The sequence below is a fragment of the Aegilops tauschii genome, chromosome 4 (assembly GCF_002575655.3).
Source record: "Aegilops tauschii subsp. strangulata cultivar AL8/78 chromosome 4, Aet v6.0, whole genome shotgun sequence".
Lineage (NCBI taxonomy): Eukaryota > Viridiplantae > Streptophyta > Magnoliopsida > Poales > Poaceae > Aegilops > Aegilops tauschii.
In genome coordinates this window covers 194622626-194694714 of record NC_053038.3, presented here as the reverse complement: position 1 = coordinate 194694714, position 72089 = coordinate 194622626, and the positions used below count along the sequence as shown (strand labels likewise).

The following is a 72089-nucleotide window of genomic DNA, read 5'->3' as shown; positions in this document are numbered from 1 at the left end:
ATATCAGAGATTTAATATTAAAATCAAATAAGATTTTTATTCGGAGTTTTTGTCGCTATTTTATTTGAATTAGGAAAATATGCGTTTTTCAAAATTTCATTTTAGGCCCAAATAAATGTTCACCTTGTCCGGCCTATTTTTAGAGGACGGGAAAATTTTATTTCGGGATTTTTGGAGTCCGTCTAGTATTTCTTTTATTTCTTTTTCTGCACGTCGGAATTATTTAAAAACAAGTCAAACCGACTTCGGGCCGTACCCGGCCAGGAGACCTCGGGCCGGCCCCTTTATAAGCCGCCGCCCGCACCCCGCAGCCCAACCAGCCCCGCCGCCGCCCAAACCCTAACCCCGCCGCCGCCGCGCCGCTACCGCCCCGCGCCGCCCCGCCGCCCGTCGCCGCCGCCGCGCCACCGCCTGTTGGAGTTCGAGGTAGCGCCGATTTGTTTGAAAGAAAAACCGATCGATTTTATTTCGTAAACCCTAGGTTCGGTTTTGTTTAGATCGGTTCGGTTTATTTTATCGGTTTAGTTATTTAGCGAACGTTTGTCCGTTCGTTCATTTTAACGAACCGTTTTCACCGTTTAGTCGCAGACAGCGAACGTTCGTTCGTTAGCTTGTTCGTCAGTTTTTCTTTTTCTTGGATTTTCCACGATTATTTTCGATCGCGATTTCTAATCCGATTTTTGTTCTAGTATAACTTTTCGCTCGTTTATCGGAATTAGGCGATTCAAGCGCCTAGACTTTCGCCTCGAAACCCTCTTTCCGTTTAGCCAACTTAAACAAGTTTTTGCTACTGTAAAATTTGACTTTAGTCCAGATTAGTAAACGAAGTTTGTTTCTTTCGCCGTTTGAGTTTTGTTGCTTCGTTTGATTCGATTCTTTTTGCAAACCGGGGTTCTTAAGTTGAACTTTCTGGTTAGATCTCTTATTTGAGTTTTACCCGTGCCCTTGCTCGATTGCTTATTGTATGCTTGTTTGTTTGCGATAGAGTACCCGGAGTGCGAAGCGTGCTACTACGAGTCTCTAGGTTTCGCGGTTCATCAGCAAGGCAAGTAACACTTTGATCATACCTCTTTACTACCCAATTTTATTGCATTAGATCAATCCTCAAGCAATTGCATGGTTAGGATCTGAATTAAATTGTGGGATGGGAAGTAGCTGAGGTAGTACCTATTCACCTGTTTATTATCAAACCCTGGGAGTTACTTCTACGTTATGCTTATATTGCTATGCTATGCTCGTAGACGTGGATTGGGTTTGAGTGTATCCATGACAGATGTGAGATTGTTAATTAATGGTTAAACTTAAGGTGGCAACTTAAATACACATCTGGGTGGATTGAGGCACCTGGGGAACCAAGTGATTGCCTATTTTTTTTTGGAAATCCCGGGGTACCGTGTGATTCTCCTATGGACCGCCACCCAGGCTCAAAGGGATCATGAGATTATTCATACTAGAAACTTCCGTGTGCAGCCACAAGCTATTATGGGCTCTAGCATAGTTGATTAAGTCGTGTGAACTCTTACAGTGGTAGACTAGCAGATGTAGGGGATGTAGGTGGTACGGTCTACCCATCGTAAGGTGCTAACACTTCTGAAAGACTGTGTCTCGGTCATCCGTTTCTCAAACACCATGTAGTGCGAGAAATCCAACGGAGGAGATCGAATCTTGTGGGGAAAAGTGCGCAAACCTCTGCAGAGTGTACAAACTAATCATGGTTAGCCGTGTCCCTGGTTATGGACATCTTGAGTATCTGGTTCTTGGATTATCATGTTGATCTCATCACTCTTAATATAAATTTGATTGGGTTAATGATTACTTTTAATTGGGATTGAGAGGGGGTTTACCTTCTCAATGTTTTCAACAAACTTTGTAGTTAAATAAAATATATTCCTTTGTAGTAGGGAAAAATTGGCTTTTCACAAAACATATTAACCATACAGCCTCCACCAGCCATATATGCATGTAGTGATAGCATTATTCTGTTCATTACTCTCTTGTGTTACATTGCCAGCATATTCCATGTGCTGACCCGTTTTTGGGCTGCAACGTATCATGTTGCAGACTTTTCAGACGACGAGTAAGGAGCCTTAGGTCGTGGTCTTTCACTCAGTGATGCCGTTGGAGTTGATGGACTCACTTTGTCTTCCAAGCTTTCCGCTGTTATCGTATTAGATGGCCTTAAGCCATATTTATTGTAATAAGTTCTCTTTTGAGACATTCGATGTAATAAGTGTGTGATTGCTACTCTATTATAAATCCTTCAAATATTGTGTGTGTCAGCATTACCGATCCAGGGATGACACTTATGCACAGAGATCAGACTGTTTGAGGTCTGGTCGCTACAGAAACATTAAGCCCCTATCTTTCTCTGTGTTCAGTGAATGCTATTTGTTCCAAAAATATGCTTTGAGTGGTAGCAATCATGGAAGACTATATGATAGTTGAGTATGTGGGATTTGCTAAATCAAGGCTCTTACATAGACCCTTCCTAAAAATAAGATGAATTGCAATTGTTTGATGACTGAGAACATAGTTTGTTAGTTTTCAAGAAAGTTTAAGGTCTATGCTTTAACATGTGAATAACTTTTTTTGATCATGAAAAGCTTTATGATATGAGCCACTTTTATGATATATAATGATGCTAGAAAAAGTGATTGAAATTATCATTGATCAAACTTGTGCACTTGCTAGCATTCCACATCAAAAATTCTATTTTTATCATTTACCTACTCGAGGACGAGCAGGAATTAAGCTTGGGGATGCTTGATACGTCTCCAACGTATCTATAATTTTTTATTGTTCCATGCTATTATATTATCCATCTTGGATGTTTCATATGCATTTATATGCTCTTTTATAAGATTTTTGGGACTAACCTATTAACCTAGAGCCCAGTGCCAGTTTCTGTTTTTTCCTTGTTTTTGAGTTTCGCAGAAAAGGAATATCAAACGGAGTCCAATTGAGCATAAGATTTACAATGATTTTTTATGGACCAGAAGAAGCCCCCGAAGCAAAAGAGTTGAGCCAGAAGAGCCACGAGGCCTCCACAAGGGTGGAGGGCGCGCCCTACCCCCCTGGGCGCACCCTCTGACCTTGTGGTTGACTTGTGGACCCCCCTGACGTGAAATCGACGCCAAAAATTCCTATAAATATAGAAACCCCCGAAAAGAAACCTAGATCGGGAGTTCTGCTGCCGCAAGCCTCTGTAGCCACCAAAAACCAATCGGGACCCTGTTCCGGCACCCTGCCGGAGGGGGAAACCATCACCGGTGGCCATCTTCATCATCCCGTCCCTCTCCATGACGAGGATGGAGTAGTTCACCCTCGGGGCTGAGGGTATGTACCAGTAGCTATGTGTTTGATCTCTCTCTCTCGTGTTCTTGATTTGGCACGATCTTGATGTACCGCGAGCTTTGCTATTATAGTTGGATCTTATGATGCTTCTCCCCCTCTACCTTCTTGTAATGGATTGAGTTTTCCCTTTGAAGTTATCTTATCGGATTGAGTCTTTAAGAATTTGAGAACACTTTATGTATGTCTTGCATGTGCTTATCTGTGGTGACAATGGGATATTCATGTGATCCACTTGATGTATGTTTTGGTGATCAACTTGTGGGTTCTGTGACCTTGTGAACTTATGCATAGGGGTTGGCACACGTTTTCGTCTTGACTTTTTGGTAGAAACTTTGGGGCACTCTTTGAAGTTCTTTGTGTTGGTTTGAATAGATGAATCTTAGATTGTGTGATGCATATCATATAATCAAACCCGCGGATACTTGTGATGACATTGGAGTATCTAGGTGACATTAGGTTTTGGTTGATGTGTGTCTTAAGGTGTTATTTTAGTACGAACTCTAGGGTTGTTTGTGACACTTATAGGAATAGCCCAATAGATCGATCAGAAAGAATAACTTTGAGGTGGTTTCGTACCCTACAATAATCTCTTTGTTTGTTCTCCGCTATTAGTGACTTTGGAGTGACTCTTTGTTGCACGTTGAGGGATTGTTATATGATCTAATTATGTTATCATTGTTGAGAGAACTTGCACTAGTGAAAGTATGAACCCTAGGCCTTGTTTCGAAGCATTGCAATGTCGTTTCCGCTCACTTATACCACTTGCTACCTTGCTGTTTTTATATTTTCATATTACAAAAACGTATATCTACCATCCATATTGCACTTGTATTACCATCTCTTCGCCGAACTAGTGCACCTATACAATTTACCATTGTATTGGGTGTGTTGGGGACACAAGAGACTCTTTGTTATTTGGTTGCAGGGTTGCTTGAGAGAGACCATCTTCATCCTACGCCTCCCATAGATTGATAAACCTTAGGTCATCCACTCAAGGGAAGTTTGCTACTGTCCTACAAACCTCTGCACTTGGAGGCCCAACAACGTCTACAAGAAGAAGTTTGTGTAGTAGACATCATCTATTCCTACATAAATAGATCTTGTCTACATCATGTCATCATTCTTATTGCATTACTCCGTTTTCCCATGAACTTAATACACTAGATGCATGTTGGATAGCGGTTGATCTGTGGAGTAATAATAGTAGATACAAGCAAGAGTCGGTCTAAAATCTTGGACGTGATGCCTATATAATGATTATTGCCTGGATATCATCATGATTATTTGAAGATCTATCAATTGCCCAACAGTAATTTGTTTACCTGCCGTATGCTATTTTTCTCGAGAGAAGCCACTAGTGAAATCTACGGCCCCGGGGTCTATTCTTTATATATTTCCTTTCCGATCTATTATTTGCCACTTTTATTTTCAGATATATTATTCCAAAAATCCAAAAATACCTTGCTGCAACTTTTTGTTATTTATTTTATTTCACGTTTTATCAAGATCTATTTATCCAATCTACTACAAACCAATGTATCTTTTACCCGAGAGGGATTGACAACCCCACTTACGCGTCGAGTTGCAACTATTTGTTCTTTGTGTGCAGGTACCGTTTACATAGTGTTGCTTGGTTCTCCTACTGGTTCGATAACCTTGGTTTCATCACTGAGGGAAATACCTACCGTAGTTGTGCTGCATCATCCCTTCCACTTCGGGGAAATACTGATGCGGACAAGAGCCATTACTGGCCGCAGCCACGGTGGCGCCAACAAGCCCGTGTTGGCCTGGGTTTAACACTAGGAAGAGCAGGGCCTCTCTCGTCGCCGCGAAGACTCTGGCATTAGTTTCATTTTGATGTGCGACGGCGGACGCGACTGCACGACCCACTGCTCGACTGTCAACATCTTCTTCTTGGGAGGCACCGCTGTCTTGCGGGTGGCGCGGGTCTTGCCTTTGGCGGAGGCAACAGAGGTGTGGCCGGAGGAGGCGAGGAGGATAGGCACGTCGTCCATGCCGAGCGGCCGAGAGTCTTTTGGGAAAGAGTGGGAAATGGGGGTGGCTGTGCCACCGACTTGCGGTCCAGGGGGAGGAGTAGGCGGGCGTCGTGTGCGTCCATTTTGTGTCTGCGCCAATGCAAATGATGCCCAAATTTGGGCCGGGAATGAGTCGGTCGGCGGACGAAAAGCGAACGCGTGTCCGTTTGGATCCGCATGTTGGGCCGACTTTTCTATCCGTTTTGACCCAAACGGACACAGGCGGATGAAATGGGTTGGCGCGTTGGAGGCGCGTTGGAGTTGCTCTAAGGCCAACTCAATGCACGACCTCAAACGGATGTCCGTTTTATCCGGATTTTGTCCATTTGGGTCGCCAAAATGGACACGCGTGAATGCGGTCGTTCGACCGTCAGTGCGCCCAACCGGGCCGCCCATCCCAAAATGTGTACCAAATGGACTAGCAAATTTCAGCCAAAGTGAACCAAAATTCACATTGCAAAATAATTTAAAAACCTTTAATATGAACATAAATGACCCATAAAGTCCAGTCCAGCACATTCTCGTCGTCTTCGCCTTCGGTTATCGTCCTCGTCGCTCGTGAGGTCGATCTAGGGCGGCGGCGTCCACAGGTGGGCTGGCGGGCCCTGCCAGGCGGGAGGCGTGGGCAGAGGTAGCTGCAGAGGCACCTGCACCACCTCTTCCCATGGTGGGGACAGTGACCAGGCCTCATCGTTCACAGGCTCGGGCGTGCACAGGACCGTCTCCGTCCAGGACCACTTCTGGCCAACCAGTGCCGGGTTCCATGGCGCAGCTCCTCCTGCTGCTACTGTTCCACGTCCTCCATGGCCTCCTCCTTCACCATGACGTCAAACTCTGGGTGGCGATGATACGTCTCCGTCGTATCTATAATTTTTTATTGTTCCATGCCAATATTATACAACTTTCATATACTTTTAGCAACTTTTTATACTATTTTTGGGACTGGCATATTGATCCAGTGCCCAGTGCCAGTTCCTGTTTGTTGCATGTTTTTTGTTTCGCAGAAACCCCAAATCAAACGGAGTCCAAATGGAATACAAACGGACGGAGAATATTTTTGGAATATTTGTGAAATATGGGAAGAAGAATCAACGCGCGAAGGTGCCCGAGGGGGCCACGAGGCAGGGGGCGCGCCCCTGACCCTCGTGGGCCCCCCATAAGGCGGTTGTTGCTCTTCTTTGGCTGCAAGAAAGCTAATTTTCAGAGAAAAATCTGGGCGAAGGTTTCAATCCAATCGGAGTTACGGATCTCCGGATATATAAGAAACGGTGAAAGGGCAGAATCCTAGAACGCAGAAATAGAGAGAGACAGAGAGACAGATCCAATCTCGGAGGGGCTCTCGCCCCTCCCATGCCATGGAGACCAAGGACCAGAGGGGAAACCCTTCTCCCATCTAGGGAGGAGGTCAAGGAAGAAGAAGGAGGGGGGCTCTCTCCCCCTCGCTTCCGGTGGCGCCGGAGTGCCACCGGGGGCCATCATCATCACCGCAATCTTCACCAACAACTTCACCGCCATCATCACCAACTCTTCCCCCCTCTATGCAGCGGTGTAACCCCTCTTTTACCCACTGTAATCTCTACTTAAACATGGTGCTCAACGTTATATATTATTTCCCAATGATGTATGGCTATCCTATGATGTTTGAGTAGATCCGTTTTGTTCTATGGATTAATTGATGATCGTGATTGGTTTGAGTTGCATGTTTTATTATTGGTGCTGTCCTATGGTGCTCTCCGTGTCGCACAAGCGTGAGGGATCCCCGTTGTAGGGTTTGCAATATGTTCATAATTTGCTTATGGTGGGTAGCGTGAGTGACAGAAGCACATACCCGAGTAAGTAGGTTGTTTGCGTATGGGAATAAAGAGGACTTGATACTTTAATGCTATGGTTGGGTTTTACCTTAATGATCTGTAGTATTTGCGGACGCTTGCTAGAGTCCCAATCATAAGTGCATATGATCCAAGTAGAGAAAGTATGTTAGCTTATGCCTCTCCCTCAAATAAAATTGCAATAACGATTTCCGGTCTAGTTATCGATTGCCTAGGGACAAATAACTTTCTCGTGACAAAAAGCTCTTTACTAAAACTAATTTAGTTGTGTCTTTATCTAAACAGCCCCTACTTTTTATTTATGCGCTCTTTATTATCTTGCAAACCTATCCAAAAACACCTACAAAGTACTTCTAGTTTCATACTTGTTCTAGGTAAAGCGAATGTTAAGCGTGCGTAGAGTTGTATCGGTGGTCGATAGAACTTGAGGGAATATTTGTTCTACCTTTAGCACCTCATTGGGTTCGACACTCTTACTTATCGAAAGGGGCTACAATTGATCCCCTATACTTGTGGGTTATCAAGACCTTTTTCTGGCGCCGTTGCCGGGGAGCAATAGTGTGGGGTGAATATTCTCGTGTGTGCTTGTTTGCTTTATCACTAAGTAGATTTCATTTGCTGTTCCAAGTTGTTCTCTATCTTTAGTTATGGATATGGAACACGAAATACCAAAAAAATTAGGTGTACTTTCTGCTCATGGAGATGGGGAACCTCCTAAAACCCTCGATGCTCGTTATGTGATAGATATTATGTACTACTTTGATAATCCTGAGAAAACCCCATTCAATTTGGTAATGGGAGACACGTTGGATCAATGTGAATACTATAGGGATTATCTCTTGACTAAAAAAGGGAAACTATTATGGGATCAAATTTATATGTTGAAGTGGTATGCTAGGCCGCATTCCCGCAAGGGGTAGTGAAAAGCCATTAGGGGGAAGAGATAGTATGCTTGAGATATGATTATACTTGTTGCTCTAGGATGAAGTCTCCACACCTTCCCTTTTCATGCAAACTTAATGATAATGAAACCTTGGCTTCTTATGCTAGAGGTATATATGATTACTATGATGTGGAACAAATAGAAGAATTTGTTGCTTTTATGGGTGCTTATGAAATTGAATCTATATTTAAAGTGTGAAAATCTTTATGATGCTGTTTATAGACCTGAAAATTTAGCTACCCTTCAATATTGCTATGAGAATTATGAATACAATCCGATATTGATGCATTTATTGAGAAAGTCTCTGCTGTCCAAGAAGAGACTAATATTTTGCAGGAGTCTATGGAAGAAGAAATTGATGAAACTGTGAGCTCATTGGATGAAAAAGATGAGGAGGAGAGTGAAGAACAAAAGGGGGAAGAGCGGATTGATCACCCGTGCCCACCTTCTAATGAGAGTAACTCTTCAACTCATACATTGTTTAATGTCCCTTCGTGCTTACCGAAGGATGATTGCTATGATGACTGTTATGATCCCGTTGATTCTCTTGAAATATCCCTTTTTGATGATGCTTGCTATGCTTGTGGCCAAGATGCCAATATGAATTATGCTTATGGAGATGAACTTGCTATAGTTCCTTATGTTAAACATGAAATTGTTGCTATTGCACCCACGCATGATAGTCCTATTATCTTTTTGAATTCTCCCGACTACACTATATCGGAGAAGTTTGCCTTTATTAAAGATTATATTGATGGGTTGCCTTTTACTGTTGCACATGATGATTTTGATGAATATAATATGCATGTGCTTGCTGCTCCTAGTTGCAATTATTATGAGAGAGGAACTATATCTCCACCTCTCTATGTTTCCAACATGATAAAATTGCAAGAAACTGTTTATACTATGCATTGGCCTTTACTATGTGTGCATGAATTGTTCTTTTATGACATGCCGATGCATAGGAAGAGAGTTAGACTTCGTCATTGCTTGATATATGTTGCTTTGTGCTCACTACTAAGTGCCAAATCATTGCTAATTAAAACTGGCTTTGATATACCTTAGGATCCGGGCGGATTCACTACTTGAGCGCTATATGCCTAGCTTAATGGCTTTAAAGAAAGCGCTGCCAGGGAGACAACCCGGAAGTTTTAGAGAGTCATTTATTTCTGTTGAGTGCTTTTATATAGTTTAAAAACAAAAATAAATAAAGAGGGGAACCCAAAACTTTTTCAAAAAGGAAAGTGAAAGTGAGAGAGACAAGCATGGTTGAAGTGGGGGAGCTCCTTGAACTTTGTTCATGCTCACGGAAAGTTTGTGAATCTTGATTACAGAAACTTTTCAACAAAAATAATTATCCCCTTGTACAATTCCATTGTATCATAAAAATAATGTGCCAAGAATTGCCTTTAGGATGTGTACAATGCTTGTTGGTTTATACGGTGCAGGACAGAAACTTTGGCTGTAGTGCACGATTTTTCATTTTTTACTGGAATGTCAAACGGTTCTGAAACTTTTTGCACTGTCTTTCTATACAAACTGTTCTGTTTTAGACAGATTCTGTTTTTGATGCATAGTTTGCTTGTTTTGATGAAACTATCGATTCTTATCAGTGGATTAAGCCATGGAAAAGTTATATTACAGTAGATATAATTCAAAAACAAAATATGAATTGGTTTTCAACAGTACTTAGAGTAGTGATTTGCTTTATTATACTAACGGATCTTACCGAGTTTTCTGTTGAAGTTTTGTGTGGATGAAGTGTTCGATGCTCGAGGATGTCTCGATGTGAGGAGAAGAAGGAGAGGCAAGAGCTCAATCTTGGGGATGCCCAAGGCCAAGTAAATATTCAAGGAGACTCGAGCGTCTAAGCTTGGGGATGCCCCGGAAGGCATCCCCTCTTTCTTCAACAAGTATCGGTATGTTTTCGGATTCGGTTTGTTCATGCGATATGTGCGAATCTTGGAGCGTCTTTTGCATTTGGTTTTCACTTTTATTTTACGCACCATGCTGGTATGAGATAGTCCTTGGTTGATTTATAGAATGCTCATTGCACTTCACTTATATTCTTTGAGTATGGCTTTATAGAATGCTTCATGTGCTTCACTTATATCATTTGAAGTTTGGATTGCCTGTTTCTCTTCACATAGAAAACCACCATTTGTAGAATGCTCTTTTGCTTCACTTATATTTGTTAGAGCGTGGGCATATTGCTTCACTTATATCTATTTAGAGAGATGACAGGAATTGGTCATTCACATGGTTAGTCATAAAATCCTACATAAAACTTGTAGATCACTGAATATGATATGTTTGATTCCTTGCAATAGTTTTGCGATATAAAGGTGGTGATATTAGAGTCGTGCTAGTTGAGTAATTTTGAAAACTGAGAAATACTTGTGTTGCGGTTTGCAAGTCCCGTAGCATGCACGTATGGTGAACCGTTATGTAACGAAGTTGGAGCATGAGGTATTTATTGATTGTCTTCCTTATGAGTGGCGGTCGGGGACGAGCGATGGTCTTTTCCTACCAATCTATCCCCATAGGGGCATGCGTAGTAGTACTTTGCTTCGAGGGCTAATAAACTTTTGCAATAAGTATATGAGTTCTTTATGACTAATGTGAGTCCATGGATTATACGCACTCTCACCCTTCCATCATTGCTAGCCTCTTCGGTACCGTGCATTGCCCTTTCTCACCTCGAGAGTTGGTGCAAACTTCGCCGGTGCATCCAAACCCCGTGGTACGATACGCTCTATCACACATAAACCTCCTTATATCTTCCTCAAAACAGCCACCATACCTACCTATCATGGCATTTCCATAGCCATTCCGAGATATATTGCCATGCAACTTCCATCATCATCATATACATGACTTGAGCATTTATTGTCATATTGCTTTGCATGATCGTAAGATAGCTAGCATGATGTTTTCATGGCTTGTCCGTTTTTTATGTCATTGCTACGCTAGATCATTGCACATCCCAGTACACCGCCGGAGGCATTTATATAGAGTCATATCTTTGTTCTAGTATCGAGTTGTAATATTGAGTTGTAAGTAAATAAAAGTGTGATGATCATCATTCTTAGAGCATTGTCCCAGTAAGGAAAGGATGATGGAGACTATGATTCCCCCACAAGTCGGGATGAGACTCCGGACGAAAAAAATAAAAAATAAAGAGAAAGGCCAAAAAAGAGAAGGTCCAAAAAAACAAAAAAATTGAGAGAAAAAGAGAGAAGGGACAATGCTACTATCCTTTTACCACACTTGTGCTTCAGAGTAGCACTATGCTCTTCATATAGAGAGTCCCTTGAGTTATCACTTTCATATACTAGTGGGAATTTTCATTATAGAACTTGTCTTGTATATTCCAACGATGGGCTTCCTCAAATGCCCCAGGTCTTCATGAGCAAGTAAGTTGGATGCACACCCACTTAGTTTCAGTTTGAGCTTTCATATACTTATAGCTCTAGTGCATCCGTTGCATGGCAATCCCTACTCCTCACATTAACATCAATTGATGGGCATCTCCATAGCCCGTTGATAGCCGCGTTGATGTGCGACTTTCTCCTTTTTGTCTTCTCACACAAACCTCCATCATCATATTCCATTCCACCCATAGTGCTATGTCCATGGCTTGCGCTCATGTATTGCGTGAGGGTTGAAAAGGCTGAAGCGCATTAAATAGTATGAACCAATTGCTTGGCTTGTCATCGGGGTTGTGCATGATTTGAATGCTTTGTGTGGTGAAGATGGAGCATAGCCAGACTATATGATTTTGTAGGGATGAGCTTTCTTTGGCTATGTTATTTTGATAAGACATAATTGCTTGGTTAGTATGCTTGAAGTATTATTGTCTTAATGTCACATGATAGACTATTGCTTTGAATCATTCGTGTCTTAATATTCATGCCATGATTAGATTATGTGATCAAGATTATGCTCGGTAGCATTCCACATCAAAAATTATCTTTTTTATCATTTACCTACTCGAGGACGAGCAGGAATTAAGCTTGGGGATGCTGATACGTCTCCGTCGTATCTATAATTTTTTTTATTGTTCCATGCCAATATTATACGACTTTCATATACTTTTGGCAACTTTTTATACTATTTTTGGGACTAACATATTGATCCAGTGCCTACTGCCAGTTCCTGTTTGTTGCATGTTTTTTGTTTCGCAGAAACCCCATATCAAATAGAGTCCAAACGGAATAAAAACGGACGGAGAATATTTTGGAATATTTGTGAAATATGGTAAGAAGAATCAACGCGAGAAGGTGCCCGAGGGGGCCACGAGGCAGGGGCGCGCCTGCCCCCCTGGGCGCGCCCCTGACCCTCGTGGGCCCCTCGTAAGGCGGTTGCTGCTCTTCTTTGGCCGCAAGAAAGCTAATTTTCGGAGAAAAATCTAGGCGAAGGTTTCAATCCAATCGGAGTTACAGATCTCCGAATATATAAGAAACGGTGAAAGGGCAGAATTCCAGAATGCCATCCCATGCCATGGGCTCTCGAAGGGGCTCTCGCCCCTCCCATGCCATGGAGACCAAGGACTAGAGGGGAAACCCTTCTCTCATCTAGGGAGGAGGTCAAGGAAGAAGAAGAAGGAGGGGGCCTCTCTCCCCCTCGCTTCCGGTGGCGCTCCGGCGCCACCGGGGGCCATCATCATCACCACAATCTTCACCAACAACTTCACCGCCATCATCACCAACTCTTCCCCCCTCTATGCAGCGGTGTAACCCCTCTGTTACCTGCTATAATCTCTACTTAAACATGGTGCTCAACGCTATATATATTTCCCAATGATGTATGGCTATCCTATGATGTTTGAGTAGATCTGTTTTGTCCTATGGGTTAATTGATGATCGTGATTGGTTTGAGTTGCATGTTTTATTATTGGTGCTGTCCTATGGTGCTCTCCGTGTCGCGCAAGCGTGAGGGATCCCCGTTGTAGGGTTTGCAATATGTTCATAATTTGCTTATGATGGGTGGCGTGAGTGACAGAAGCACATACCCGAGTAAGTAGGTTGTTTGCGTATGGGAATAAAGAGGACTTGATACTTTAATGCTATGGTTGGGTTTTACCTTAATGATCTTTAGTAGTTGCGGACGCTTGCTAGAGTTCCAATCATAAGTGCATATGATCCAAGTAGAGAAAGTATCTTAGATTATGCCTCTCCCTCAAATAAAACTGCAATAACGATTTCCGGTCTAGTTATCGATTGCCTAGGGACAAATAACTTTCTCGTGACAAAAAGCTCTTTACTAAAGCTAATTTAGTTGTGTCTTTATCTAAACAGCCCCTACTTTTTATTTACGCGCTCTTTATTATCTTGCAAACCTATCCAAAAACACCTACAAAGTACTTCTAGTCTCATACTTCTTCTAGGTAAAGCGAATGTTAAGCGTGTGTAGAGTTGTATCGGTGGTCGATAGAACTCGAGGGAATATTTGTTCTACCTTTAGCTCCTCGTTGGGTTCGACACTCTTACTTATCAAAAGAGGCTACAATTGATCCCCTATACTTGTGGGTTATCAGGCGACGTCGCTGGCCACAAAGAGGGCTATCATGTGTCCGAGGCCCTGCCACTAGGCCTTTTCATGGGTGTGGAGGGAATCCTCGATGACTCGCCTCACCAGCTCCTCCTCCTCCTCGGCTGTCATCGGAGCGGGTGGTGGCAGGGACGACGACGGGGATGGTGTTGGCATTAGGCCGACGACTAGCCTACGACCGTGTGGCTGGGAAGGGCTGGCGGCGTGCGCGGGGTGTGGCGGGCTCGGAGCACGACCTACAAAGAAAGGATGCCGACGTAGATCATGCTCGTCGCAGAGTCGCGTGTCCCACATCAGGGAGTCCACGGCGTACCTCCAGTCGTTGATGAGGTTCGGTGGCAGGCGGGCGCGACGGTGGGCGATCTCTTCGCGTCGAGCGTGATGCTCACCGGGATCTGTGGAATGGGCACCAGATCCATAGAGAGATGCCAGTTATTGGGGAGGTGCATGTCGCGGCATGGCAGCGGCGTGCCCATCTCCCAGTAACGCTTGCAAATCTCTGCCTTGACTTATGACCTCACGCGAGGTCCGGCCGCCAGCAGCGTGATGTGGAATGCGGGTGCCGGAGGTGGAGGTGGAGGGTTGGAGCGGCAACGACGGCCAGAGGAAGAGCTGGCCTTGTGGTCGTGCCTGAAGGAAACATGCCCTAGAGGCAATAATAAAGTTGCTATTTTATATTTCCTTATTCATGATAAAGGTTTATTATTCATGCTAGAATTGTATTGATCGGAAACCTTAATACATGTGTGAATACATAAACAAACACCGTGTCCCTAGTGAGCCTCTACTAGATTAGCTCGTTGATCAAAGATGGTTAAGGTTTCCTAACCATTGACATGAGTTGTCATTTGATAACGGGATCACATCATTAGGAGAATGATGTGATGGACAAGACCCATCCGTTAGCTTAGCATAATGATAGTTCAGTTTTGTTGCTATTGCTTTCTTCATGTCAAATACGTATTCCTTTGACTATGAGATTATGCAACTTCCGGATATCGGAGGAATGCCTTGTGTGTTATCAAACATCACAACATAACTGGGTGATTATAAAGATGCTCTACAAGTATCTCCGAAGGTGTCTGTTGGGTTGGCATAGATCGAGATTAGGATTTGTCACTCTGAGTATCGGAGAGGTATCGCTGGGCCCTCTTTGTAATACACATCATAAGCTTGCAAGCAAACGACTAAGGAGTTAGTCACGAGGTGATGTATTACAGAACGAGGAAAGAGACTTGCCGGTAACGATATTGAAAAAGGTATGAAGATACCAATGATCGAATCTCGGGCAAATAACATAGCGATGGACAAAGGGAATTACGTATGTTGTCATAAGGTTCGACCGATAAAAATCTTCATAGAATATGTAGGAGCCAATACAGGCATCCAGGTTCCGCTATTGGTTATTGACTGGAGAGGTGTCTTGGTCATGTCTACATAGTTCTCGAACCCATAGGGTCCGCACGCTTAACGTTCATTGACGATATAGTATTATATGAGTTATGTATGTTGGTTACCGAATGTTGTTCGGAGTCCTGGATGCAATCACGGACATGACGAGGAGCTTCGAAATGGTCCGGAGGTAAAGATTGATATATAGGATGATATGGTTAGGCCAAGGGGTTTAGCCCATGGAGCTTTAGGTCGGTGCAAAAGGAGTTTTGCGGAGGCCAGGGGGGCAAACGCCCGAGACCCTAGCGTCTGGCCCTGGGCCAGACGCCGAGGCCCATGGCATCTGGGCCAGATGCCAAGGACTGTGGTGTCTGGTCCTGGAAGTCCGAGAAGGACTCTTCCTTGCGGGCAAAACTGACTTTGAGGAGGCTCTTTCTCCAAGTTTCGACCCTAGGGCTCAACATATAAATAGAGGGGCAGGGCTAGCACCTGGGACACATCAAGATATAGCAAGCCGTGTGCCGACAACCCCGTCCCTCTAGTTTATCCTCCGTCATAGTTTCCGTTGTGCTTAACAAAGCCCTGCAGAGATTGTTCTTCACCAACACTGTCACCACGTCGTCATGCTACCAGAACTCATCTACTAGTTCGCCCCTCTCGATGGATCAAGAAGTCGAGGACGTCATCGAGTTGAACATGTGCTGAACGCGGAGGTGCCGTATGTTCAATACTTGATCGGGACGGATCGTGAAGGTGTACGACAACATCAACCGCGTTGATAAATGCTTCCGCTTAGCGACCTTCAAGGGTATGAAGATGCTCTCCCCTCTCATAGCTATGCTTCTCCATGGATCGATCTTGCGTGTGCATAGAATTTTTTTTGTTTTCCATGCAACGTTTCCCAACAGTGGCATCATGAGCCAGGTCTATGTGTAGATGATATGCACGAGTAAAACACAAAGAGTTGTGGGCAGTGATAGTCATACTGCTTACCACTAACGTCTTATTTTGATTTGGTGGTATTGTGGGATGAAGCGGACCGGACCAACCTTACATGTCCATGTACATGAGACCGGTTCCATCGGCAGAACTGCAACTAGTTTTGCATAAAGGTGGCTGGCGGGTGTCTGTTTCTCCTACTTTAGTTGAATCGAATTTGACTATGGTTGGTCCTTGAAGAAGGTTAAAACAGCAAACTTGACGAATCACCGTTGTGGCTTTTTGCCGTAGGTAAGAACGGTTCTTGCTAGAAGCCCGTGGCAGCCACGTTAAACTTGCAACAACAAAGTAGAGAACATCTAACTTGCTTTTGCATGGTATGTTGTGATGTGATATGGTCAATACATGATGTTATATACATTATTGTATGAGATGATCATGTTTTGTAAGTTACCGGCAACCGACAGGAGCCTTATGGTTGTCTCTTTGTTGTATGAAATGCAAATGCCATGTAATTGCTTTACTTTATCACTATGCGTTAGTGATAATTGTAGAAGCAATAGTTGGCAAGACGACCACGACGCAACGATGGAGATCAAGGTGTCGAGCCGGTGACGATGGAGATCATGACGATGCTTTGGAGATGGAGATCAAAAGCACAAGATGATGATGGCCATATCATGTCACATATTTTGATTGCATGTGATGTTTATCTTTTATGCATCTTATTTTGCTTAGTACGGCGGTAGCATTATAAAATGATCCCTTCACTAAATTTCAAGGTAAAAGTGGTCTCCCTGAGTATGCACCGTTGCTACAGTTCGTCATGTTGAGACACCACGTGATGATCGGGTGTGATAGACTCTACGTTCACATACAACTGGTGCAAGACAGTTTTCCACATGCGGAATACTTGGGTTAAACGTGACGATCCTAGCATGTACAGACATGGCCTCATAAAACTGGAGTCCGAAAGGTCGTACATGAATCATATAGTAGATATGATCAACATAGAGATGTTCACCATTGATGACTACCCCATCTCACGTGATGATCGGACATGGGTTAGTTGATTTGGATCATGTATCACTTAGATGACTTGAGGGATGTCTATTTAAGTGGGAGTTCTTAAGTAATTTGATTGATTGAACTTGATTTATCATGAACTTAGTCCTGATAGTATTTGCGTATCTATGTTGTAGATCAATGGCCCGTGCTACCGTTCCCCTGAATTTTAATGTGTTCCTAGAGAAAGCTAAGTTGAAAGATGATGGTAGCAAATACACGGACTGTGTCCATAACTTGAGGATTATCCTCATTGTTGCACAGAAGAATTATGTCCTTGATGCACACTGCTAGGTGAAAGGCCTGGTGCAGGAGTAGATGTTGATGTTTTGAACGTCTGGCAAGCTCGATCTGATAACTACTCGATAGTTCAGTGTGCCGTGCTTTACGGCTTAGAACCGGGACATCAAAGACGTTTTGAACGTCATGGAGCATATGAGATGTTCCAAGACTTGAAGCTAATATTTCAAGCAAATGCCCGGGTTCAGAGATATGAAGTCTCCAACAAGTTTTATAGCTGCAAGATGGAGGAGAGCAGTTCTGTCAGTGAACACATACTCAAAATGTCTGGGTATTACAATCACTTGACTCAGCTGGGAGTTAATCTTCCAGTTGATAGTGTTATTGACAGAGTTCTTCAATCACTTCCACCAAGCTACAAAGGCTTCGTGATGAACTATAATATGCAAGGGATAGACAAGACAATTCCCGAGCTCTTCGCAATGCTCAAGGCTGTGGAGGTGGAAATCAAGAAGGAGCATCAAGTGTTGATGGTTAACAAGACCACTAGTTTCAAGAAAAAGGGCAAGGGGAAGAAGGGGAACTTCAAGAAGAATGGCAAGCATAATCCAAAAAAAGATAGGTCTAATCATTTCAAAAAAGTAGGTGGCAACTCAATATCATACCCTCTTATGGGTACACCCAAATAATTAGCTAAACAAGTTGCATAAATCTCACCAAATAAATATCTATCTTTAGCATTAAGATGTAACCTCCTCGCTAATAGCCCTCAAGCTATATCGCTTATCACCTAACACCGCACACTTGAGGACACTAAGATCTGGAACGCAAAGGTGGCTATGATCATGTTTACCATTAATGCATCTTCCTATAAAGAGAGCAAAATAATGTATAGCAGGAAAGTGAATGCTCCCTATGGTGGCTTGTGTGATATTTCTAGTTTCCCCCACGGTGATGCTAGCAAGGAAACCATTATATTCAGATTTGTGAGGCTCACTAAGAATACCCCATTGTGGAATTTTGCATGCATCACCAAAAATCTTATAGGTCCATGTTATAAGATTCATCATAGAGATCAAACAAGACAGTATGAGTATTGCGCTTAGATGAAAACTCAAACCTCCGCACAAAGGAATCGGTGAGATAATAATATTGTAGGCACTTGTCTGACAAGAAGTCTTCAAGGTCGGCATTTTGTACGTATGTATAGAACTCATCCTTGAAACCTGCACGAACCATAAATTCATCTGACGGCCATTCGCAAGGCCGCACTTGAGCTTCCCTTGGTGGTTCAAGGTCCGGTTCGCGTACCGCGAGGCTCGGTGCTTGCTTCCTCGAAGAACCACCTTGGTACATTCACCTAGACATTTTTCTTCCTCTGAAAAATTTCTGAAATTTTTAGTGACTCAAAATAAAAGTGAATCAAACTCAACAAAATTGATAGCAACTACTCCTACAAGTGTCTAGAGGCTAAATCATGCATCAAAACTACTTTGGACCATATAAATTTGACATGCAAGCTCAAGAACAAGGTCACCACAGTAGAAAAAATTTGCAATAAATAAAGCACTAGAACAAAAACTAATTGGACCATTGGAGGAGTCACATACCGAAGAACGATCCCCCAAAGCAGTTTTGTGAATGGAGCTTTGAGCAAGGAGATAAAAAATGGCAGCAAAATGAGCAAGAACACGAGTTGAGCTATGGAGTGATTTTTTCTGGAGGAAGACAAAGTGGATGGGTGTTGGAATAAGTGGAGGGGGGCACATGGGGCCCACAAGGACAGGGGGCGCGCCCTCCACCCTTGTGGCCAACTCGTGAGGCCCCCTGGTCTATGTTCAGTGCCAGAAATTCTTAAATATTCTATAAAAAATCATACTAAATTTTCAGGGCATTTGAAGAACTTTTATTTTTGGGACATTTTTTATTGCATGGATAATTCAGAAAACAGACAGAAAATACTATTTTTGCTTTATTTAATCTAAATAACAAAAAGTAAAAGATGGGTACAGAGAGTTGTGCCTTCTAAATTCATCCATCTCATGCTCATCAAAAGGAATCCATTAACAAGGTTGATCAAGTCTTATTAGCGAACTTCTTCCGAATGACATGAAACCGAGAATTTTCGAATAACACTAGGTTACCTCAACGGGGATATGCATTTACCCAACAATAAGAATATCATATTTCTTTTTAACAGTAGGAAGAGGGAATTCAAAACCTCCAATAGTAATAGTTGAAATTTTTCCAATAGAATTGATACTATGAACTTGAGGTTGCTTCTTCGAAAAGTGTACCGTATGCTCATTACCATTAACATGAAAAGTGACATTACCTTTGTTGCAATCAATAACAGCCCCTGCAGTATTCAAAAATGGTCTACCAAGGATGATCGACATACTGTCGTCCTCGGGAATATCAAGAATAACAAAGTCCGTTAAGATAGTAACGTTTGCAACCACAACAGGCACATCCTCGCAAATATCGATGGGTATAGCAGTTGATTTCAGCCATTTGCAAAGAAATTTCAGTAGGTGTCAACTTATTCAATTCAAGTCTACGATACAAAGAGAAAGGCATAACACTAACACCGGCTCCAAGATCACATAAAGCAATTGTAACATAATTTCTTTTAATGGAGCATGGTATAGTTGGTACTCCTGGATCTCCAAGTTTCTTTGGTATTTCACCCTTAAAAGTATAATTAGCAAGCATGGTGGAAATTTCAGCTTCTGGTATCTTTCTTTTATTTGTAACAATATCTTTCATATACTTTGCATAAGGAGGCATTTTAAGCATATCAGTCAAACGCATACGCAAAAAGATAGGTCTAATCATTTCAGCAAAGCGCTCAAAATTCTCATCATCCTTTTTCTTGGATGGCTTAGGAGGAAAGGGAATGGATTTTTGAACCCATGGTTCTCTTTCTTTACCATGTTTCCTAGCAACGAAGTCTCTCTTATCATAAGTTGATTCTTTGATTGTGGGTTATCAAGATCAACAGCAGGTTCAATCTCTACCTCATTATCATTACTAGGTTGAGCATCAACATGAACATCATTATTAACATTATCACTAGGTTCATGTTCATCACCACATTGTGTCTCAGCATCAGAAATAGAAATATCATTGGGATTCTCAGGTGTGTCTATAGCAGGTTCACTAGCATGCAAAGTCATGTCCGTTTTCTTTTTCTTTTTATTACTAGGACTAGGTGCATCAGTATTAATTCTCCGAGAATCTTGCTCAACTCTCTTAGGATGTCCCTCGGGATACAAAGGTTCGTGGGTCATTTTACAACCTCTAGTCATAACCCTAACAACATTATCATTATTCTTACTATTAAAATCATTAAGAAAATCATCTTGTACCTTAAGTACTTGTTCTACTTGAGTTGTAACCATGGAAGCATGTTTACTAATAAGCTTAAGATCATTAAGATTTCTACTCATGTAATCACCCAAGTGGTCAAGCAAGCATTACGTTTCAACTGTCTACTAACATAAGCATTGAAGTTTTCTTGTTTAACAATAAAATTATCAAACTCATCCAAGCATTGACTAGCAGACTTATTATGAGGAATATCACCTTCATCAAATCTATGGAGAGAGTTTACCTCTACTACCTGTTTCGGGTTATCAAGACCATGTATTTCTTCAATAGGCGGTAGATTCTTAACATCTTCAGCTTTAATACCTTTTTCTTTCATAGATTTCTTTGCCTCTTGCATATCTTCAGGACTGAGAAATAGAATACCCCTTTTCTTCAGAGTTGGTTCAGGAAGTGTCCAATCATTATCATTACTTAATATATTATTCAAAGCAATTCAGCTTGCTCAATTGTTCTTTCCCTGAAAACACAACCAGCACAACTATCCAGGTGGTCTCTGGAAGCATCGGTTAGTCCATTATTAAAGATATCAAGTATTTCATTTTTCTTGAGAGGATGATCAGGCAAAGCATTAAGTAATTGGAGAAGCCTCCCCCAATCTTGTGGGAGACTCTCTTCTTCAATTTGCACAAAATTAAATATTTCCCTTAAAGCAGCTTGTTTCTTATGAGCGGGGAAATATTTTGCAGAGAAGTAGTAAATCATACCCTGGGGACTACGCACAAACCAGGAGCAAGAGAATTAAACCATAACTTAGCACCACCCTCTAATGAGAAAGGAAACAACTTAAGAATATAGTAATAGCTAATTTTTTTCCTCATGAGCAAATAGGGTGGCTATATCATTCAATTTAGTAAGATGTGCCACAACAATTTCAGATTCATAACCATAGAAAGGATCAAATTCAACCAAAGTAATTAACTCAGGATCGACAAAGAATTCATAATCCTTATCAGTAACAAAGATAGGTGAAGTAGAAAAAGTAGGATCATGATTCATTCTAGCATTCAAGGATTTTTCTTTCAGCTTAGCTAACAATTTCTTAAGATCTTCTCTATCATTGCAAGCAAAGAAGTCTCTAGCAGTTTCTTCATCCATAACATAACCCTCAGGTACAACAGGCAATTCATATCTAGGGGGAGAATCATAATCTTCAGTTTCAGTAATATCATCAGTTTCAGTACTTTCATTCTCTCTAACCCTAGCAAGTTGTTCATCAAGAAATTCACCTAGTGGCACAGTATTATCAAGCAGAGAAGTAGTATCATCATAAGCATCGTGCATAGTAGAAGTGGCATCATCAATAACATGCGACATATCAGAATCAATAGTAGGTGTAGGTGTCGTAAGTTTACTCAAAACAGAAGGAGAATCAAGTGCAGTGTTAGATGGCAGTTCCTTACCTCCCCCTCGTAGTTGAGGGAAAAATCTTAGTTCTTTGATCTTTCAAATTCCTCATAGTGATCAACAGATATAAATCCCAAGTGACTCAGAGAATAGAGCTATGCTCCCCGGCAATGGCGCCAGAAAAAGGTCTTGATAACCCACAAGTATAGGGGATCGCAACAGTTTTCGAGGGTAGAGTATTCAACCCAAATTTATTGATTCAACACAAGGGGAGCCAAAGAATATTCTCAAGTATTAGTAGCTGAGTTGTCAATTCAACCACACCTGAAAGACTTCATATCTGCAGCAAAATATTTAGTAGCAAAGTAGTATGGAAATAACGGTAACGGTGGCAAAAGTAACAGTAGCAGCTTTGTAGCAATCGTGACAGTGGCAACGGAGAAGTAACTTAGCAAAGATCAATATGAAACGGGCTCGTAGGCAATGGATCAATGATGGATAATTATGTCGGATGGCATTCATCATGCAATAGTTATAACATAGGGTGACACAGAACTAGCTCCAATTCATCAATAAAATATAGGCATGTATTCTGAATATAGTCATACGTGCTTATGGAAAAGAACTTGCATGACATCTTTTGTCGTACCCTCTTGTGGCAGCGGGGTCCTATTGGAAACTAAGGGATATTAAGGCCTCCTTTTAATAGAGAACCGAACCAAAGCATTAACACTCAGTGAATACATGAACTCCTCAAACTACGGTCATCACCGGGAAGTGTCCCGACTATTGTCACTCCAGGGTTGTCGGATCATAACACGTAGTAGGTGACTATAACTTGCAAGATAGGATCAAGAACACAAATATATTCATGAAAACATAATAGGTTTAGATCTGAAATCATGGCACTCGGGCCCTAGTGACAAGCATTAGGCATAGCAAAGTCATAGCAACATCAATCTTAGAACATAGTGGATACTAGGGATCAAACCCTAACAAAACTAACTTGATTACATGGTAAATCTCATCCGACCCATCACCGTCCAGCAAGCCTACGATGGGATTACTCACGCACGGCGATGAGCATCATGGAATTGGTGATGGAGGATGGTTGATGATGACGATGGCGATGATTTCCCCTCTCTGGAGCCCAGAACAGACTCCGGATCTGCCCTCCCGAATAAGAATAGGGCTTGGCGGAGGCTCCGTATCGTAAAACACGATGAATCTTTCTCTCTGATTTTTTTCTCACCGAACGTGAATATATGGAGTTGGATTTGAGGTCGGTGGAGGTCCAGGGGGCCCACAAGGACAGAGGGCACGCCCCAGGGGGTGGGCGCGCCCCCCGCCCTTGTGGCCAGGGTGTGGGCCCCCTTCGGTTGATTCTTTTGCCAATATTTTTTATTAATTCCAAAACTGATCTCCGTGAAGTTTCAGGTCATTCCAAGAACTTTTATTTTTGCACAAAAATAACACCATGACAATTCTGCTGAAAACAGCGTCAGTCCGGGTTAGTTCCATTCAAATCATGCAAGTTAGAATCCAAAACAAGGGCAAAGGAGTTTGGAAAAGTAGATACGATGGAGACGTATCATAGCACATCAGAGAAATCCGTTCTCGTGATGCCTACACCAACTAGAGAGGAAGCAAATGATAATGATCATGAAACTTCAGATCAAGTTGCTACTTAAACCTCGTAGGTCAACCAGAACACGATTCGCACCAGAGTGGTACGGTAATCCTTTTCTGGAAGTCATGTTACTAGACCAAGGCGAACCTACGAACTATGAAGAAGCTATGATGAGCCCAGATTCCGACAGATGGCTTGAGGCCATGAAATCTGAGATAGGATCCATGTATGAGAACAAAGTATGGACTTTGGTGGACTTGCCCGATGATCGGCAAGCTATAGACAATAAATGGATCTTCAAGAAGAAGACAGATGCTAATGGTAATGTCACCATCTACAAAGCTCGACTTGTCGCAAAAGGTTTTCGACAAGTTCAAGGTGTTGACTACGATGAGACTTTCTCACCTGTGGCGATGCTTAAGTCCGTCCGAATCATGTTAGCAATTTCCCGCATTTTATGATTATGAAATCTGGCAAATGGATGTGAAAACTGCATTCCTTAATCGACTTCTTAAAGAAGAGTTGTATATGATGCAACCAGAAGGTTTTGTCAAACCTAAAGGTGCTAACAAAGTGTGCAAACTCCAGCGATGCATCTATGGACTGGTGCAAGCATCTCGGAGTTGGAATATACGCTTTGATGAAGTGATCAAAGCATATGGTTTTATACAGACTTTCGGTGAAGCCTGTATTTACAAGAAAGTGAGTGGGAGCTCTGTAGCATTTCTAATATTATATGTAGATGACATATTGTTGATTGGAAATGATATAGAATTTCTGGATAGCATAAAAGGATATTTGAATAAGAATTTTCAATGAAAGACCTCGGTGAAGCTGCTTATATATTGGGCATCAAGATCTATAGAGATAGATCAAGACGCTTAATAGGACTTTCACAAAGCGCATACCTTGACAAAGTTTTGAAGAAGTTCAAAATGGATCAGTCAAAGAAAGGGTTCTTGCCTGTGTTACAAGGTGTGAAGTTGAGTCAGACTCAAAGCCCGACCACTGCAGAAGATAGAGAGAAAATGAAAGTCATTCCCTATGCCTCAGCCATAGGTTCTATCATGTATGCTATGTTGTCTACCAGACCTGATGTGTGCCTTGCCATAAGTCTGGCAGGGAGGTACCAAAGTAATCCAGGAGTGGATCACTGGACAGCGGTCAAGAACATCCTAAAGTACCTGAAATGGACCAAGGATATGTTTCTCGTTTATGGAGGTGACAAAGAGCTCGTCAAAAATGGTTACGTCGATGCTAGCTTTGACACTGATCCGGATGACTCTAAGTCACAAACCGGATACGTATTTATATTGAATGGTGGAGTTGTCAGTTGGTGCAGTTCCAAGCAAGGCGTCGTGGCGGGATCTACATGTGAAGCGGAGTACATAGCTGCTTCGGAAGCAGCAAATCAAGGAGTCTGGATGAAGGAGTTCATATCTGATTTGGGTGTAATACCTACTGCATCAGGTCCAATGAAAATCTTTTGTGACAACACTGGAGCAATTGCCTTGGCGAAGGAATCCAGGTTTCACAAGAGAACCAAACACATCAAGAGACGCTTCAACTCCATTCGTGAACAAGTGAAGGATGGAGACATAGAAATTTACAAGATACATACGGATCTGAATGTAGCAGACCCGTTGACTAAGCCTCTTCCACGAGCAAAACATGATCAGCACCAAGACTCCATGTGTGTTAGATTCATTACAATGTAATCTAGATTATTGACTCTAGTGCAAGTGGGAGACTGGAGGAAATATGCCCTAGAGGCAATAATAAAGTTGTTATTTTATATTTCCTTATTCATGATAAAGGTTTATTATTCATGCTAGAATTATATTGATCGGAAACCTTAATACATGTGTGAATACATAAACAAACATCGTGTCCCTAGTGAGCCTCTACTAGACTAGCTCGTTGATCAAAGATGGTTAAGGTTTCCTAACCATTGACATGAGTTTTCATTTGATAACAGGATCACATCATTAGGAGAATGATGTGATGGACAAGACCCATCCGTTAGCTTAGCATAATGATCGTTTGTTGCTATTGCTTTCTTCATGTCAAATACATATTCCTTTGACTATGAGATTATGCAACTCCCGGATACCGGAGGAATGCCTTGTGTGCTATCAAATGTCACAACATAACTGGGTGATTATAAAGATGCTCTACAAGTATCTCCGAAAGTGTTTGTTGGGTTGGCATAGATCGAGATTAGGATTTGTCACTCTGAGTATCGGACAGGTATCTCTGGGCCCTCTCGGTAATACACATCATAATCTTGCAAGCAAACGACTAAGGACGTCATCGAGCTGAACGTGTGCTGAACGTGGAGGTGTCGTACGTTCCATACTTGATCGGGACGGGTCGTGAAGGTGTACGACTACATCAACCGCGTTGATAAATGCTTCCGCTTAGCGATCTTCAAGGGTATGAAGATGCTATCCCGTCTCGTAGCTATGCTTCTCCATGGATAGATCTTGCGTGTGCGTAGAATTGTTTTTGTTTTCCATGCAACATTTCCCAACAGTGACTGCGATTGTGACTGGAGATCCAATGCCATCCCATGGTGGCCGACGACTAGGCGGAGCTAGTGTTTCGAGAAGGCAAGCATGTCGGGTTTCGAGGAGGCACATGTCACTGGTTGTGGAAGTGTGGACTCCCACCGGTCCACGGCTTCCACATTAAAAATGACAGCGACCGCTCGACCAGAGCGGCTGCTAGGCAGGGCCGCCTGCGCGTGTGCTATAAATGTGGACGGTGGGAGTTAGGTGGGCGGCTGCCACATGGGCCCGAGTGGACACGGAGCAGACGTGTGGGCGTTCGTGTCGACGCAAACCGGGCGCAAGTTTGCGCCAGAAATGGGGCGGGGAAGACGCCAAACAGACAAAAATGCGGATGCGGTCGCGCGTTGGGCCGTGGCGTCTGTCCGTTTGGGTCCAAACGGATAGACGCGGACCGGATGGGGTCGTGCGTTGAAGTTGGCCTAAATTTAGACTTAATTAGTTAATTTGGTAGATTCCTTAGCACAGATGGATTTGAATTTTTGGGATAGGTTTAGTGCAGGATTTGGAAAAGCGGGGAAAATTGAAGGAAGAAGAAACAATCCTGACACATTGTTAAGGTGGGCCTAAGAAGGAAAAGTACATGGTACTGGTCGTGTTGCCTCCATTGAGCAAAGACCATTGCTTCATTTTCTTTATCTAAATGGAGTAGATGGACCATCTGTATGCCGTTGATATAGTTTATGCTCTAAGAGTGTTTATAGATAACTAAAGTATTGATCTAGACACCTTATATTTCTTTACATAGGGAATACAAAAGGTAGAGGAGGAAACAGAAATCAAACATAAAAGAAAATGACAAACAAATGAATGAGAAGATAGACAGTGAAGGGAAATCGTGGAACAGAGTATGCAACAGAAGGAAGTTGTAGAGTACGCACCGATAAACAACCTGAAATCTTAAAAGTGCACGCGCGCTCATTGGAGAGAATGAGCGGCCGCTCTACCACTCACATGCATGTGTACTTTTTTTGTCTGCTAGTACATGTGATTTTTTGTTTGCTAATGCATGTGGTTAGACTGGTCACATGGGAAGGAAAAAAATAGATCTTTGTGCAATTATTTTGGGTTTTCAAAATTTTAAAAAGTCATATCTTTCAAACCGCGTGTTGAAATTTAGATCCGTTTTCACCGTCAGATTTCTCGCGACGAGATCTTTCGAACTAGATCCTGCATGAATATGTTTTGACGAATTTTTTATGCCATCTTTAGTGTTATATTGTGCAACTTTAGTACTGTATGGTGCAACTTTTTTTTGAAAACCAATTTTTGGAGTTGTATAAGCCAAATTCCTCTGTGTTTGCAACCTAGCAACCATGACAACCTAATGTGCAACTAGTCTACTGCCCTGACCAACTACCTAGTAGTTGATGTGCAACCCTCGTCCCTACTCGTGGATGTGTAGTGTTTCAATATTTGCACACCCTGCCCCACCTCCACTACCTACTATATGTGCAATTTAGTCTGTTGTTAAAGCCAACTGTCTATTTAGGCAATGTGCAACTCCTTACCTCTTCTTACTTGTGAATATGTAGTTTTAGTTGGCAAGGGCAACAAACAGAGTTGCACATAGTCTGCTACGTAGCTGGCCGGGACAACATACGAGGTTGCACATCTCACAGGCAGGGGTAGTTTGGATGATGAAAATTCCACATTCATGAGGGTAGTGAAAAGTTGCATATAGGCAGGGCGCGAAAGTTGTACATCTCACTAGCAAGGGGTGCTTTGGACCGGGTGCTAACAGGGAAACCACACATTTAGGAAAAGTTGCACATCATTGTTAGACAGTTGGCCGTGATAGTATCCGAAGTTGCAATCAACTACTAGGCAGTTGGCCGTGATAGTATCCGAAGTTGCAATCAACTACTAGGCAGTTGGCCTGGACAACAGACGAAGTTGCACATCTCACTTGAAGTAAATAGTTTGGGGGTGGAGGTGACATCAGTAAAAATTGCACGTTCACGGGTGGGCGGGAAGTTGCACAACCATTGTCAGGTAGTTGCACATCGACTCCTAAGCAGTTGCACAAAACAAGGGACTAAATTGCACAAAAAATTCATCGAAACATGCCCATGCGGGATCTAGTTTTGAAGGGCAGCCCACGAGGGTTCCAAAAGTGAAAACGGATCTTAATTTTGACGTGCTGTTTGAAAGTTATAGTTTTTTAAAATTTATAAATCATGAATTAAACTAGTAGAGTGCCCGTGCGTTGCCACGGGCTTCTGAAATAGTCACATATAGAGAGACAATATAACACGATCCCAATTGTATAATAATTGAAGTCCAGTTAAATTGTAATGTAAAGTGATAACAAAATAGCACATTAACAATGTATACATATAAAGTGATGATCCAACTAAAAATCTATTACAATTTATTGAGATCTACTTGATGCATTTAAGAAATTGTCTCACAATATCAGGCAAGTTGTCTTTAGCTTCATTCGCACGATGTTTGAGCAAGTATAATAAAAGCTGCTTTCTCAACGCATACCCATCTTGCAAAAGCAATATATGTAGTTAGCACGAATATTTCATGTGGAAGGTTTAAAAACATTGTGACGCACAATACTCACCACACAAATAATATCCAACGGAGGAATCAAATAAATGAACCATTTGAACAAATAATAGTGTTCATTATACCCACCTGCTTGCACAACTAATAGATACACTACGACATTTTACTGCCAATATTTTCTATTATATGATATTTTTGTGTTCATGAGTACCAAACACAATATTTTTTTAATTTATGACAAGTGCTTACCCATCCGTTTGTATTGCCTCATGAAACTGTTCTACGACATTCCACTTTGTAACATTGAGATCGAGCCACTTATGATCTTTGTTAAACTCCGTTCTCCGTTCTCCAAGTTTCAGATGCATTTCATGTCCTCGTAAATTTTTTATATATGAAAACTGGTAGGGGTTACGGCAACAAAACATATGTTAAGAGGACCAAAAAAATAGTAGTTATCATAGTAGTAAGGTCACTCCAACCCGAGAACCAAGTGAATCCAATTCTTGAATCTCACGTTTTTTGGCATTGACGACTGCCAGATACCAATGAGTCTGAGGAATGTTAATCGGAATGAATAGCTGGTGTTAATATCATATAAGTCATAGTCACAATTAGATTCAAATAATATTAAATCATTATACACATGGATTAAGTAAAAAGACATTGCCATATGCATGGATAATGAGGCGATACTAACCATATCTTGTTGTAGATAAGTATTAACATGTTGTACGATGTGACGATATTTTGATGGGACTATGTCTTTTTCTCCGTCTTCTTTCATCTGGCCAAAAACGAACGTGCTAATAATATGTAACTTTTCACCCGCCCTGTCTCGTAGATGGTCGTGGGCCAGCATGCAATATATGTAAGCATTTATCACTTGTAACTCCACATTTAGATTATATCTATGTCTTACGATATTATATATTGTTTATATTATTAATTACAAAGTTTATGCAATTGGTCTTACACCATTGTGTAAGAATATATCATCCTTCATAAGGCATTCCAAATCGTCGTTTGATAATAAGGCATCTTCAATGTCCATGAACATGGTTTTCCTGGGGGCAGACATGATTGATTCGATGACTGTAATATCTCTAGGAGTATAAATATAGTCTGTCAGCATGATACAAAAACGAGCCAAATTAGTATAAAAAATCAGACAAATTGGTTGAATGCAGAAAACATTATGTCAAAAAGAAAGATCGATGATAACATTGAAAAGAATACCTTGTGCAATAACATTTACATTGGCATCCTTTTTTGGTTTTTTATGAGATATCACCGCCACCACATCATTTTGTTCTGAAAAACTCGGTGAATTTTCGGCCCCTTTCAGCGTCGCCGCTTCAGAACCCTTGTCGATGCATTCTTTTTGTGCATCTCCATAATCCATATCCATGTCTCCTATATTCTGAAAAATAATAATATGTAAAAAATAAACATTTTATATTATCATGTATAAGACATAGGCAAAGAAGGATTAGATATATACCTCTTCTTGTGTTGTTTCAGTCCGGTCTGCCATCGTTACATCAGTGTGTATGTCGAATCCCATCACTTTTTATCTGTGATGAAATATAAATGATATTTTATACTACATCATATAAACATTTATAATATATAACAAAAATAAGAGTGAAACAAACACAGTTGTTTTATTTTGTAAAAAAGAAAAATTGTTTTTCATATTATTAGTCAAAGATGTTGCATTTATTTCAGAGCAAACAACCAACTATAATGTTCATATATAAATAATATGTCATCTGAAATTTCTTAAATCATTTTAATCTATTTATATATTAGATTTTTTTAATGTAGGCTAAAGAAAATTGTCCGACAAAAGATAAAAACATGCAAGCAATCCAACATAAACCAAGTATATTTGGTTTCTTTTCTCTCTTGATTTTTTGTGATACTCCGAATATATATCTAATAAGTATAAAAAAAATATTTATTCGTATGATCCATGTTTAATTCGAAGAGCAAACGTTGTCGATCCAAGGTCCAAATCGGCTATCCAGCACGACCCAACCCAGCACCAGCCTCCCTCACCCTCACTCTCTCAAATCCCTAGACTCGGCGGAGTCACAACATAAACCAAGTAAAAAAACATGTAAGAAATCCAGCGTAAACCAAGTATACTTTGTTTCTTCTCTCAAAATTGTCTTTTTTGTGTGATATTCTGAATATATCGAATAATTATAAAGAAGATTTATTTGGATGATCCATGTTAATTTAATATATATCCTTTTTTACTTTAATATATATGTTTTTTTGGTACAACATTTTTTTGAGACATTGTTTTTTCTTATAGCAAAGGTCCAAGGCCCCAAGAAGCCCATGGCCACTCGCATTCTGTTGTTCCCCTCGTGGACCAACAAGCTAGTGGCAACTCCTTCCCTTCACTGGCTCACTCTCTCCACTCCCTTTCCACCGCCGCCCCCAATCCCTAGATCTCTCTCCACTCTCCTTCCCCTCATCCACTCCACTCCTCCCGCTCTCGCCCCCACAGCCACACAACCGGCGGCCTCGTCACCCACCGCCGCCCCTTCTCATCCCCTCCATTCCACTCATGCGACAGCGGTCACCGCGTAGATCGAGCGACCAGGTGCACACACAATCGGCGAGCGGTCTTCTTCCACCTCGACGGACGACCTCGTGCCTAGGAGAGTAGTGGAATGTGTAGAATGCCCGTGCGTGGCCACGGGCATATATAAACGTAATGCATGTCAAATTTCACATATATTGAAAAATTTAATTCTACTTTGTTTGCAATCTATTTAGATAAGAGAAATGTAATTCAATGACTATACTATCACTTCTTATGCACAAAAAAAAGAAGTGGTAAGAAAAAATAGGATAACTTTATTGTGCATTGCATTACAAATGACATCTTCTATATCTAAATAGGAGCCCCCCACTACCTGATGTTCCTGGCTTCTCGCGCAGCCATGTCACCTGAATTATTATTAGCCATTCGATCAAGGCTAGATTAAACGGCACGACCACGACCTTCGCGTATACAAACCCATCTCTGCTACCAACTTCTCGCACCATCGCTGCTTCTCCGTATGGGTCGCGACGCGGTTCTGTTGCCGAGCACCCACATCGTCGTGGAAGGCATGTCGTTGTTGCACCCCATTGCTCTGCTCTGAATCTGCACCCACACGCCAGCCGGTTTTCGTCGCCTTCCGATGTCTCTTTGATTGTGGGGACACAGGAGAGATCGCCATTCCGTAGCTGGAGCTGGATACCCAGAATCCCGGATCGTCGAGGAAGTGCACAACTGCTGAGGCGCCGGAACGTTTTTGCTATGCGCCTGCCGTTGCCGTCGGTGAGGAGGAGAGGTGGGGAATTTGACTCAATCAGTAAACATGACTTCCAAATTTACTCCACGTTTGGGGCTAGCGCATCATCTCTGTGTGGTAGGTCGTTTCGGTTTTGCCTTTCTGGTCACTTCCCAGTCCCTACTCTATAATCTGCAACATCTGCACCACACACCTTCAACACTCTCTGGTCCAGGCTTATAAGCTCCATGTGCTCCCACATGGACTTCATGGAGATGCTCTTTCACTTGGACATAAGGTAGCAGATATCATTTTAGATTGTTAATGCAATTTTGATTTACTATTTCCCATCCGTCTCACAAAAATGCTTCATTACTAATATATGTCTCTGAATTTCCCATCCCTTTTCAGCATTGGAGATGCTCTTTCACTTGGACATAAGGCAACATATATCATTTTAAATTATACATTGTGATTTTGATTTGTACCCTGTCCATGCCTTGGCAAAATGCACCCTGTTATATTTATAGCAGAATGTGGCAAACATTTCAATATATACGTTGTTTTGTTGCTTATCTGATAAGAATCGGCTCTAGAAGCCCAGGTCAGTGCTTTGATGTTTAAAGAATTATTACCTGTTCATAATGTGATCTAATGTTATATCTTATAATTTTTTGATCTGCTATTGGTTTCAGAACTAAATGTAAGATTGGTTCCGTCCATGCAGCAGAGGAAAATTTTGCAACCAGTTCCATGCAATAAACATTGATGGCCACCCACTCATTATTTGTTTGTTAGACCCCATAACTGAATTGAGACTTCTTCCCACTGATTGGTTGGAGATTCCTTATGTAATTGTAATGCTCAATGTAGCCGCTTGATGCTTTTGGGTACGTCGTGCTTTGCAACTGTTTGATGCTTAAACACGCTTCAGTTAGATTTACTTGGTTTTCTTATAAATGTGGTTAATGCAGTTCCAAACTAATATTTGTGGTTAGCTATATCGATTCCAAGTTTCTGTATGAACTTTTTCTTTTCATAGATAACATAAAACTTTCACAGACATGAGGATGGCTTTTCACATGGAGTGCTAGGGATCAATACTAATTGTATCTCAGTGTTCTTATGCATGCGATTCATTTTTTCGCCTCCAGCAAACATGCAGTTCCAAATTAATTATTATGGTTAATTGTATAGATTCAAAGTTTCTAACCAAAGTTTTCTTTTCTTATAGATAACAGAAAACTTTCACATTGACGAGAAGGATTTTTCATATGTTGTGTTGGGGACCAAGAGAAATTGTAACCCCGAGCTAGATTTCATAAGTTTTGTTTATCTGGATTCTCAATGTTATTTCCTTTGTACATGAGAGTTATGAACGGGATTCTTTTTGCACCCGCGGCAATCCACGGGGTACCTAGAAAATGTTTTCTTTATATTTCCATGTTGTTTAATATTTTATAATTGTTTTGTCTCTAATTCTACTAATATGTATTTACGCATTCTGTCCCGCAGCAACACGCGGGGCATCATCTAGTATAGATAACACCTGGATGCCTTTTTATGCAGGTGCTATCTATTGCATGACCGGTCATCTCAGGGAGCATGTCTATTTATATCCATTAATGATAGAAAAAACATGGATGATCTTGTTCCCTTAGAAAATATATTCCAAGATGTTGTATTACACAATTGCGTGGCAAACTATTACATATGAAATTAGGGGCTTGGAACCATATAGGTTACAGTTTAGGAACTACTTCAGCAAAACACCTACCTCCAACCATATAGGAATCATGGCAACACAAAATATTTCAACTACTCCCCATCTACTATACATAGCTCAAAAGATTTTGGGCAGACCCCATCTACTTTTCTCGGCGCAAAAGGATTGAGGCCCCTCCAGCTGTGGTCAACTCCTAGGATATTTATTCTCTGAATGCCATGAAAAAAGTCATCTAGTGATATCATTGGTGATCGTAAATGGCATAGTAAATTATTGATCGTAGTTACTGTATATTTTCATATACAATGTCTACTCCCTCCATTCACAAATATAAGATGTTTTGAATATTTTAATATGGACTATATAAATACTGAAATGAGTGAACAACACACTAAATTGCGTCTATATACACCCGAATCTGAAAAAGTTAAAACACCTTATAATAGTGAACGGAGGAAGTACATGGTAAGGTATTTATAATTAGTATCTTCTATTTACCATTCCTTCATCTCAAGTGCAACTGCATTAGCTTGATCAAACAACACCCTACCCAGGGCAGTCACAGAGTGTGTCTAATTAGAAACACAACAATCAAGTATTAGGCAATTTCATCAAAAGTGATCATATAAAACCAACAATAATTAATAAGATGATGTTTACCAATATGTTTTGCTCTCGGCATGGTAACCACTTTAACGATCATTGCACACAACTATGGCCTTTCTCTGTTCATGACAACATAGTGGGTATTACAAATATCACATTTGCATTCCCTAGCATGCTTGTGAATGATGTCTACTACGCAACTTTATTCTTATAGATACGTGTTGGGCCTCCAAGCGCAGAGTTTTGTAGGACAGTAGAAATTTTCCCTCAAATGGATGACCTAAGGTTTATCAACCCGTGAGAGGTCTAGGATGAAGATGGTCTCTCTCAAACGACCCTGCAACCAAATGCAAGAAATCTCTTGTGTCCTCAACACACCCAATACAATGGCAAATTGTATAGGTGCACTAGTTCGGCGAAGAGATGGTGATAAAAGTGTAAATATGGATGATAGAAATATACTTTTATAATCTGAATAAATAAAAACAGCAAGGTAACAGGTAGTAAACGGGCACAAAAACGGTATTGCAATGCTTGAAAACAAGGCCTAGGGTCCATACTTTCGCTAGTGCAACCTCTCAACAATGCTAACATAGTTGGATCATATGATTATCCCTCAAAGTGCAATAAATAATCACTCCCGAGTTCCTATTAGCGGAGAACAAAAGATAGAAATTGTTTATATGGTACGAAACCACCTCAAAGCTATTCTTTCCGTTCGATCTATCCTAGAGTTCGTACTAAAATAACGCAAGCTATTCTTTCCGGTCGATCTAATCAAGAGTTCGTACTAAAATAACACCAAAACAAATTCATATTCATAATACTCAATCCACACAAAGAACTACAAAAAGAAACCCCAAAGTTTCTATCAAGAAAAGATAATAAAAACATGCATCAACCCCTATGCATAGATTACACAAATGTCACCTCGGGAATCCGCAAGTTGAGTGCCATAACATATATCAAGTGAATCAATACGATACCCCATTGTCACCTCAAGTAATCATACCTCAAGTAATCATACTGCAAGACATACATCATGTGTTCTCATATCTGAATATTCAATCCGACAAGACAAAACTTCAAAGGGTAAAGATTCAATTAATCACAACAAAAGTAGAGGGGAGAAACATCATATAATCCATCTATATTAACAAAGCCCATGATATAGATCACGAGAGAGAGATTAAACACATAGCTACTGGTACAAACCCTCAACACCGAGGGTGGACTACTCCCTCCTTATCGTGGTGGCCGCCGGAATAATGAAGATGACCACCAGTGATGATTTCCCCCTCCGGCAAGGTGCCGGAACTGGCTCCCGATTAGTTGTGCCCCCCTCGAGGCACCCCCCAGGTGCTTATTTGGCCCACTATTGGTCTTCTGGTCCATAAAAAATCTCCATGAAGTTTCGTTGCATTTGGACTCCGTTTGGTATTGATTTTCTGCGATGTGAAAAACAAGCAAAAAACAACAACTGGCACTGGGTCAATAGGTTAAGTCCCAAAAATTGATATAAAGTTGCTATAAAATGATTGTAAACATCCAAGAATGATAAAATAACAGCATGAATACTTCATAAATTATAAATACGTTGAAGACGTATCAGTGAACTACAAGGACCTCATATTATGTTGGAACTACTAACAGTCTCTAGTCATTGAATCCAATATCCCAGCACAACATAGTGAGTATCCTAGTTGATTTTCTTGTAAGCAAGCCAATGAGCTATTGCCAAACTTTTCCATTAGACCAACTTTGATCGGAAGACAAAATATAAAAGCTCTCAAAGTTGCAAGAGAGGAACATTGACTTTCAACATGAATAACTACTTCAATGAAATTGAATTTTGTTTACATAATCCTTGACCACAACAACAATGCATAATAATGTTTTCCCTTCAGACCAAGTTCGCCCCAAATAAGAGATACATATGGAAACTTCTGGACCAAATGCAAAGAGATTTGTTGGTTGAAACATAATCCACGAGTAAAAAGCATGTGTTTATACTACATTTATATGAAGCAACTGACGGAGGCAACTAATTAAATTATAGTAGGTCCCTCACCAATAATTTGTCATTACATTAATTAACTACCTCATTCATAAAAAAATACCACCATAGAATGTTAATGCAATGTGAATGGCATTAACTATCATTAGTGTGTTAGAAACATAACCATTAAACCTGGAACTGAAATGCAAAAATGAGAATTTGTTCTTCAAACTATGTTACATATTTTTATATTTGACATTCGGGGAAACTAATGCTAAGTTATAGTGGCACATGCAAAAATATTGAACAGTATTGCTCCTAACAAATGCATCAATCAGCTCACACACGCATATGTTGTCAATGTGCTAACTAAAAACTAAATGAATGCGAAGGGACTAACCCATGACTATTAAACTGAAGGTGTAATCAGCAAATCTATCATGCATGTGTCCAACTTTCCACTTACAAGCACTCCACAGATTCGCCGAAATAAACCGTGAAGCATCCGACCAACTTGAATAATCAGACCAAAAAACCCAAAAGACTGCGAAGAAGGGAGTCAACTAACCTATTTATAAGCACCAAATTTTGCCGATTGGTGGAGAAATCTCAAAATGTTATCACGAAAAAGTTGCCACACCGAACCTGAAGGACCTGCAATGCAACAGCAAACAACGTATTTAAAATCAGGAGTCCCTTGCGGCTAACCTGGATAATGGGGGCAAGATAGGTATGATCAGCTCTTAGTTGCAAAACCTGAAACACACGAAAAGAACTGAAACTGAACTTTAGATTTCGCTTCCATTAATTGTGTTAAACATATATCTAGATATTAATCTAATCTAGCACACCCAAAAAATTGTTGTGTATGATTTAGCACCCCAAAAAATCCATATTGTTAGACACTAATCTGATCTAGCACATATGGATAGTTATGACTAACAATCTTTTTCTCATGATTATCATCACATATGTTTCCTAGCATAGCATCACAACATATTAGGATCCACGCGGGCAACAAGATGAGAGCTATCCATTCGACAAGGAAGGGCATTACAAGCAAACATAAGAAACTCGGGTCTGCACATAATAGTAAAAAAATCATGTACGAACAGAAGGGCCAAGAATTATAGCTGCATAGAGCGTACCTGCTCCTCATAGTCGAGGCTCTCGACGGCGCCAACGGAGGTGGAGACTGGTGGGGCGTTCTGTTAGCGGCGCAGAGCTTTCGGTAGTGGGGAGAAGTGACCACGCCAGCGGCGATATCTAACCAGTTTTTATGATAAAACCAATCATAGGTGGAGGCTTTCCTGTGTACCAAAATAAAAATACAGTAAAGATGAACTCCAGTTTTTTCTGATCAAACCAGTCATAAGCCTCTTGAAAAACAACCTTCTCGTTGTTTGATGTCCACAGGAAATCAGTGGCAGTGCAAGACAAGCGTATTGCTATATATCAAGCAAGCGACATGGAGGGGGAGGGGGCGCACCAGTACTACATAAGCTTGCACGCGGCACACTTCTTGCTGCTGGGAACGCTGCAGTGGGCGCATCAGCTCGGATGAGCCACCCACCGCGCATGCGTCGTGGGCTGCTACTCATTCACCTCAGGCGACATCGCGTAGGCGGCGTCGTGGTGGTGATGGTCATTGGCGGAGGTGAATCCCACGACGTCGATGAATGGTTTGTTTGAAAGTTTAATATGGAAAACCCATTGACCTTCAAACTTTCACTACATTTGAATTAACCTTCAGACTGTTCCATCATATGCTCATGTTTGAAGAAGCAAGCAACAAAGATGCAATCAAATGTTTCAGGTTCAAGACAATAACCAATAATGAAAATGAGATTCCTACCACAAAAATCTTTACCATTAAAGATTGGAGAAAACCTCTGCAAGAATGGAAGCCTTCCGAGCTAGCTCTTCACGTGTTGCAGGACGGAGCGGAGTAAGTCTCCGAAGAGGCGGATACTACCTCCTTCGCCAGATCTTCGCCTTCACTCTGGCTTTGATCTGGTAGTGGGGAGGTCGGCGCCCATAAGAAGGATAAGGAATAACAGTAAGTCGTAGGAAATGTTACATCAAGCACTTACATTTGTGATGGACAGAGAACAAGCGAAAAGTATACATATGAACTCACCTGGAGATAAACATATGAATATGAAAATAATGCAAGAGAGCAGAGACAGAAAAATTGGTCACAATTTGTCATATTTTTAACTCGGTCAAGTCTTGCCATGGAGAAGAGAATTGGTTTCGTTCGGTCATCCAGATGTCCACTGCAAAGAACAGTAATTATCATCAGAAAGAGGCACGTGTCAATACTATTTGCAGGATCATGCTAGTAATATCCCCAAAATTATGCAGGAAAGACATCATCCAATCATTTCATGGTAATGAAAAGTGAAATCTACAAGACGTGCAACTATATAATCACTCAAAATGCTTTGTAAACGATGTCCAACAATATAGCAAAGAGTTCGCACATGTGTTCATCGCTTTGCTCTGGGTCAACCATGAAGAGCAGTGAGTCGTTTGGTCTTTTCAATGAATGCAAAATATATAGAATTTTGGATCAAAAATTTCAATCCCATGGAAAACTCGGTACATGCTAGGAAGAGTAAAAGCAGTATGGCTCTCGTACTGTGCATCTGCTTTTTTTCCACATACCAAGGAAATGTAAGAATTAAGTGTGAGCGTCTTGTCAATAATACTGATGTATGATCGGAACCAATGCAAGACTTCACAATGCAACAACATGCTACCCTGGTATTAAATAATTAATGAAACAGGCATATAGTTTTCATGCATACCTAAGTAGCATGCTACTACATGTGAGCAAATTAGTTAACCAAGATGAAACCACAGAGAAAAAATGGTCTGGCCAACAAGGCAAAATAGAAGAAACCTTCCAGTGATTTCGTGCTACGTGTTGGTGATTATGAAATCATCATTGATCATAGTGATTATATCAGAAGTAAACTGACAAGAGAAATGATACTTCTCATCAAACTTCTTCTAGTATATATATCTGAATCTAGAAACTATATGCTTGTTTCATTAATTATCAGTAAAGAAAAAAGTTTAAAACCTCACCCATAATTTAATGAGTCATACCTGAGTAATTCCCATCTTAAGATAGGAATGGTGCCACAAGATTTCCATCACCGTACCTGTAATTCTGCAGCTATTTCACCAGCTGCATCATGTATAAAAGAAACATTATATTGCCGTCATTTTGCACAGAAATAAAATATCAAATTCTACCATAATAGCAAGTGTCTTCATGACTTTGTTTCCCATTATAACGAGGAAATTTTTCCTTAAATGTTGTGGTCCTTTCTAGATAGATCTTAGCAAACTGCATACAACAATGCATCAGATACAGAGATGAACCAAACCACTAGAAGTGAGGACAGATTCTTACTTGGTCCTCCCCTGTCATGTCAGATCCGCGGCGACGAGATCCGTCTTCCATGTGAGGTTGGCGGCGGCGAGATGAGAGGGCGTCTTCCCTGTGAGGTCGGCGGCGGCGAGATCGCTCGCCCCTCCCCCGTGAGGTCGGCGGCGGCGATCTCGTGCGCCCTGGGAGGTCCGCGGCGGCAGTCGGCGGCGGCGTTCACGTGATCCACGATGGCCGCGTCTGCCCGGATCGGCGGCGGCGGCTGCGTATCCTCGGGAGAGGAGGAGGAGCGGATCGGGACCTCGTTCGGGAGAGGAGCGCCGTGTCCTCGAGGGATTTGTGGTCGATGGAAAATCAGTAGGATTCAAAGGCATACGTGTGTGCAGTTATGAACATGCGTGTAGGGCTAATTACCTGGTTGAGGATGGATGAGTTGTGCCAGGGGCAGATGCCGCTGCGTGCTGCTCGCCTAACGCCACCACGGTCGGGAAGGTTGGAGATGGCCTTGAGGCACGAGGACACGGAGCAGAGGAGAGAGGGAAAGGGTTGAAGAGATCTGGGCGGAGCAGAGGAGCTCGACGCGCACGACGATGTTGGGGATGGCCTCGAGGCATGAGGACGCGGTGGTGAAGGGCATGACAACGGCAAGCCTAGTGGGAGGGCGTCGATGTGGGGAGAGGGAGTTCGTACGTGGGCGGCGGTTACGAAGAGTCGGCGGCAGGGAGATCTGAGAGGGGATCAGGAGGAGCTTTTTTGTGCCGGGGTGGGTTTTTTTTTTTTGCCTGCGTGGGATGGGGTGGGGTGGGGAAGGGGACCAAAAAACCCAGCGAAAAAACGGCTGAAAGTGGCGGGACAAAAATAAACCGTACTATTCAACCAACTCAGACATTAGGAGTAGAGATAATAGAAAGTCATCCACGCACATGGAGTAAAAGAGGACGCAGTCGGATGCATGTGGACCATTTAATACGCATGTTAGTGGGCTATTTCCTTTTTAAGTAGTTGGGATCAGAAAATCTTTCCTAATAAAAACAATGAGACAAATGCTTACAAAAATCACCGGCTGTCACAGAGCGCTAGCGAGCCAATGGCTGCTCGCTAGACGCGATAAGTAAACATATAACAAAGGTCCGTAAAGAATTTTTATCCATTTATAACTATTTGTTACATACTTCCTTCGTTTCTAAATATTTGCCTTTTAGAGATTTCAAATGAACTATCACATATAGATGTATATAGACATATTTTAAAGTGTAGATTCACTCCTTTTGCTTTGTATGTAGTCACTTGTTGAAATCTCTAAAAAGACAAATATTTAGAAATGGAGGGAGTAGATTATTATTATTATTATTATTATTATTATTATTATTATTTGGATCGACATAGATCAACTGGAGGAGTTTGCGCACCTCCCGGCACCTGCTTGCCCGTGCGAAAGACCAGCACGTCACAATCTCACGCTTTCTTTTATGGTTGTGGTGGCATGAAAGGAATAAGGCAAATAAAGGAGATGCAACCTTGACTGTAGATGAAATATCCTCATCCATTACTTATCACTTGAGTGCTAATTTGAAGGACAAGCCACAGGCAAAGAAGCTAGTTGAGGAGACATAAAAAAATGAAAGCCACCCCGTGCTGGAATACTGAAAATAAATGTTGATGGAGCCTTCAGGGAAGCATCAAAATCAGGAGGCTGAGGCTTCATGATCAGAAACGTATTGATGGCAGCAGGAGCAGATATGGAGCATGTTTCCAACCCATTGCATGCTGAAGCTCTAGCTCTCCAGCAATCAAAGATGATCGCATCGCAAATGGGTTGCTAGAAAGTAATTCTCGAAACAGGCTCTATGATCCTAAAACAAGGCGTGGCGAGCGGAGACTATGATCTTGCTGAATTAGGAACTATATTCAGGGATGTAAAATTCCAAATGAAAGTAGGACTGAATGTTGTTGATGTAGTTTAGTAACGTTGCTTGCACATATTTTAGCAGCGCATGAAGTTGACATGGGGAATGGCTGCATAGAGACATGGCTAGGCCATTTTCCTGCGTTTGTATCTGACGTTGTAATTGGCGATATGCCATGTACAATATCGTAATGCATTACTTATGTTTTCCTTCGAAAAAAAAAACTTTGGTTCCTTCTTCGTCCCTCTGCCCGGTTTGCCCATCGCCGAGCCCAGAACCCTAATCTGAGATCGCGAACTATCCTCTCCCGATGTCAGACGTCACTGCCGAGTCCACGCCGCGCCAGCGCCTGCCTACGCCGTCGCCATCACTATCCCAGCAGCAGTTTCGCGGTCGTCAGCCGCCCCCTCCCGGCTCCGACCCCCTCGCTCTCGGCGTCGTCATCTTCATCGCCGTCTGCTTCCTCCTGGTGACCCACAAGTCCTCCCCGCTTTCCTTAAGCATATCTGATGGTAGAGGGGATTAATGTTCGGTCGCGGTGTGTGTGTATTTGTGTGTGCGCGCGCACTGGGGTTTTGGACTTCTGGTAAGTATGTGTTGGTCCGGTCCTTCCTTGCGGGGTTTGGCTGGTTGGGCATCGGTAGGTTGCTATTTTGTTGCGGGTTTAGGTTTAGTACATCAGGGCTGCTGGTGCCGAATTGGTTCCCTTGTGGGTCTTGTGGGTTGCTGATACTGTGTAAAAAATGATTTGACGTTTGTGCTGGATGTAAGGGATTGCATTTGGTACATATGTGATGCTTATATAGAATCCTACAACCCGTTTGCTAAGACGAGTTTGGATGTTTGTTCGTCTTGTTTGGAGATTGCTGATTAGAGCATCTTTCTAAATTTTATTTCACCATATAAGCTGGTAGGTATGCAATTAAAAGAGTGAAATGTTGTTCATTTTCTCCTCTTCCCTGTTGCTGTTGCTTCTGTAAGATACACATGTTCTTCCTTTTTTATGTGATATATATGAGAGGACTACAAGTACTAAAGACAGTTCCGTTTGCTTACTATTGGGTTTACCAACCATTCGATCAACTAGTCACATTGAACAATTGCACCATCCTTCTTCTGATGTCCTAACAACATGAGTGACACTCACAGTCTTAGTACACAGGGGTAGCTAGATTATTACATCTCTTTCTAAACAGATTATAGCCTTAGGGTTATATTCCCTAATCAGTTGCTAATCATTCAATGTGGGAGAAACCTGTTTAGCTATTCTAGTTTTGAACACTAAAACAATTCTCTTGATCATCTATGTTGTTCTAAGCACCTTTCTTCTACTCAATAGAAAATTTATTTGAGGGATAGTTGGCAGGTCACTAATGCAAAACCAAGTCAGCTATGGAGTACATTGCAGATTGTACAGACATAAGGTAGTGTATCTTGTGAAACTTCAAATTGGTGTAAAGTCCGTTAAAATCATGCATATAAGTCTTTGGAAGTTCCAAATAATAATGAGATATAGGGCTACATCTCTGCAAAGTTTCGGGATTTGACCGAACTACGGTCACTAGACACATGAAAGACAAATAATCACTGAATTGTGTTTCCACTATTTGGCGAAGTATTGTCTTTTCTGTATCTGGCAGATTGATTGATTTGTATCTGACATAGGAAATACCATCTCCAACATTTGCCATTTTCTTTCAGATTGTTTAGAAACCTCTTGGTTAATTGAAAACAAGGATTTCCAGCAAACACTCATTACCACATGATATTTTGACAAGGGTGTATATAGACTTAATACTTTTCCTAATTAAACTTTAAATTGTCCAACACATAAACAACAACAACAACAAAGCCTTTAGTCCCAAACAAGTTGGAGTCGGCTAGAGGCGAAACCCATAAGATCTCGCGATCAACTCATGGTTCTGGCACATGGATAGCAAGCTTCCACGCACCCCTGTCCATAGCTAGTTCTTTGGTGATACTCCAATCCTTTAGATCTATCTTTACGGACTCCTTCCATGTCAAATTTGGTCTACCCCAACCTCTCTTGACATTATCCGCATGCTTTAGCCGTCCGCTATGCACTGGAGCTTCTGGAGGCCTATGCTGAATATGCCCAAACCATCTCAGACAAAGTTGGACAAGCTTCTCTTCAATTGGTGCTACCCCAACTCTATCTCGTATGTCATCATTCCGGACTCGGTCCTTCCTCGTGTGGCCACACATTCACCTCAACATGCGCATCTCCGCCACACCTAACTGTTGAACATGTCGCCTTTTAGTCGGCCTACACTTAGCGCCATACAACATTGTGGGTTGAACCGCCGTCCTGTAGAACTTGCCTTTTAGCTTTTGTGGCACTCTCTTGTCACAGAGAATGCCAGAATCTTGGCACCACTTCATCCATCCGGCTTTGATGCGATGTTCACATCTTCATCAATACCCCCATCCTTCTGCAATATTGACCCCAAATATCGAAAGGTGTCCTTCTGAGGCACCACCTGCCCATCAAGGCTCACCTCCTCCTCGCGCCTAGTAGTACTGAACCCGCACCTCATGTACTCGGTTTTAGTTCTACTAAGCCTAAAACCTTTCGATTCCAAGGTTTGTCTCCATAACTCTTAACTTCCTATTGACCCCGTCCGACTATTGTCAACTAGCACCACATCATCCGCAAAGAGCATACTATCTCCTTGTATATCCCTTGTGACCTCATCCATCACCAAGGCAAAAAGATAAGGGCTCAAAGCTGACCCCTGATGCAGTCCTATCTTAATCGGGAAGTCATGAGTGTCGACATCACTTGTTCGGACACTTGTCACAACATTATCGTACATGTCCTTGATGAGGGTAATGTACTTTGCTGGGCTTTGTGTTTCTCCAAGGCCCACCACATGACATTCCGCGGTATTTTATCATAGGCCTTCTCCAAGTCAATGAACACCATATGCAAGTCCTTCTTTTGCTCCCTGTATCTCTCCATAAGTACCAAGAAAATGGCTTCCATGGTCGACCTCCCAGGCATGAAACCAAACTGATTTTTGGTCACGCTTGTCGTTCTTCTTAAGCGGTGGTCAATGACTCTCTCCCATAGCTTCATTGTATGGCTCATCAGCTTAATTCCACGGTAATTAGTACAACTCTGAACATCCCCCTTGTTCTTGAAAATTGGTACTAATATGCTTCGTCTCCATTCTTCTGGCATCTTGTTTGCCCGAAAAATGAGGTTGAAAAGCTTGGTTAGCCATACTATCGCTATGACCTCGAGGCCTTCCCACACCTCAATGGGGATGATACAGGGATTGTGTAGAACTGGATTTCTTAAAACGTGATATCTGGTGTAACCACCTAAAAACTTGTTTGGGCTATCTAACCAAATCGTGGATAAGTATAATCCAGTTCTACAAAAACCTAAGAAAACAAATTTTTTAAAACCCAACTAATAGTCATTTTTTTTGTAAAAACCTGCAAGTGCCACACTGTTAGAGATACATGGGACGGGGTCCCTTGGATCCATGGCATGGGCTGAACTCGGTCCAGCGTGGCCCCGGAGTTGGGTGCTCGGGGCCTATGCACATGCGCAGCCCGGGCATAACAAACCCCCGGGGACTCCACCCGAGCATGCTCGCAGGCTTGTGCACCTTCTCGGGAAGACCTCCTGGCTAGTTTTCCGGGTTGGCAGGGATGTCCTCAGGGATCGCCCGACGTTGGCTTTATGAACCTCCCACTGTGCTTCGTGGATTTGTGGGACGACCTCAGCGCCAGTTCGTGGCCAACTTCCAGGGCGCCTTCGTGCGCCCCGACATGGACTCTCCATGCCGTCAAGCAAAAGAAGGGGGAGATGCTACAACGTTTCATTCAACGTTTCTTCTAGGTCCGCAACACGATCCCCAAGGTCTCCCCGCATGCCGTCATCTATACCACTAAGAAGGCGAAGAAGTGGAATGCCGAGCTCGTCATGGCGACAGAGCCCCAAGCCGCAGTGGGGTGCGCTGGAGGCCGTCAAGGAGAAGGTCGAAGCCATCGAGGAAGGTGCAGGTAAGTCGTGTCCTCTTCATCGCTCGGGCAAGGCCTTGAGAACTGTCAGGAGGTCCATAACTTCATTGGGGATCATCGTCGGGGGTGTCGCGAGGGCGACCACGATGACCCCAGCTGCCGGAAGCGTGAGGAAGGTCGCGGTGCCCGTGATCGTGGAGGAGACCGCGGGCGCGGTGGTCGGGGTCAGGAACAACCTCGCCGCAACCGCGACCACGACGATGACAACAACCACAGAGCCCGGGGGATGACCTCGGCTTTGAGGAGTCAAATGTTGTCGCATAATTGGCATCGCCCGACTAAGGAAGAAGGAACATCGGCACAAGAAGCATGGACTGACGAGCCTCGCCGCTCCTTTTGTCATTTGAACTCAGTAAGTCGTAGATTGGGGTGGCGCCCCGAGCACCCTGTCTCGCATTAGGGCTCGGGGGCTCTCATGCTTCCTCTTTCTGGGTTACTTGTCTGGACGAGGCACCATGAGCACCGTCTACTCTCAAGACGTTTGATGCCCCCCGGGTGGTCGCTGCGGAACACTCGGATTGGTGGCCTGCTCGGCCAGGAGTTATGTGGATTAATGTAATAGCTATCTAGTTCTCTCTGCTCTGTCTCTGTTGGCATGGAACCACCCCTGTGTATCACTCGCTCCCTTTTGAGTAAGGTCTGCCCAGCAGCCCGAGATACATGAGCCGGAGAGCTGCTCCAGAACTCAATGATAGGGTGATTGTGTTCGGGGCCCGCCCTGCGCCCCAGGGATTAATCGATGAATCAATCTATTAACTGAATTTCTTGGTAACCCATTTATCGGTAGGTTAACTACGGCCATATCTATATATATCCTAGGCTACACAACAACGTGCATTGTAATTAATGGATAAATATGCTACTGTCCACCGTAATGTAACAAGGGAGGCAACCTTTTCCTTTTTTTCCCACAAAGTGGCAACTGACAACATTCTTGTTGTTTGGACAAGGCAGCAAACAGAGTGAGGTATATGTGTTGCCTCGTCCAAACAACAACAATCCGCCTCCAGCTGAGCTAGCTGTGGGCTAGTCAATCCATCTATCAGCTAAACTAGTTGCTGCTGCTACTTTGTGAAGGACGTTGCCGGTGGCTGCTCGGTGAGGGGATGGTGCCCTCGGCTACTCCTACACGAGTGTGAGGGACAACGAGTTAATCGACCCTTTGTCTAACCTAATGCGTGGGTGGCTGTGGGAGAAGTTGGCTCCAAATTGCCTAGGCAGTTAATCGGCCCAGCCGATTATTTGGTCTGACAGCCAATTAATCGGCTTTTCAGTCTGATAAATCGGCCCACCCGGTTAATGCCATGAATAGGTGGTTTTCATATCAGCAGGTGGCCAAGACATGATTAACTGTCCGATATGCCGATTAACTGGCCAATATTTTAAACTGTGATTAATTATAAGGAGAAGTATATCTTTGATCTCCTGGTCTATTTGTTAATAAAACCATAAAAGTTTCGGTAGTCCAGTGTGAGTAAGGACTAGTAGTACCTCATCTGTAAGATTATGCCTTATTAATCATAAGGAGAAAGTTAATAAAGTGACAAGGGAATGCCACAAAAGCTACAAGGTAGGTTAGATAGGACATCACTTCGAGTATGGCACAGAATGTTGGCCAACTAAAAGGCAACATGTCCAACAGTTAGGTGTAGCAGAGATGCGCATACTGAGATGGATATGTGGCCACACATGAAAGGATCAGGTCCGGAAGGATGATTACATGATAGCTGAGGTAGCACCAATTGAAGAGAAGCTTGTCCAACATCGTCTGAGATGATGTGGACATACAATGCAGGCACCAGAAGCGGCAGCACATAGTGGAAGATTAAGTCGTGCTGATAATGTCAAGAGAGGTTGGGTTAGACCAAACTTGACATGGAAGGAGTCTGTAAAGAGAGACCCGAAGGACTGGAATATCACCAAAGAGCTAGCCATGGACAGGGGTGCATGGAAGTTAGCTATCCACGTTCCAGAACCATGACTAGGTTTCGAGATCTTGTGGGTTTCAACTCTAGCCTACCCCAACTTATTTGGGACTGAAAGGCTTTGTTGTTGTTGTTGTAGAAAGTCAATAAAGTCAAAAATATGCCTTTCTTTAATAGAAATAGATGCTACTTTGTTATAATGAGATAGAAAGCATGAATCTGTTATATGTACTTTATAGATGCATAGTTTGAAGAAGTAATAGTCACACATTTGATGAGAACTATTACGTACAGAGCAAATAATAGGTCAGCTAAATTTGAACTTCACTTGCAGACCTTAGTGAAAGAGAATCTAAAGATGGTATTGCACTGCAACTTGCTTACTGTGCCTTGCCCTAAAATGGCAATATTACAAATGTGTCCTCCAAGGTGAGGAATCAAGGCAACAGAGGAAGAGGCCACTTTCTGTTGTCGTTCCCTTTTCATCAGGGTCCAGTGGAGTTATAAAACAGTAATAATCACTCAAATATTTTGCTACCCTTGTTAAGCAATGTCGAATACTCGGTCCGTCCGGAACTAGTTGACGCTCAAACGAATGTATTGAGCGTCAACTAATTCCGGACGGAGAAAGTATTTATCTGTTTTTGAGATAAATTATCAAAAGCTTGAACATATGCACTTTAGTTATGTATTTCAATACCCTAGTTTACAAGTACAAAACGGCATTAAGAGGACTGATCATAAAACAGCAATTTCCCTTATGATGTTTCACCAGCTTTACATAAATGTTGTCTCCTGCCTGTTCATGTTTATTTGAGTGTGCTATTCTTATGCATATGCTTAGCTCATTGTTTTATCAAGTAGGCAATTTAGGATGTGTATTGGTTTACATAAACTAAGAAGAAAGGGATATTGATATCTGCATAGTAGATAAATTATTTCTCTTATTTAAGCATTCTGTTTGGAGCTTACTGTTAAATAGCTCATGTATTGGTTAATATTTGCAGGTTTCAATCTCAGCTCCATCAAGCATTTTACATCAAGTTCCTGAAGGACATGTTGGGGTATACTGGAGAGGAGGTGCTCTTTTGAAAACCATTACTACTCCAGGTACTTTTTTTCCCAAGTGTTTCTTTTCTCTTTTTTGTTTGAGTGTCTCTTTGCTTATTTTGTCTCTGTTGCTAGGCTATCACCTGAAGCTTCCTTTCATCACTCAGTTTGAGCCAATACAGGTTACACTCCAAACAGACCAGGCAAGTGAATGTCCCTCTTTTGCCTTCATTTATGAAGCTATGGTTTCACTACAATCTTATCTTAGTTAGTTTACCTTTCTTTTTCAACTAATTGTTGTTAATTTACTGATAATGTCTGCTTATTTCAAACTTTTGAGGTACCAAATGAAAGAGTGGCGTATTTCTTTGCCAGTTGAGTCTGTGATATAAATATGTTTATGCGTCTTATTTTGCTAAACCAGGTCAAAGGTATTCCTTGTGGAACGAAAGGCGGTGTCATGATCAGCTTTGACAAGATAGAGGTATTAGTAATATCGTTTTCCCCCCCAAATACGCAAAGGCTGCGTATCATTCCATTGATAGGTTAGGGTGAGAAGGTACGGGGGTAGCGTCCTTAGGTGCCGTACTCACGAATGGCGACCTCGAAGGCGCTAAGTTGAGCAGAGGAGGTTGCTCAACCTTTACAATGTAAGGTTCAGGCTACAGGAAGTGTTCTTTCGAGCCCCTTTTGCGCCGGCTCTGGCACATAACAAAGCATCCTGCTTGATGTCGTCAATAAGCTTCGTGTGAGATGGGGTAGCAACGTCGAAGAGTGCCGCATTCCGGTGCTTCCAAATGGCCCAAGCAGTGAGAATGATCAAGGTGCATAGCCCTTTGCGAAGGTAGGTGGGCACACTAGATGTGGCGATCGACCACCACTCAAAGAAGTTGAGCGTGCCGTCTAGGGGTAGCATGGTCATGCGGCACCAGGCCAGGACCTCGTGCCAGATGGTGCGGGTGAAGACGCATCCCGCGAGCAGATGATGGATGGTCTCGTGCTCTTGGTCGCAAAGCTTGCATGTGGGGTCGTGAGGGAGGTTGTGTCTCGCTCTACTGTCGCAGTCCCACAGCGGTCGAGGGAGGCCAGCCACAGGAAGATTTTTGCATTGGTGGGAGCCCAAGATTTCCAAATGATGCGCCAGTGGGGGGAAGTAGTGGCACCGATGAACTTCGCTTTGTAGGCAGAGCTCGCCGTGTAGGTGCCGTGGACGGTCCATCTCCAGGAGAGCCGGTCCGGCTCGCTAGAGAGGGTGATCTGTTGAAGACGCCTAGTTCCACGTACTCAAGGATAGCCACGGGGCTGAGGTTGCCATGGATGTCTTGATCCAGCAGCGATTGGAGAGGGCCTCGCGGACAAGTCTCTTGTTCCGGCGCTGACGCGGGATAAGGGAAAAGAGGGTAGGCACTATCTCGGAGATGCCTGCCCTTGGAGCCAGTGGTCGCGCCAAAATTTGTAAGTGTTGCTGTCGCCAAGCGTCCACGCAGTTGAGGCCCGGAAAAGCTCGGAAGCCTCCCGGTCGGAGGGGAGATGTAGATGCTTCCACACGCGCTCGGGGTCGGTGGCGTGGAGCCAAAGCCAGCGCGTACGCAACGCGACGCCGGTGCGGTGAAGATCGCAAACGGCGAGCCCACCCAACTCCAAGGGCCGGCAGACCTTCTGCCAGGAGACGATGCAAGACCCGGCGTGCGCATCCTTGTTGCCATGCCATAGGAAATCATGGATCAGCCTGTTGATCTTTTTGAGAATCAGGGGGTTTAAGGCCAACGCGAGCAGAATGTGGATTGGCATGGCTGTGAGCACGTGGCGGACTAGGGCAAGGCGCTCCCCGCGGGAAAGAAGGGAAGCTTTCCAAGTAGCGAGCTTCTTCACGAGCTTGTCGACTAAAGGGAGGAGCATGGAAGCTGAGACCTTTCGGGTCGAGAGCAGCAAGCCGAGGTATTTGATAGGGAAGCCCACAATCGGGCAGGCAAGAGAGGACCCAATGGTGGCGAGCTCATTGTTGCCGCAGCGGATTGGCGTAGCGGAGCATTTAAGGAAGTTGGTGCTTAGCTTGGAGGCATTGCCGAACAATCGGAGGAGCTCCTTGATAGGGTCTAGCTCGTGGGCATCGGTGTGGCAGAAGATGACCATGTCATCGGCGAACAAGGAGACGCCGGACGCCACATGACGTGGGGTGAGCCTCTTGAGGATGCCCGTAAGCGTGGCATGCTGTTGCAGCGAGTTAAGCTTATCAATGACCAGGGCGAAGAGCATGGGTGAGACGGGGTCACCCTGGCGTAGACCCTACGCGTGGGATATCGGCGGCCCGGGGTTGTCGTTGATGAGGACCTGGGTGGATGTCGTGGAGAGGAGAACTGAGATCCATTCGCACCAGCGGTGGCCAAAGCCAATGTGCCGTAGGGTTTCGAGAAGGAAGGGCCATGAGACCGTGTTGAAGGCCTTGGCGATGTCCAGCTGCAGAAGAACGCGCGGTGCTTTGAGATTGTGAAGCAGCCTCGCGGTTTGCTGGACCAAGAGGAAGTTGTCGTGGACGCTCCTCCCCGCGATGAACGCGCTCTGGTTTGAGGAGACGAGGTCGCCGAGGCGTGGCGCAAGCCGGAGAGAGAGCACCTTGGCGAAGAGTTTGGCAATCAGTTGTATGAGGCTGATTGGCCGGTAGTCCGAGATAGTAGACGCATCTTGCTTCTTGGGCAGAAGGGAGAGAAGCGCTTCGGAATCCCGTGCCGTTCATAGCATATAACTTGTCGAAGGCGGCACAGATGTCATCCTTCACGATGGCCCAACACGAGCGCCGAAACTCGACAGTGAACCCGTTGGGGCCGGGCGCCTTCCCAGTAGGCATCTTCTTGACGGCGAGCCAAATCTCGTCCTCGGTGAACGGCTCCTCAAGAGGCAGGAGATCGTAGTGGCGGTGGTCGAAGGCGTGAAGATTGATGGTGTGCTCGCGCGAGATGGAGGAACCAATGGTGTCCGAGAAGTGGGAGAACACCACTTTGGCCAAGCTAGCTTAGTCGGTGATGTAGAGGCCCTTGTGATGAAGGCCGAGGATGCGGTTTTTCTGGTGACGATGCGCGGCATGGATTTTCAGGAAGGTTGTGTTGGTGTCTCCTTCCTTGAGTCAGGAGAAGCGTGCGCACTCGCGTACGAGGGAGCGGTGGAGGGAAGCCAAGCCGAGGTATTTGCGCTTAAGCTCCCGGCGACGCCAAGTTTCGCTCGCGGAGAGAGGGCGGTGATCTTGGGCCACGTGAAGACGGTAGATGAGCTCCCGGGAGACGAGGAGCTGCATGGCGATGTTGCCCGTAGATCGGGAGCTCCAGCTTCGCAGAGGGTGTGTGGTAGCCTTGAGCTTGGCATAAATACGCCGGAAAGGGTCCGGGTCATGCGCTTGAGAGTTCCAGGCGTCCGAGACAGTTTGGTGGGAGCCCTCAATTTTGGTCCAAAAGCGCTCAAAACGAAATCGGGGCTGCCCAAGAGCGCGGGGCGCAGAGTCGAGAACGAGCGGGCAGTGATCGGACACCGCGGTAGCGAGGCGGTGGAGGAGGTGCTTGGGGTTGCATGTCTCCCAATCTGGCGTGCAAAGAACTTGCTCGTTGCGCACGAGGGTGGGGTTGTCTTGCTCATTAGACCATGTGTAACGCCTGCCTTGTAGGTAGATGTCGCGTATCAACGGAAACGATTCATGGACCGGTGGTTGACGCGACCATTGTTCTTGTCCGCAAGGGAAGTAATCATCTTGAAGTTGCCGCCAATGAGCCATGGCCCTGTTATGGAGTCGTGGAGATTATGAAGCTCCGTGAGAAACGCAAGCTTGTCGGGCTCGCATTGTGGCCCGTAGATACTCGGGATCCACCAAGTATTTGTTCCGGAGAGAGAAGAGACTGTCGCGGAAACGTGGAAAGAGCCAATGATGGGGTTGGCAAGAGCGATCACATCCGCCTGCCAGGCGATGAGAATACCACCACGAGTGCCATCTGCGGGGAGGAAGAAGAAGCCTGTGAAATTGCCGCCGAGCGTTTTGCAGACTAGCCGGGGGGGGGGGGGGGGTGACCATAGCCAGTTTGGTCTCCTGGAGGCAGACAATGAGAGGGGATAATGAGGCAATAACCAAGCGGACGACGGTGCGCTTGGCCTTGCTGTTGTGGCCACGCACATTCCAGAAAATAATTTTATTGCACTTATCCATAAGAGGTGGGGGGGGGGCGCAGTGGGCGGAAGATGCAGGCCTGATCAAGCCGCGGTAAGGAGAGGCTGGCCTGAGGCGCAACCCGCAATCAGATCGCGCGACACTTGCCAGCAGGAGAAGTCCGCAAAGGTGAGTACAACATCGGTGGCGGGTGGGCGGTCGAACAATCTGGAGTACTTGGCGAGGATGTCGGCTGAGAGTGGCTCATCATCGTTGAGTAGGCCCAACCTACGAAGGAGGACGCGCTTGGCCTTGGTCTCGGAGTCGAAGCCACCATCTTGCTTTGCGATGTGGCTGCTGCGGCGAGGGGTGAAATTGGGAGGGATGTCTCCACGTTCGCGTCTAGGTGCAGGGGTATCTAGGATGGGCGTGGTCTGCTTCTTCAGAGATTGTAGGTAGCCCAGAACGTGGGGAGCGACGGCGCAAGAAGCAGCACCATTCGACGTGCATGGCGGTAGTTGCATGGTTGTGGTCGGATTTGCGCTACATGGGGAGCCCGTGGTGGGCACCGCATTGCATGCTTGCGCGGGGTAGTTGCGCGGGTCGAGGGGCGCTGTGCATGCTGGTTGGGTGGTCTCCATCCCCGAGGCGGGCCCAGAAGATGGGCATGCGACGGCAGGGGGAAGAATCTGGGTCGGGCCAAATGTGGTCGACTGGCCGAGCTCCTGTTGCGCTGGGGTCGCGATGGGAGGCAGGACCATAGGGGCATCCTTGGTAGCCAGGAAAGGGGCATCAGGATCCGTGGAGGTTGGTGGAGGCTGCAGCAGCGCCAAATCCAGAGTGGGGGCAGGGCCGTTGGAGTTGGCCGCTGGCTGGGAGTCGTTGGGATCCGGGGCCGCCTCCAGAAGGAACAACGGTTTCGAGGCCGGGCGCGTGCCAGGTGAGCGAGGAGATGGGTTGCTGGCACTAGCTAGGGCGGTCAAAGGCGCAATTTGAATTGCTGGGGCCCCAGCCTGCGCGGCAACTTGGAAGGTAGCGGCAGACTGTCTCGCAGGCATGACGGCGACTTGCAGAGTAGCGACTGGGTCCACCTGGGTGTGGGCCAGCCGCGTGTGGACCGATGGGCGACGTGGCACGCCGCCAGTGGCTGGGCAAGGTCCTAGCACCCTTTGCCACTCTCGGCGAGGAGGGGTGCGGCATGGTGGCGGCGGCCGGAGGGGCGGCCAGACTGTCGGTTTTCGGAAGTACGCGGAAAATCGTGGCGGCGGGGCCATGCGTCAGGGCAAGGCGGGGAATTGCGGTCGAGGCCATCAGCATCGCTGCCGGGAGGCCGGGGGGGGGGGGGGGGGGCGACGGGAAACGGTAGTCGGTGGAGTGGCGCGCGTTGATGGTAACTGGAACCGCAGGACTGGAAGCGCAAAACGCTCAACGCGACCAGGGTCGGCTCCAGCAAACGCGTCCGGCTCCTCCAGGAGTAGCCCAGAGGAGCGAGGAATCCCGTCGGGGTTGGTAGTCCAAGCCTCAAGCTTGAAGACAGAGAGGTTGCTGCCGTCCGTGGTGTCAGGCGCAAGGCGGCCAACCATGCAGTAGGGAGACAGAAGTTGGATGACGGAGGATATGTCCCAGCCATGCTCTGGGATTCCGTATATCTCAATATCGACATGGATGCGCAGGCTAAGCAGCTCAGCGCCGGCGAGGCGGCTCCAGGCTTGGATGAGCAGGCGGAAGTTGGGTCCATAGACGGGGGCCATGGCGACGTGCGCGCGGGTGGCAGGGTCGAATAAGCGGAGGAGAAATTCGTCGCTGCGGGTGGGATGAACGGAGAACTCGTTGGGCCCGAGTTGCAAGCGAGAGCAGAGCGCGCCTGCGACGTCTGTGGATGACATGCCGGAGTGGTGGCCGGCAACCGTGGCGACCAGGGCAAGCTCGAGAGCGCGTTCCGTTGCGTCGATGCGCGCTGAGCGAGGGACCTATCAGACCGCACCCGTTGGCCGTAGCGAGGGGTGCCCCGACATCGGGGAGATCTCGCGTGATGTGGAAGCAGGTGGGGTAGTGGCCGTCGGGGAGGGGGTGCCTGCGTTGGAGGGAGGCGTGGGGGAGGAGGACGGTAGGGAACCGGGCCCGTAGGAGGCTGGCAGGCACAGCGTGGCTGAGGACGGCAGGGAATCAGGCCCGGAGAACGCGGGCTGGCTCGGCCCTGCCACGCTCGACGCAGACGAGCTCGAAAGATGCGGGAGGCGGCCCGCAGGCACTTGGTAGCAGGGGGTGTGCCGGAGGGGGAGTAGGGCCGCGGCGTAGTGCAGTTGCGGGCAATGTGGCCGTAGAAGCGGCACCACCGGCAACGTCCGTGCCGGCGGCACTCAGTGCCCGGGTGGTCGCCGAAGCAGCGCGGGCATTCGCCCGAAGGAGGGGGCGGAGGTGGGTTGCGGCGTAGGCCGGGGTCACGACGCGGGCGCCTGAGGCAGCACGGCGAGCGGGGCCTCCTCCTGCCTGTGGCGACCTCCCAGCCCTCGCCTGGGACATCCCCACCGGGGGCGGCCTCCTCGCCGTGCACCACCGGGTGGATCTCGGAGCGAGGGAAGCGACGTGCGGCCGGCAGTGCCGGGGGTTGGGGTGGGGACGGATGGGAGGCTGGCGGGGTGGGGGGGAGCAGAGCAGAGCATGTCGCGGTAGGAAGGGGCTTCAGATCCCGCAGAGGACGGGCTCGACTCCAGCCATCGGAGCTCCCGAGAACGGCTGGAGGCGATACTCCAGCCATCGGAGCTCCCGAGAACCGCTGGAGCCGAAAGGCGGCTGGGTGGCCATTTGAGCGCGGTGGGCGACGGTGCCGGCGCGGGCCGGCGGCGCAGTGGCAGCGGGGGAGCGGGCTTGCGAAGTTAGAAATTTGCTAATTCCATGGTTGCTCAGTAATATCGTTTCTATTATAAGTTATAACTCTGCTCTACAAAGTTTATTTGCTTGTTTCTGTTTTGGTTAATCCACTGGTTGATCTGTAGGTTGTCAATCGTCTCAATAAAGACTTTGTTTATGAGACCCTGCTCAATTATGGTGTGCATTATGATAAGACATGGATATATGACAAAATTCATCACGAGATAAACCAGTTCTGCAGTGCTCATAGTTTGCAGCAAGTTTACATTGACATGTTCGATCAGGTTGGTAAATCCTTTTCATCTAATAATCCACTTTTGGTTCTTTCTTGCATGACAAAATGTGCAGTGAAAATCCAAATGGGTGAAAACTCACTGTAAAGCATATACGTAACTCTTGGTGTGAAATGATTATGAGATGTAGGTGCATGTTATATTCTACATTTCTGCAACCTTCTTTAATCTAACTCAAAACACACCAGTGAGACACAAGAAGACAATTAATTACTGATATAGTGGTTCCACTGTTCGGCTAAGTATCCTTGAAATTTGTATAGACATAGAAAATATTCTCCCAATACATAGTATTCTTTTGAGAATATTTTGAAATCTATGAGTTCAATAGCGAATTAACATTTTTCACCTGATATTTTCCCTTCTTACATTTAGCTGTCCAATATATTAACCTTATACCTTTATCACTGGTTCACCTGTCCTGCCAAAATATCAGATTGATGAGACCATGAAAGAAGCTATCCAAAGGGACTGCACGCGCTATGCTCCTGGAATTGAGATTATCAGTGTTCGTGTTACAAAGCCAAACATACCTGTTAGTATTAGGAGAAATTTTGAACTTATGGAGGAGGAGCGTACAAAGGTATATGCACTTCATGTGACCAAATCATCTGACACTTGTGTCCATGCGAAGTTTATACAATGCTCAGTTCTTTAGATGCTATTGTTTGTGCAGCATACATATCATGCATTAGACCTTGTTCAATAAGCTATTGTGGCTAACGAAGTTAGAACACCTAGTTAGTTGCTCTGATTGATTTTTCAAAGTCATCCGGATTGACAATGGATTGTTCATGTTGCATATAACTGTGTAGTAATAGAAATTGCAACTATTTTACTTTGTAAACTAAAATTTTGCAACTTCACAAGCTGCTTTATGAATGCACATATTCCTAGTATTAGTAGGGCTTGTTATCAATGTTTTAAGTTCTGACCCCTATCTCATGCCATCATGAAAAGGCAGTAATGTTTTATTAGATCATAGAGCCTTTTTTAAGTCTTGACCAACAGGCACTAGCACCCATGGCATTTTTAGCAAGACAACCACGAGCGCACTGGGTGCGCACCGCGCCTCTAACCAACCAATTGTCGCTAGGTTCTCCCTCACCGAGCTTTTTTCCAAATCATGATACACAAATATATCTGGGACAGCAGCAACTTTGAGTCCTGGGACGGTCTACAACTTAAAGCCTATTTTGGGGCTATTGGTTGGAATTGTGATGATCATTACACTAAATTATACTATTCCTAATGTAATTTTCACAAATTTTGAACATATGTAGTGAAGTTATGTTCATACATTGTACTTGTGAACTGTGGCACCCCCAGTGCTAAAGATCCTAGATCAGTTAATTATTAGTCCCTCCGTTGGAAAATATAAGGTGTAGTAGTTTATTGAAAAGTCAAAGGTTTTCTATTTTGACCAAGTTTATAGCAAAATATATCAACATCTACAATTTTAAATAAATAAAAATGAAAATATATTTCATGATGAATCTAATGATAATGATATGGTTTCGAAGACATTGATATTTTTCTCCATAAACTTGGTCAAAGTTAGAGAAGATTGACTTGTTGAAAACACCTTATATTTTGGATCAGAGGGAGTATATGTTTTTTCTGATACAGGCATGAATCTTTGCTTGCAGGAATGATTACTTATGTTGATTTAATGTTACAGGTTCTAATATGATGATGACATCTCCTTGTTTGTGTAATATTAAGGTCTCCTTGTTTGTGTAACTACTAAGGTCTGGAGAATGTTTTCTGTGTACTTATCTTTTATTTACTTATATATAGTATCTTTAATCCAGGCGCTAATTGCCATCGAAAGGCAAAAGGTGGCAGAAAAGGAGGCAGAAACTCAGAAGAAGATCGCACTATCTGAAGCAGAAAAGAATGCACTAGTGAGCAAGATCCTCATGCAGCAGATGCTAACGGAGAAGGACAGTTCCAAAAGGCAGCAGCAGATTGATAATGAAATGTTCCTTGCCCGAGAGAGAGCCCTTGCAGATGCAAACTATTACAGGCATGACAAGCATTACTGTTTCTTCATTTATCCTGCTCATGCATGCTTCTTGTTAACTTGCTGCATTTGGTCTGGTCTGTCTAGGATTACGAAGGAAGCAGAGGCTAACAAACTAAAACTTACACCTGAGTATCTTGAGCTGAGGTTCATTGAATCAATTGCCAATAACACAAAGATTTTCTTTGGTGAAAAGGTACTCCAATCGTTGCACACATCATCTTCTTTTGTATATTTGGTGAGTCCTGGACTGAGCGATCGGCTATTCTTCTGCAGATTCCGAACATCATCATGGATCAAAGGTTGATTCGAAATCACCTTGATTCTGTTCCGAGCAAGGACCAGTTAGAAATATAGTATCATCTCTTGTAAATTTGAAGGATCGATGGTTGTTTTGTAATCCTGTATGGAGGTTTGGATTTCCTTGAAGCCCTTAGGCGCATGAGAATCAAAAAAGGATGTAGTAGTAGGAGGACCCCTTTTCAATTGCCTTGACGTTGTTTTCAATCAAGGACCGTTTAGCCTTGTGGAATACTTGTAGTTGAAGGATATGCACGCCCTTTTGACCTGCAAGGGAAAGAAATGCAGAGCTCATAACTGTAATGTGTTGCAACTGGTTGTGATTTGTTAGGACTTCCTCAACATGCTAGTAGTACTATTACTGAAGAGCTATAAATGTGTTTCACGGAATTGGAAGTATGAATTGGGCCGGTGTTTTCTAAAAGGATGTGGCTAGGTGTAAGTCAGATTCGGTAATTCGTGTTCTTTCCAGCTGTCCGATGCAAAATGAACAGCCGTATCATTTCTTAAACCTTCTGAATTTATTCAAACGCCTTCCTCCCTGTGACGCTGCGACTTAAATCGTGCACTAATCATATACGTAAATGCGCTTATGAAAAGTTATCACAACACTATTCTAGATACAAATTAAAGTCATGCAAACTTTATATTACAACCCAGACGTCTTGAGGGCTTGAATACATAAACTCAAATACAAACGAGTCACCGGAAGCAACAATATCCGAGTACAAGTATAGATAAACAAGTCTGCTTTAAAAAGACTAGTACAAACAACAACGACGATCGAAAAGGCAACGGGGAGCCTCCTAACTATGGTCGTAGGTAAACAAGTCTGCTTTGAAGACTAGTACAAACAACAACGACGATCGAAAAGGCAAGACCTTCTGCCTAGGAGCCTCCTAACTATTCCTGGTCGTCGGAGGCCTCCACGTAGTTGTAGGCACCCTCGGGGTAGTAGTAGTCGTCGGTAGTGTCATCTGGCTCATGGGACCCGTCACAGCAATCGGGTATAGGAAAAAGAGGTAGCAAAGCAACTGTGAGTACTCATTCAAAGTACTCGCAAGACTTACACCCGATCTATACTAAGTGTGTATATATATATATATATATATATATATTTTAACGCCCAGAGATCCTTCCACGACTCCCTGCGAGGAAGCAACTCCAGAGCCATCATATCCATTTCATGTCTCCAGTATCTAGTTCTAGTTGTATAGATCGGGATACAACTCCGAGCGTCTGTTACCATGGACACGACTATTCGAATAGATTAACTTCCATGCAGGGGTGCACCAACTTACCCAACACACTCGATTAGCTTTGGCCGGACACACTTTTCCTGGGTCATGCCCAACCTCGACTGATCAACACGCCGTAGTCCTACCTAGGCTCAACGGAGAGACCAACACGCCGGTCTACATTCTAAGCGCCCAGGGGTTTTGGGCCCATCGCCCTTTGCACTCCTGCGCGTTGCGTGGATGCCCGGGATCAGTCCTGGCTACCTCTTTATACAAAGCAGGTGCCTACGCGGATAACCCGGGCGCGTGCCGCTCAATCGCTGACGTCCGAAGAGCTTTCGGAGAATCTTACGGAGCCGAGTGCCCATACTTATTCCCGCGTGGTGGTTAGTGCGAAAAGGCCTGAGGCCTACTCATATCACATATCCAAACCCGTTAGTGTCTTGGGAGCGCGCGGAGACGATCATTGATCCACGATCTGTGGTCCCGTCGCCTCATCTTACGGACTTAGGCAAGGGCTAAGAATACCCAGCCATGCCGCGTAATTATCTCGCGGGTACCCTCCAGGTCAACCCAACTCACAAGAGACTATCGGGAACTCAGTCCACCTCTACCGGGGTAATACCGCCTGTCCCTCCAGTCTTGCAGAAAAAGTAACTCTCGCGGGTACCCTCACGGTCAACCCGACTTCACACTTCTCTCGCGGGTACCCCTCGGGGCCGACCCGACTTCAACATGGTTCCTGGGTAAAGTCAAAATAACCGTGTGCCCATAACATCAAGGGGAAATCCGAGGAATCACCCTGGATGGAGCCCCACTCGATGTAACCGTCAAGGTGACCTTGGAGGAATCACCCTCGAAGGGTTCACACTTGAGGTGTTGCACGACAGAGTCGTTATCGGGACTGAGTATGAGGAATCACCCTGGGAAGTCCACGACAGATTGGCTACACTACAGATGTATCATCAGGAGTGCGATACGAGGTATCACCCTCGGCACTCGATAGTAGCTCTGCAGAGTCGTACAACTAAGGGGGTGTGCGGTGTTGTGTTAGTCTCTGCACCTCGATCAGGTTGCTCGAATCATCGATCATAAAGCGGGGGCAACAGGGACAAGGTGAGGGGTCACTGGTGGATCACTAACCAACCTATACTAAACATATAGGATAAGCAGGTAGGTAACAATAGCAGGTTACAAAAGCAGGCTATGCATCAGAATAGGAACAGACAAACAACAATAGCAAAATCTAATGTAATCATGAGAGAGAAAGAATGGGCGATATAGGAATGATCAAGGGGTTTTTGCTTGCCTGGAAGCTCTGCCGAGAAGGAAGGTTCATCGCCGACGTTGTCGATCACAGGGGCATCGACAACAGTCTCGGGGTCTACCGGAGAGAAGAGGGGGAAGAAATAGTAAATATAAAGCAAACAAATGCATCACAAAGCATGACATAGCAAGATGCGGTGCTAGGGGTGACCTAATGCAGTACTAGGTGTTGCACACGGAGCGGGAAAATATCCGGGAATATTTTCCCAGCTTTGGGCATTTATCGGACAGATGATCTTGAGGGGAAGGTTCCATGTTTGCAGTGTTAGAGGCATGTGGCAGGTATGTGGATGAATGGTGTATTCGGATTCATCTTATTTTTTTATTTATTTTTCATATATAAATTATTTTCATCCGAGTTAAAGTTTAATTTATATGATTTTTCAAAATTTTAAACATTTTCTGGACTTTCTGCATTTTATCTTTATTTCGAAAATAACTTAAATTGCTAGGGGTACCCAGCCGCGTACCTGGAGGCTGACGTGTGGGTCCCGTTGACTCAACGGTCAGCGGTTGGACTAGTCAGACGGTGAACAGTGCGGGTGGGGCCTGCATGTCATGATCAGTGGTGTTAGTTTAATTAAGCAATGTTTAATTTATCAGGAGGGTCCACACGTGAGCGGCTAATTAGCCTAATTAGTATTAATACTAAACCTAAACTAAACAAGGGCTAGGCGCCAAATGCAGAGGGCCAGCCGGCCTCGCTAGCAAGCATGCCCGCGTGCACACAGGCACTCGATGGCTGCGGCGAAGAGCAGCAGGTCAGGGCACTAGGGAGGCGGAAGGTGGCGCCGCGGCGACGACGGCTGGAGGCGGGCGTGGGGCAGGGGGCGGCCACCACGTGCGGGAGTGCGGACGGGCACGCGACCACGACCACGGCAGGGAGCCGGGCGCGGCGAGTGGGACGAGCAGCGCGAGCGGGCGCAGGCCCGGGCGACGGTGGGGCGTGGCAGGTGAGATCGGGCGATGTAGGTGGCAGCATGCAGCAGAAGGAGGCAGCTGCAGCAGGCGGTTGCAGGCGAAGGCGAGCGCGGCGTGGGCGCGCGCTGTGGGCAGTAGGGGCGGGCGCGCGGTCGAGGGAGCGTAGTGGCGAGTAGGTGCGCGCGCGCGAAGTAGAGGGCACGGGGAGCAGGGCTATGGGCGTGGGTAAGTCGAGCTCGGGGACGGCAGCTACGACGGAGGGGGGGGGGGGGGGGGGGGGGGGTGTGGGCAACCAGTACTCCCTTCGTTCCTAAATATTTGAGATTTCAACAAGTGACTAAATACGGAGCAAAATGAGTGAACTACACTCTAAAATATGTCTACATATATCCGTATGTTGTGTCTATTTGAAATGCCTAGAAAGACAAATATTTGGGAACAGAGAGAGTAGATGGCAATGGAGCTCATCACGAGGTCAGAGAGGAGCTCAGGGGAGCTGGAGGAGGTCGAGGGTGACCGCGATTCTTGGCGAAGCACGGGGGCCGTGGCGAAGGGGATTGGAGAATGTGACGAGGAAGAGGGCTCCCGGCTCCAATCCGACGGTGTAGAGGATGTAGCGGACGACAGAGGTCATCCAGGACACGCCGGCGTGGCTTGGGAATGGCCTTGGCCATGGCATCGGCGAAGACGCGGTGATGGTTGTGTTCAGTCAAGACGGAGGCGTCGAGGACAGCGAGAGTGAGGGGAACGAGGGGGATGGAGGGAACTAGGGTTTGTAGCGGAAGAGAGGAGGGGGTGTCTTGTAGGGATAGGAGGGGGAGGTCGTGGATGCCCGACGCGTGGCCGGTGGCCATGCCGATGGCCTCCACGCCCTTTGCCTCTACTGTAGCAAGGTAGGGGATGTGTGGGGGAGGTGGGCTGGGCCTCCAGCCTCATGTGCCTCCCCTTGTCATTTGCTTCCCCACTTTTTTTTATTTCTGCAACTTTCTTTTCTATTTTCTTTTTCTCAAATGCTTAACATTTAAAATTTACACCAAATACATTTAGTTGACTATGAAACTTGTAACATAATTATTAGTAATTATTTTGGAGAGGCCCACAATGTTTCAAGTCAAATGGAAAATTACATCAACTTTTGTTTATTTTGAAAAGGTTATTTTTGTTGTTTTTGGACCACTTTATATTTTCCTAGGGATAAACTGGTGAGTCAAATAATGTTGGGTTCAACATGGCGATGATCAGGGGAAATTATAGAATATTTTGAACATTTTATTTTTACTATTTGAAGAAATAATTTATTTGAATTTATTTTAAATTTGAAATTGGTTTTGATTTTTATCATGTGGCAATTTGGCTTAGTTAAACCCGATGACATGGCACCATTAGTGTGAGGTCACTGTAGCATGACACTAGGGGTGTTACATTCCCCAATTGCCTCCACGGACCACCGACTGGACTGCTAGTCATTGCGGCTGCAGGCGCTCCTGTGCCAGCCTTGCCGCCCCATCCTCCTATCAACCGCCGCTCATTGTCGTTCTTGTTCGCACACGAACATGTCACTGTGTACCCTTGACATCGGGGTGATGCACCACAACTCTTGTTGAAGGAGACCCGACGGGAAGCGCGATACACAAGCAATCCGGCGGCCCGAAACGCCACATGCCTGGGAGGACCCTGTCAGGGCGCGCAATGGTTATGTGCTTCCCTAGATTGACCTGATCGCCCCTAGGGCCTCGTGGATTCTCCGTCCTTCAATCTCAAAGAACGAAGAAAAACGAGAAGAAAGATACAAGGGAGAGAGATAAAAGTTAAGGTTAAAGTGGTAGATGATTTTGTCGATTGAGTGTTGTTGTGTCAATCAGCCGTCACCCCTCATGTATATAAGAGGCGGCTAGACTTCCCGTGCAAGGAAATGTTTGGATTCACATCCAAAACCCAAGTTTGGGTCCAACTCGTAATCCCAACTTCTCAAAACTGTTTGGTTTAAAAGCTGGTTGCACCTTGCGGGTCACTTTTGAGGCGGTAAATGACCTCGGATGGAAATGAGCCCAAAAGCAATTTTAACCATTTCAATGAGACAAATAGCTTTCATGTTGAACCTTTTTCGATCGGAGGCCATCTTGAGGGATTTTTAACTATTTTCTGAAGTCTGCAACAGATAAATTAGGAAGCCAGATGATTGCCTCCGGATGGTCCGGCCATCTACTGCAACATCGTGCAGTTTCGCTTCTAACTTTTGCATACGATCTTGGATTAAGACAATTATATATCAAAGTTGTCCGTTCCAATGAGATGAACAAATTTCATGTTGAAATCTTTTTCATTTGAGGCCATCTTAATTAGGTTTCATGTCATTCTTTAATCTGGTGCCAAGACGAGCATATCTGAACTTGTCATAACTTTTGCATCCGAGCTCTGTTTTAGACCATCTTCATATCCATCTTGATCTGCTCGAAGAGAGCCATCCGATGGTGACTTCCAATCATAAGTTTGAATTAATCTTGACATAGCTTTCCAACTTTTACTATTGTGCCACTTTTGAGCGTCAAGACATGCCCCCTGTTTTTCGTCAAAGCTAGCGTGCCGAAAAATAACTTGTACCGTGTTTGCTCAAGGGATGATGTCAACACTCCATCGACCATTTATACATTCTTGGGGCGGTAAGTATATATCATCCATTGCTTGTTTGAACCTTTTGATGCAAACTTAGGTGAAACCTTCTCAACTTCATTGATAATCCGTCGGTAAAGTTCCATATATATGCATCTCAAAGACATACGCCAAACCATCTTGTCCACCCTTCCACGGGATCTTGCAAATAATAAAAAAATAATTTCCTCCAATCCATGCTTTGCCTGCATAAAAGTCTCATTAGTGTACGAAGCGGTGAGCTGCAGTTCAGCCTTACCTATGTTGGCGAGAACAAGCATAGGCTATTGATAGATATGCAATACACCATGATCAACATGGTAGTCTGATGCTTATTGTGCCAAATCATTTTCTCTCCAATTGTCATGTCTAGATATATGAGCAATATTAAATCTACCCAAGTTAAATTTTACATCTGGACATACCACAAGATAAATTATAAGTGATTCGTCAAAACATTGATAACCCTTAGATATTTGTTGCACTACTCATAATGAATCAGCGAAAGCCTCAATATTGTAGCACCTATGCAAACAAAAGCTCCAAAATAACATTGCATATCCGGCTTTGATTATTGTGCAAAAAATATTTTAAAGTGGCATTAGGATTCACAAAATAGCACCATAAGAAGATATATAAACAACACCAACACGTTGGCCATTGTTATGAATTCAACCATCAAGACATAGTCTCCATAGTACTAGAGAGACAAGGCTAATAGCAACATTATGCTTGTCATAAATCCGATGCTCAATAATGAAGCCAACAGTGATTTGGCCTCTCGTAGATTTGAAAGATTTGTAGGCCAAATCATATTAAATCAAAGCATAAGACCACCCACCAATTTCGCTATGAATTGGTCTATGCAACATATTTTGAATGTCATCCATCATAATGTCTCAACTCCATGCAAGCATAATATAGGTATATGTGTAAATTTCCATGCACACGGACATTGCATCGGTCTCCAATTGAACTTAGTTCGATTGGAGACCGATGAGTTCGATTGGAGACCGATGCAATGTCCGTGTGCATGGAAATTTACACATATACCTATATTATGCTTGCATGGAGTTGAGACATTACGATGGATGATAAGGACGATGTTAGGATACTACACCGGCCATGCTTTGACATACTCTTAGGTCGATATATAAATATCAGCCATTACCATAAGGTCCATGTACTTCATCCACCAAAGCACATATAGCCTAAATAAACAAATGAAATGAAAAAGCAAGTATTTTGGCACTTTGGATTAGCAACAAACTTGTATCTAATCGAACGCATGATGATGTGGTAAAACCCTTTCATGATGTAAGAAATTATATTACATCCATATGGACCGGAATAAGCCCATGGGATCGTACTCGAGGATGAATTCCATGGCATCGACATCGATGACATAGTTGGAGAATGTGGATAATGTGTGGACCGAAGATGTTGAAACCTTTGGCTTGGTCGTTCATAGTTTTCACTCTTTTACTTCTTCACCTTTGTCGCACTTCTTGCAACGGAAGCTTGCACATCATTCTTATTTTGAGTACTTCCTTTGGGAACACATGACATATTCCCCTTTTCAAGTTCTTGTGCACTAAGTTTTTGCAATTTCTTCTTTTGCCAATATGATAAACCGAGTAGGCGTCCCGGCTATTTTTTTTGAAGTAATGACAATTCTTGTTTTACCTTGTACACTTTCAACTTCTTCTCTTTAGAATTGGTACTTGATTGACTCATCTCATTGTCTTTAGTAGCCAATGTCAACACTTTAATTGGCTCTTTATCCTTTAAGATCAAGTCTGAAGTAGCATACTTATGACCATCTTTTTTAACGCGATAGACTTGCTCAACCACCTCCTTATTCTTCCTTGTGCTCCAGGCCGATTCTTTTTGAGTGAAACGGTCTTTAACATATGATTGTTTATTGAATGTGGGTCTTTTTGGAGCTGCATGATCTTTGTGAGATGACCTAAAATAATATGGAGAATGTAACACTTGAATCATACCTGTCCCATGATGAATATGAATGAAAGTTAGCATAAGGAGGTATCAATGGCATTGGCATTGGCGGCCCAAAATACGGATACACATATCATGCATTGAAATTTCCGCTTTGCCAATACCGGTCCTCAGATTTGAGCCTAGGGGACGATCTTGATGCTTTTGAATTACTTGGACAATAAGCAATCTTCTCCTTACTTACCTTTTGATATTTTTCCAATAGCTACGCGAAAGTGATTTTCAGCTTTTTACCTAGGTGCTTACCTTGGCCTTTTCTTTCTTTGGTTGTGCTTGCATCGATTTTTGGACATTCTTGTTGCCTCCCAGTACTTGGGATCTTCATTGCAACTTCCATGGAATTTTTGCCCTCAAGAATATTATCATTGTGCTCTCGAACAACTTCCTTACTTGAAGGCTTGATCCCATTATCCACACTTTTTACCTTCTCATGTTTAAATGAATCATCTTGAAGCAGACGATGCAAAAACTGTTTGCCATCAGGACCAATCAGAGTAGACTGGTCATCTCTTGGTGTCTCAACAAATTTCAATCGTCCTTTACTAATGGCCGATTTAACTATTTGATGAAACATGTTGCAATCCTCAAAATTATGCTTGGACGAATGATGCAACTTACAATACATCCATCCTTGGATTTGATGAGGACGTGACTACCTTGGATACGACCAAAAATATTTCATACATGCATATTTGTGAGGTGATTCCTAATACAAACCTTGCAATAATTTATTTATGTTATCCAGGACAAAAATACTTCACCAACATTTGTGCCATCTCTAATTGTAGGTTTATGGGACAATTGTATAAAACTTGTGTGACGATAAAGGAAAAGGAAAGGATTAGGTGATGTTCAAGAAGTCCTTTCATGTCACTTTGACCCAAGAGAAGACCGAGCCAAACTGCTCCATTTTTTGCATTCGGAGTCCGAATAGGGTGAATCTGTTTTGTTGGAATGCTTATCTCGTGCACTTTCCAGCACAATTGGAATCGCCTTCAAATTCCTCCAGAGTGTGGAGATATTACCGAAACGGTCCAATGTCGCACCAGAATTCGAGGCAAACTACAAGTCAAAAGGTGTTGCGTCACCTCCACTTGGGCCCATGGGCCTTGTATGACCTCCCACCTCATTGGCCGCCACCCCTTGCTCCTATATGAGTAGATCAATCTAGTACCGTTTTCTTTGGGATTTGTTTAGGTAAAATTTAGCCATTACAACTTCGTGTACTTCATTTGTGTCCATCAACCAGGTCAAGACCGCTTTCGGATCCCCACTTTTATCAATACTTCATCTATATTCACAATATTCAGATTGCTTTTATCATATTTTTGCCCGTTCTTCGATTGCGTGCAGGAATAGACCTTTGTGGTCAGGATGATCGTGCTTCCGACATTGTTAGTAACCTTAGGAAATTAGTTTAGCTATTGCTAAGATGCAACATCGTGCATGTTTGTAGCCTGATCGTCAAAGTTGTTCTCCACCAAATCGATAGTTACCATCTCACCAAAAGATCAGGACCCTTGACTCTATCAAGTGGTATCAGTTTTCAGGTTTCTTGGTGAGAATTTCAGTTATTCCTTGATTACATTTATTTTCTTACCTATTGTACAAGCAAAAGCCAGAAAAATGTTAGATCTGTTCATCCTTTGTCCAAGCCAGCCCGAGCCTTTGCAATTTTCCTTTTAGTGCTTGCATAGTTGAATTATTGGCTCAATCATCGTGTCGAGTTGCCGCTCTCAGTGTCTAGTTCCTTTAGAGTTTCGAGTTATGTTCATATTAGTCACGCCGTGATGACCCACAAGCATATGGGATCAGTTGTAGCCTTTTCGATAAGTAAGAGTGTCCAACCCAACGAGGAGCAGAAGGAAATGACAAGTGGTTTTCAGCACGGTAATGTCTGCAAGTGCTGAAATTGTAAGTAGCAGAGTAGTTTGATAGCAAGATAATTTGTAACGAGCAAGTAACGGTAACAAAAGTGCAGCAAGGTAGCCCAATCCTTTTGAGGCAAAGGACAGGCCAAAACGGTCTCTTATGATAAGCAAAGCATTCTTGAGGGTACACGGGAATTTCATCTAGTCACTTTCATCATGTTGATTCGATTTGTGTTCGCTACTTTGATAATTTGATATGTGGGTGGACCAGTGCTTAGGTGCTGTTCTTACTTGAACAAACCTCCTACTTATGATTAACCCCCTCGCAAGTGTCCGCAGCTATGAGAAAAGTATTAAGAATAAATTCTAACCATAGCATTAAACTTTTGGATCCAATTGGTCCCTTACGGAATAGCGCATAAACTAGGGTTTAAGCTTCTGTCACTCTCAAAACCCATCATCTAATAACTACTCCATAATGCATTCCCTTGGGCCCAAATATGGTGAAGTGTCATGTAGTCGACGTTCACATGACACCACTAAGGGAATCACAACATACATAGTATCAAAATATCGAACGCATATCAAGTTCACATGATTACTTGCAACATGATTTCTCCCGAGACCTCAAGAACAAAAGTAACTACTCACAAATGATAATCATGCTCAAGATCAGAGGGGTATTAAATAGCATATTGGATCTGAACATATAATCTTCCACCAAATAAACCATATAGTAATCAACTACAAGATGTAATCAACACTACTAGTCACCCACAAGCACCAATATATAGTTTCGGTACAAGATTGAACAGAAGAGATGAACTAGGGTTTGAGAGGAGATGGTGCTGTTGAAGATGTTGATGGAGATTGCCCTCCCCAAGATGGGAGAGTTGTTGGTGATGATGATGACGATGATTTCCCCCGGGAGGGAAGTTCCCCCGGTGGAATCGCTCCGCCGGAGGGCAAAAGTGCTCCTGCCCAAGTTCCGCCTCGAGACGGCGGTGTTCCATCCCGAAATTCCTCCCCTTATTTTTTCTAGGTCAAAATGACTTATATACTAGAAGATGGGCACCGGAGGTGGGCTGGGCTGAGCACAACCCACCAGGGCGCGCCTGGGGGGCCAGGCGCGCCCTGGTGTCTTGTGCTCACCAGGTACCCCCCTCCAGTGGTTATTTGCTTCAGTATTTCTTATTTATTCCATAAAAAATCCTCGTGAAGTTTTAGCTCATTTGGAGTTGTGCAGAATAGGTGGCCGGACGTAGCTTTTCCAGGTCCAAGATATCCAGCTACCGGAATTCTCCCTCTTTGTGTGTACCTTGCATATTATGAGGGAAAGCCATTAGAATTACTCCAAAAAGCATTATTATGCATAAAAACATTATAAATAACAGTAGGTAAACATGATGCAAGTCACTGCATCATCATCCCTTGCGCTGTCGACCACCACCATTAATCAGTTTCCACCACATGCTCCCCATCATTCATTGTCATAATCATACTTAAGGTCGTTCACATCTTCGCTTGATCCAATATGCATCTTATCTGGTTTGTTTTAGAAAGACAAAAAAATGAGAGAGAGAAAAGTAAAAAACAAGTGAGAAAAAAAAGAGAGAAGGAAAAAAAGGAAAAAGTGAGAAAAAAAGAGAGAAGAAAAAAAGAGACAAAATTTGGATCTATCTAGACTCAATATCGTACCTGAATTCAGATTGGAATATGTTTTGCGCAGTGTTTAGTAAAACAGGCATATCTTCCACATACGAACTCCGTTTTGGCTCCACAAGTACTCAAATTCAAGCTATCGACGAGCCGCGTTTGAATAGTTCATGAAGCTTGTTTAGTATTTTCACTTCCAAATCGGCTTGTAAATAGGACTTTTGCCATCCGAAGTTTGCAAACACAGTTTCTCACTGTTTTCAGGCCACTTCCCAAATTTTTTGACCCCTCATATGAACTCGAAATTGAGTGATTCTTTTTTGCCTTGGAAAGCTTGAGTCAATATATTTCCTAAGAAAATATATCAAAAAAATTAGCATGAAGTTTTCTAGGGGAAAGTTGAAGAGAGAGTGCTTGGTATATCCTGCTTGGAGCTTATTTCTCATCATTCTCTTTATGCCTTTTGATCTTCACTTATATCTTCTATTCAGAGATACTTCATATTATTTGTTGCTCCTACTTGTGCAATGCCGTGGCCCCATTAGTGTTCTAGGATCGTGTCTGTAGTACGGTCTAGCCTAGGACCAACACAGTATCTCGTTGATCACATATTCAACATTGCATCTTTGAATTGATTATTGCTAACCTTTTGACACCATATATTTAAGCCTTCTAAGCTCCACATATTTGTACAATGTGCATACCTACATTCACCTGGCAACCGCTTTACCCAATCTTTGGAGTTTTGATACCGCTGGTTGTCGGTCGCCACCTGCTGCATGGTAAGAACTTGTAAGACATTGATATTCTATGCTGTGAGCATTTATCACCACATCCGTGTAGTTAATAGGAACATTATCCTCGGATTTCATTTATTGTTTATACTAATCATGAGAGGTTCCAGAGTTAGAAGTTCTTGGACGACGGGCACATCTTCACCACCGCGAGAGGCGCGACCACACACACAAGCATATGGTCAGGTTATTTCTCTACCGCCTTTTCAGGCTAGATTTAATCCCGCTATTTATCTTGATTGGGAGCTTGAGGTAGAACAACTTTTTACTAGCCATGATTTTTATGAACTTGAGAAGGTACGAGTTTCCACTTGAGAATTTGTTGGGTTTTGCTTCCATCTGGTGGAGTATGTGTCGTAAAAAACATTGATAATCAACCTAAAACTTGGAAAAATTTGAAAGCTGTAATGAGACAATTTTTTTTTCCTTCTACTATCGTCGTGAATTGCTTCGCAAATTGGAACAACTAGAAAAAGACAAGAAAACCGTTAATGCTTACTATCAGGATTCAAATCTTATATGCATCACTGTGACAAAGAAGAATCTAAGGATGATACAATGAATAGATTTTTTGGTGGTTTGAACCATGAAATTCGCGCAAGATTTCAGTATATTCCCCGTTGCATTACTGGTATGTATGTTCGCGCTTGTACCTTTGAGAGACAGATATAGGAGGATCCATTGGGTGATTAGAACAACTACTATTCAAGTTCATGCTCACCACCACCGGTTGTTTCCTCCACCGTTGCACCTGCTAGAGCAGCCACACCTCAGATTGTGAGCACGACATCATCTCAAGTGTATGGTACATTGCCATCGTCCGTACCTACATCAGCTACATCGTTGCGACAAGGTAACAGTAAAGGTATTGATGACATAACTTCACATGAGAATGATGCATGGCTAGTTGACTTGAATACATCATGTGTTGTGTTACGTGTTGATTTGAGCACACCACCTATTTTGAGAATCGTTTTACTATTATGAATGTGCCATTTGATGAAACAATTTAAATATCAACAATTTTGAGTGGACCCATTGAATTAATTGTCGATGAGAAAGAACCATGTGACTCGAGAATAAACCTGATTTGGATCATGTACAATTAATTAGCCATGAGGACATGTTATCTATAAATTGGCATGCAAATTCTCTGTATTCTAGTAGGACAACCTCCAGAGCACTCTCACCTTAGTAGTAGTAGTAGTAGTAGTAGTACC

The 72089-nt window shown here is 43.9% G+C and overlaps 1 protein-coding gene and 1 long non-coding RNA gene across 7 annotated transcripts; one reads left to right on the top strand and one right to left on the bottom strand.

The window, feature by feature from the left end:
* Positions 1 to 35429: 35429 nt before the first annotated feature.
* LOC109771969 (uncharacterized) lies at positions 35430 to 40581 on the bottom strand. 5 transcript variants are annotated; one of them, XR_012181753.1, is made up of 10 exons: positions 40256 to 40581; positions 39866 to 40168; positions 39556 to 39637; positions 38579 to 38717; positions 38309 to 38451; positions 37928 to 38192; positions 37587 to 37748; positions 37195 to 37213; positions 37007 to 37092; positions 35430 to 35887 (listed from the first exon to the last, which is right to left on the bottom strand). It is a non-coding gene; the product is annotated as an uncharacterized lncRNA (long non-coding RNA). The 5 variants fall into 5 exon arrangements; XR_012181751.1 differs by lacking the exon at positions 37195 to 37213 and having other exon boundaries at positions 37928 to 38169; positions 38294 to 38451; XR_012181749.1 differs by lacking the exon at positions 37195 to 37213.
* A 1274-nt stretch (positions 40582 to 41855) lies between these two features.
* Positions 41856 to 58785, top strand: LOC109771967 (uncharacterized). 2 transcript variants are annotated; one of them, XM_020330665.4, is made up of 9 exons: positions 41856 to 42217; positions 48737 to 48839; positions 48915 to 48982; positions 49204 to 49263; positions 55902 to 56060; positions 56506 to 56652; positions 57884 to 58098; positions 58183 to 58291; positions 58372 to 58785. In XM_020330665.4, exons 1-9 carry the CDS (start codon positions 42059 to 42061, stop codon positions 58450 to 58452), a joined length of 1101 nt encoding a protein of 366 aa, XP_020186254.1. In that variant the 5' UTR covers positions 41856 to 42058; the 3' UTR covers positions 58453 to 58785. The 2 variants fall into 2 exon arrangements, with proteins under 2 accessions (XP_020186254.1, XP_020186255.1); XM_020330666.4 differs by lacking the exon at positions 49204 to 49263 and having other exon boundaries at positions 41862 to 42217.
* The last annotated feature ends 13304 nt before the right edge of the window (positions 58786 to 72089 follow it).

What these genes read in the sequence shown, in the direction of transcription:
- LOC109771967 (XM_020330665.4), top strand. Translation starts at nt 42,059, where the DNA reads ATGTCAGACGTCACTGCCGAGTCCACGCCGCGCCAGCGCCTGCCTACG. An exon ending in GAAAACCATTACTACTCCAG is followed by an intron (nt 48,840 to 48,914) that starts GTACTTTTTTTC and finishes CTCTGTTGCTAG; the next exon opens with GCTATCACCTGAAGCTTCCT. An exon ending in TTACACTCCAAACAGACCAG is followed by an intron (nt 48,983 to 49,203) that starts GCAAGTGAATGT and finishes TTGCTAAACCAG; the next exon opens with GTCAAAGGTATTCCTTGTGG.